The 72,089-nt window shown below is 41.5% G+C and overlaps 1 protein-coding gene across 2 annotated transcripts; it reads left to right on the top strand.

Annotated features, from left to right (window-relative positions):
* Positions 1-38,572: 38,572 nt before the first annotated feature.
* EMB1873 (porphyromonas-type peptidyl-arginine deiminase family protein) lies at positions 38,573-70,768 on the top strand. Of its 2 annotated transcripts, XR_015690867.1 has the most exons (11): positions 38,573-38,848; positions 44,523-44,636; positions 44,874-44,963; positions 45,086-45,170; positions 45,285-45,340; positions 45,407-45,485; positions 66,543-66,677; positions 68,920-69,149; positions 69,703-69,861; positions 69,943-70,090; positions 70,544-70,768. XR_015690867.1 is itself a non-coding variant. In XM_087677794.1 (10 exons), the coding sequence occupies exons 1-10, from the start codon at positions 38,762-38,764 to the stop codon at positions 70,033-70,035; spliced, it is 1,128 nt and encodes a 375-aa protein (XP_087533920.1). In that variant the 5' UTR covers positions 38,574-38,761; the 3' UTR covers positions 70,036-70,473. The 2 variants fall into 2 exon arrangements, 1 of the variants encoding a protein (XP_087533920.1); XM_087677794.1 differs by lacking the exon at positions 70,544-70,768 and having other exon boundaries at positions 38,574-38,848; positions 69,943-70,473.
* Positions 70,769-72,089: the final 1,321 nt, after the last annotated feature.

Raw genomic sequence — 72,089 nt, 5'->3', positions numbered from 1 at the left:
ATGAGCATGACCAACAGCCTCCTCAAAACATGTGGGCCCAACATCCTCAACTAGTTTCACCATATAAGCATAATGGTGAGCTGCATAACCTTCAAAACCAAATCTTTTAACATGGTATCTCACCCTGCTAGACCTGCGTACCACTGGATCACTCAATGGAGTCTTTGCATTAACGCGTGCTCTCTGCACACCTGGAGTCCTCACTAAAGGAATGCCAAGCTTATCATCCAAGCTCTCTGAGCCACTGGAGTCTCCATCAAGAACTGCATCAATGCCTTCTGACACCTTATTCTTTCCTTTGTCTTTACCTATAGTGCTACTAGATGCACCCGAAGATGTAGAGGTACTCCTTAGTCTCCTAGACCAAGGACTACCAGATGATGTCTCTGGTCCACTAAGAGTCCGTGATTCTTGCTTTTCAGCCTGCACATGAGTGTCATGATCATCATCATCATCCAATGCATCACCACTAGATGCATACCAACTGCTCATTTCATCAAAGATGACATCCCTGCTCACTCTGAACTTACATGTGACAGGGTTGTAACAGCGATACCCTTTCTGCTCTAAAGAGTATTCAATAAAGACACACTTTTCAGCCTTTGGATCCAGTTTCTTCCACAACTCATCTGGCACATGAACATACACAATGCAACCAAATACTTTCAAGTGTGAAACATCAGGCTTCTTACCTGTAAAACATTCTTCGGGGGTCATACCATGAACTGCAGCTGTGGGAGTTCTGTTCATAATATAAACAGCAGTATGAACAGCCTTAGACCAAAAATGCTTAGGCATATTCTTTTCAGCCATCAAGGCGCGTGCAACTTCTGCAATATGCCTGTTTTTCCTTTCTGCAACCCCATTTTGCTGTGGGGTATACCTGCATGTGAACTGTCTCTTTATCCCATGAGACCTCAGAAAATCACTGAACTCAAGCATGTTTCTCTTTCAACTACAGCCTTGAAAGTTCTAAAGTGCTCAAAAGCTTCACTCTTTTCCTTCATAAAATATACCCACAGCTTCCTAGAACAATCATCAATGAATGTGACAAAGTATGAATTGCCTCCAAGAGATACATTTTGTGTAGGCCCCCAAATGTCTTTATGCACAACATCAAGGATATTTCTGCTTACATCTCTATCATGTGAAAAGGGTTGTCTTGCCTGCTTACCAAACTGGCATGCTTCACATACCTTCTGAAATTCTGCAACTCTAAATGTAGGCAAACCTGTAACCAACCCTTTGGACTGCATTAATTTCAGCCTTTGTACATTTGCATGTCCAATGCGTTTGTGCCAAATTTCAATGTTTGCAACAACACCTTTTCCTTTGGCATACATAGCAGCATTCATAGTAGGAATTCCAGCATCTAGAGTGAACATACGTCCAACTCTACTTCCCTTTGCTACCAACCTGCACTTGTCATTGAAGTCTTCTACAAAGCAGCCCTTTGCATTAAATCTGACTTACAGCCCTTGCTCTACCATTTGACCGACTGACACCAAGTTCTTTGTAATAGATGGCACATGCAATACATCTGAAAGACTCTTTGTCTTACCATCATGCAAGGACAAGGGAACTTTTCCAATGTGTGAAATTGGGTGGCATGAGTCATCACCCGTCTGCACATAACGTGCATTCTGCAAATCCTGCATCTCTCCAAACCATTCTGCATGGCTGGTCATATGATTGGATGCACCTGAATCAACATACCAAACATCTTCATGTGTTCCCTTTCCTGTAACAGCATTCAACATATGCTGCATAATGAACAAACGTTCATTTTTGTCTTCATTCTGTCGTGAAGACGATGCATAGTTTCCTTGCTGTAACTTACCACTACGGATATCGTCTTTCTTAGCATAACATTGGGCTGCAATATGACCTGTTTTGCCACAGTAGTGGCACACAATACCAGAGTTGTTAGAACCTCTGTTCTGCCATCCACCTCTTCCTCTAAAGCTCCCCCTGCCTCTAAAGTTACCAGACCTCCTGAAACCTGCATATCGCCAAATTGCTGATTCAATCTGTTTTGCTGGTTGTCACTACCACGTCCTGTACCACAGCCTCTTGAAGAGAACCTGCCACGTCCCCTTCCAGAACTGGAGTAGAAAGCTTGGACCTGTTCACCATTTCTTTCAAATGTCTCACTCTGCATGTTGATCTCTTCAGTGATCATAAGGGAGACCAATTCATCGAAATCTGGAAATGGCTTTCTGACATATACGGAAGTTACAAAAGACTTCCAAGCCTTTTCATTGTTAAGTCCACCCAAGGTAGACGATACCAAATCATCATCATCGGGCATTGCATCAATCGCTGCCAATGCATCTACAATGCTTCTTACTTTCAGTGCATACTTATTGATAGACATCTTCCCTTTCTTCAATGTATTCAACTCTTGCTTGAGTTGAATACATTGAAGGGAAGTTATCAATAAGTATGCACTGAAAGTAAGAAGCATAGAGCATTGGCTTAATGTGATGCCAATCATGATGAATTGGTATCGTCTACCTTGGGTGGACTTAACAATGAAAAGGCTTTTTTGAAGTGTTTTAGTTTCCATATTTCGTGCCTTTGTCTCTTCTGCAGTTGGAGGATCACTCACCTCTGGCTCCTTTTCTTCACCTGAAACGAACTCGTAGAGGCCTTTTCCAATAAGGAAGTTCGTGACACGAAACTTCCATGATGGGTAGTTGTTCTTGTTGAGCTTCTCAATGATGGGGCTTCCACTGTTCTCTGCCATTATCACAAAACTAATACCAAACAGCAAGCAAATCTTCTTCAACCCTTGACCTGTAGTGCACAGCAGTACACCAGACAGCCTTTTTCACTGTCTGCTCAACAATACATGCAATCTGCAACTAGTTTGCAGATAAACCTTGTGTTTACTCACTGGTAAACACCTTTGAACTTACAGATCTGAAGTCTGTAACCTGCGCACCCACGTTCTGTCAATACAGTCGAAGTCACAGTGTACCCCGAAACTGTTGTCCGCAACCTTGCGGCTCTAAAACGGGCCCTGAAACGGCCTCAAATGCCCAAAATAACTACAGGCAAGCCCTTGGCTGCAGAATATACAGCGCTCTTCGCGCGCACCAAATCTCATTGCAATCTGAGATTTTTGCTCTGCCCTGCTTCCGGTGCCTCCACAGGCACTATCCAAGAGAAGGCGTGGAAGAATGGGAGAGATTCTTACCCATAGCTTGATTGCTCGAACCTTGCTTCTTCTCCTTCACTTCAGCCTTCGAAATCAGCCTCTCTCAGTGACGCGGCTCTGATACCATGTCAAGAATCGCGTGGTGGAGGGGGTTGCTCAAGATGCTGCGCCGAACACACACAGAATGCACAAGGAGAAGCTCACTCAAGAGACAAGAAGAGAGATGGAGGCCAAAACGTTTTCTTGCTGGTTTCTTCTTCTTCTTCCACACACTTTACAATGTACTCAAAGTATAGATAAGATACAACATAAAAGGAAAGTGGCCTACTAAGTCAAACAATGCATAACCGACTACACTAGTCGACTGGCGCTATAACTATGCCAGCTGTAATTAGGTGTAACAACCTGAATATAATAAGTAATGAGTCAGTGGCCATGTGAGAGTCATAATGACCATCGACGTGCTAAGTGTAGACGTGTGGACCCATCTAACCAGGCGGACCATCATCCATGTCCACATGTGTTGAGCTTGCCATCTCAACATCATTCACTTTTTTGAACTTTATGTATACAAACCCTAAAATCCTATGGGCACCCATCCCTTTTTTACATGACCGGCCATTGTGGCAAGGTCCTTTTTCCATTTCCCTCTTCTAGCTTTCGAGTTTTTTGAGGCACCTTTTCATTTAAAGTTGCACTTTTTTCCCCGGTTCATCTTTAGAGGCATCCTGCGTGTCTTTGCTCTTTTTCCATCTTCCTTTTGCTTTTTCCTTCATTTTTTGGCTATCTCGACTTGGGGTTAACATTCCTCTGGCCTCTCTAATATACCTTTCTATCCTCTTCTTGTTGTTTAGGAACATGAGAACTTTAAGCAACTCATTCAACTCATGTTCACCAAACCCTCCACTCTTTGAGTGATAAGCATATTAAGCACCATCTCCTAGGCAATAGACACTTCCATCTATTTGGGTGTGTATTGTGGGGCTGGCTCTAGAGCAAACTTTATCCTCAACAATGTTCTTTCTTTCACATCTTGCCTCTTCTATAAAAGGATGGTTGTGAAACCCCATGTGTGTTGCACATCTTGTGTACTTCTATTAATCCTTGGGAGCATAGTAATAAATTGAAGGACATTGCTAAACATACTCCAGAGGGAATTTGCAATGGCTACAAACTAGAGTTCCACGATTTGCATCATTCCCCATTGGCAAACATTTTCTCAATTTCCTGATCCAATGAGTCTCATGAACAACTAACCTAGACAATAGGTGTGAACAATCCAAATTATAATAGCATAGATGTGCATAACGACTTAGATGGATAGCTCCTACAAAATAATCACAACTACACATTACATGGTTGGCCAAAACATGCCCATCATATATCTATGTTCCATTCCACTCATAGGGGACAAGATTCTCACCCATGGCAAATCAAAGGTGATGTAACCATCATAGGTTGGCAGAATCTCATCAACAGCCACAATTTTTATGTACTATGGAATGCAACATGAAGGCTATTGCCTTTTGGTTGGAGGCAAATAAGGTCAATGACACTTAGTGTAGATTTTGAGCTAGCTTCTATTGTTGCTGAAATGTTTTTTTCCCCAAGCTCAACATGCTCATCCTCCTTACCTAGGACATTCTTTGATTCCAAATGTATATTGTAGAAAGATGTACTTTTAGCATCTAGGACAAACCCCTCACAACCATTCTCTAGAGTCGTAGATTCTAGCTTGGTACATCCACCAGTTGGCATGGCAAGGATTAAAGAAAATGGGATTCTCAAGACCTCAAAGTGCTCAACGATTTCTTACATTCCAATTTTAATAAGTCTGCTTATTGCAAGGAGGATGGCAACAAGCTTAGTGCCAACGGATAGGACAAATATATTTACACTCCATTGCATATTTTCAAAGAAATGCAAGATCCAACAATGAGATATATTGCAACCTCTAAGTTATAAAGTGTTGAAGAAGGTCATGCAAGATCAAGGAAGACATGTTAGGCCATAACACAATGAGATGGTCAAGGAGGTTGATTTGCACCAAGCCACAAGTGAACCTTTGATTCACTACCTCTTTTTTACTTTGAGGTTCACAACAGACTCTTCCAATGTCAAAAAATAACAAACCTGTCTTTTGATACATCTTATTGCCATGCACCACAAAAAAAGAATCTTAATGTTGGCAATGTTAGGGAGAGCTATGGTCCTTGACGTGCTTCACTTGAAGCCAAAATGCTACGAGTGAACAATGAGTTTGAGAATGAGATTGTGGTGATTATGGAGATATTAATGTTGTCATTTATGGATAGGTTGTCTTATTTATTTGTGGGTTCAAGGCCTTAAATTGACAAGCCCCTTAAATTTTCTTGTGATGATGGCATGCAAATTTTTAAAATGAGTAAGTGAATATTTGTACAATTTTAATACTATTCAATGTTGGATAAAATATATCAATCTCAAGGGGTCCCCGAGATTTAGAAGAAGAATAGGCAAGAAACAAGTGCTATATGAAATAAGTTTTCAATTAAGACAAGCCAAATGACATCTTGAAAGCTTATAAAAAATTGACCATCAACAATAACAATAATAGGAGAAATGATCCTTAAACATGAGGTCTACTCCTCATAGCTTGATGCTCATCACCCAAGGATCATCTACTTTATAGATGTATAATAAGTAAATTAATACATATAATATACTATACTATTATGTATGATGCATTGATGCGGGGTGCTCTGGTGGGGGAGGGGGTAAAATGTGCTCCTTAATAAAAAACTAATTCTTTTAATGAACTAGGCTGACATACACATGATCATTTTGCATTGCATGAGCTTTAGACCACTTCATAAACTAATCCATTGCCATGATAATATAATGTTTACGTGACGAAGAAGAAGGGTGAATGGGTCCTACGAAGTCAATTCTCCATTTCTCAAAGGGTAAAAGGGCTAGGATAGGATTCAATGCTTGCTTACAAGTTATGATTTTCTTTTGTGTTATGTCTTTGACATGCATTGCAACACTTCACATTTTCAAATACCTCGTGAAAAATCATGGGCTACAAATACCTAGCATGCAAGGCCTTCTGAGTGGCAAGATGCCAAAGAAATTCCACATATTGAATTGTGACATTCCTCCAAGATGAATTTAACCTCATTTGGCACCATAGATTGAGATAAACATCATCCATTCCCTTTCTATGTATGAATCCTACTATTAGAATAAAAAATACTACCTATTACTTAATCTTCTGCTTCTTTGACTTAGATAGATTCCCTACAAGGTTACTTGTATTGTGTAATAGAGGTGTACCATGATAGTATCAATGCTAAATCAAACTAAGTCTTGCATAATTGTTCACAATTGCTAAGGCTAGCCCATTCCTCTTTAGGCTCTCTAAAGTTTATGAGACACTTATCTATGCATTGTAACTTTGGTAGCTCATTATGAATCTCATAATCAAAATTTTGAAGATAAATTAGCCATTTGGCCAAGCGGTCAAGGGGTTGAAGCTTGTTAAGTAATTAACACCCATTGGCCTTAGTGAAGAATACAAACTTTTTGTAAAGGATGTAATACCTAAAATCCTTGATGGCAAAGAACATAACCAAGCACACCTTTTCCAAGTAGCTATATTGAAGCTAGGAAGTCTCCAACTTTGAACTTATAGAATGTAGTATACTCTACTAGTGACTAAAAATTTTCCATGTGAATACTTCCTTAAGCCTACATGAGCATGCATTCACTTACACGCACATGAACACGTGTATATCTACGCATTATAAAAAAATAAAAAATATCCATGGGAACTCATCCTTAGTCAAATATGGACTTGCATTTATTTGCACACATGAGAACACATATGAAAAGGCTAATTCTTGTATGCCTCCCCCCCCCCCCCCCCAAAAAAAAAAAAAAAAACTCATACTGTATGCATGTAAATGAGTTGATGCGTGAATACCTCCTTGATCTCATCAAGAAAAAATGCGGGAATTTGAGGCATGGATGCAAATAAAAAAGGGCAAAAAAGAAAAGTCCATGAATTAGTAAAGAAAAAAAGAGTTCAATTCTAACTATAACTCTTTATTAAGAGGGAAGAGTTCAAGTCCAACAACTAAAACTTTACATAAGAATGACACATAAGCTTCTTCCAAAAAGAACTTTCCCTCTTTCTGCCACCACTTGACAACTATATATTCTTCTATAATTACAAGAAATTCTTCATCTCCTTGTGCTACCTTGTGACACCTCAATTATGTTGATGGCATTAGCAACATCTTCCCCCTCCTTGTCTCCTATAAATAAACTCCAAGGAGAGAAGGAGAGCATGGAAAGCAAAGAGTGAAGGCATGTTGCGATGAGCCTATGCTAGTGAGAGTGGCATGTAAAGATAGAGAGAAAGAAATAAGAAAAAATGAAAGAGGCATAGAGAGAGAAAGAGAGAATAAGAAGAATATAGAGAGAAAGAAAGAAGTAGGAGACAAGTGAGAGTAGAGAAATGCAAGAAAGAAATGAGCAATACAATACTCATGCATTTGAAAGAGAGTGATAAAGTGAAGTCTACATTTCTTGACCATACACCAACCAACCTTCAGCCATGCTACCTTTTGGCCAAGCTCGTTATCCCACAAAGCCTTTCAGGGTTTTCATGGCATTATGCTAGAGTGGTTGGTCAAGTTCTATGTGGGGGAGTGGGTAAGCACACAAGAGGGCATGGTTGTTGAAGGATGATGATAGAGTGACCGGAGATGTGGTGGTTGGAAATGGGGTAGAAAAAAGAATGGATGTTGCAATGGAGAAGAATGTGAATCAAGCTGCGATCTGACATCGAGACATCCACAGACTTGAAAAAGGTACTTGAGGATCAAATTCTTAATTTCAAAATTGAATTTACACTTGGAGAAGTTTTGGGGATTGCCAAAAGAAAGTTTCATGATGTTATTATTGACATCATAAAAAGAAAGCGCCAAATTATTGAAGAGCCAACATAGGATATGATCCATCGAGAGGCTTCAGCTTTGCCGAGGCTATTCTCTAAGGATTACAGATTGAGGAGGTTGATTCTGATGAAGAGACCATTGAGGAACGTATAAATGGAGCTCTATGTATGCAATCCAAGAAGTCTCTTCATCCTTTACTTCAGCCCGCGTACAGTATGATGACAGCGAAGATGTGCCTAGATTGGTGCCTTGTAGCCATTTTTCTCAAAGTCACTAGGCTCGTGCGACTACAAAAACTGTCATCAAGTTTGGTGAGACTGAGACTCCTTGTGTTGCTCTTTTGGATCGTGGTTATGAGATTAATGTAATTCTGTGAGGTTTATATGATACTGGTAGATGGCCAGTTGATGTGGATCATGGTTGGCACATGCGTGCGGCCAATAACACTACAAGAGATTTATATGCTACTTGTCCAAATCTGAAGATTTCTATTGGAGATGTGGGTGAGTCTTATCATTTCTTTGTTCAAAATTCATGTTATTATCCTATTATTTTGGGGCAGCCATTTATTGCTGAGTCTCATATGGAGACTAAGGTTTTGGATGACGGGTCTACCTATGCATGGATCCAAAGCAAGGATGGGAAGAGAGCTATCTAGTTTATGACTATTTGCATCAATCACTATAGTGAAATAAAGGTTCTTTGAGGGATTCTCCTCTTCCAGCAGGAGAGCCAAACTTTTGCTAGGTACCACTGTCTTGCGAGACGATGGTGGTACGAGTTAGGGAAAGCTCTCACATCCTGGCAATAGTAGTTTTTCCTCAAGTGTTTATGATGTATCCAACTGAAAGTACTTTGTGTTTTCAGCATATTTCTGATATGCCTAGACCTGCCAGGCAGTATGTAAAAAGAAAAGAAAAAGAATTGATGATTGCAGGTGTTTTGCAGGAAGAAGACTAGATAGATAGTCTCTATGATGGCCTTTTATGCTCAGATACAGTGGAAGAACTTTTGGTATTGCTAAATGCTAACAATCAAGAGTTGTCATATGTCTTATAGATTCATTCTCTGGCAATGTATTGTGAGATTTCTGATTTCATGCTTCAAGAGAATTTGGGTGCTAAGGATTCTCAACAAAAAGTATTCCTTGCTGGCATATTTCAACAAAAATATTTGGGTGTTGCTGTTTATACACAACAAAATTTGTGTTTACTAGGGTATTTTCAACAAGGGTTGAAATCTGTAGGTTGTAGCAATGAAGCCAAAGTTCAAAAAAATATATAAGATAGTCAACAAGAAGGTTAGACCAGTTGCAGGACCGCTTCCTTTGGACAGTGACGAGATGATAAGGAGAGCTACTATGCAACCTCCTTTGCGAGATCGTATAGATATCGGGCATAAGTTTTTAGACGAGACATTGAAAGAGATGAAGATTGGGACCAAATATTTTTTGCTTCCTGAAGAGGTAAGATGTTTTGAAGAGATGTTATGCAGACATGAAAAAGCTTTTGCTTTCTTTCCACGTGAGATTAGATGTGTTGATCCTAGGGTTGTGATGCCTATGGTTATTTTTACCATTCCACATGTCCCTTGGAATCTATGGCCTATTCCTTTGCCGAGGGCTCACTTGCCCAAATTGGTAGAGCTCTTGAATGAGCAGATCAAGATGGGAATTCTAGAGCCATCTTTAGCTCCATATTCCAATAGGTGGTTCACAATTCCTAAGAAGAATGGGACACTCAAATTCATGCAGGATCTACAGCCAGTAAACAAGGTCACTATTCGAAATGTTGGTGCTCGACCTATTGTGGATGAGTTTGCTGAAGCTTTTGCTAGACATTCTATCTATTCTCTTGGTGATCTTTATTCTGGATATGATCAATTCCATCTTGCCCTTGAGAGCAGAGATTTGACTACAATGAAGACACCTCTAGGCCTTGTTTGAATGTGTATGCTTCTGCAAGGAGCTACTAATTCGGTTGCTCATATGATGAATGGGATGAACAAGGTTCTACGAGATCTTATTCTTGAGCTTATTATGCCTTTCATTGATGATTTACCTATCAAAGGTTGCTTAGAAGAAGGAAAAGATGATTCTTTAGACAACCATGGATACATGTTCTTTGTGACTTCACATATTAGAGATGTTGAGAGGATTCTTTGCAGACTGGAAGAAGTAAATTTGACCTTTTCAGGGTTGAAGTCAATTTTTGGAGCTAGAGATGTTTTGATTGTTGGTCATATGTGTGGATATTATGGCAAGAAGCCTTCCCCTACAAAGGTTGATGCCATAGAGAAGATTGCAGAGACTTGCTCTTCTACTTCGAAGGTTCGTAGGTTTCTTGGAGCTTGTGTATTCTATCTTATTTGGATTCCTCACTTTGCTCATATTGCAAATGATCTTTATCAACTCTTGAGGAAGGGGCAACATTTTTCTTGGGAGATAAAACATACTAAAGCCATGCCGAAATTGAAGAAATTATTGAGAGCTGCTCTGACTCTTCGAAAGGCAGATTATGAGTGTGGAAGACCTATTGTGATTTCTGTTGATACTAGTCCTATCGTCATTGGATGGGCTATTGGCTAAGATGATGCAAATGGGGATAGATATGCTATTCGATTTGGGGCAAAAGTCCTAAATGAGTTACAACAAAGGTATCCACAAGTTAAAAGAGAGCTATTGGGAACCATCATGCTCTCAAGAATGAGAGAGAATACTTCATTGGAGCTGCTGTGGTGGTCGATATTGATTGTTTGCCTCTTCTAGGTGTGATCATAAATCCTGAGTTTAGGAACATAGCAAGTAAAGACAAACCAGTAGCTGATATGCTTTCACAAGCAAGGTATGATGATATGGATTTTTCTTATATTGATGATGCTGATGATGGGGTTGATCTTTTAGCCATGCACACTAATCATATTTTTCATGTGTCTGCTTTGGAAAGCTTTGATGAGACTTTGTATACATGAGAGTATTTGCAGATTGGACGTTATTTGAGTACTATTTCTAGACAAGATGGATGGACTGATGCAAACTTCAAGAAGATTAGAAGAAAAGCTTATGGTTTCTTCTTGCGAAGTGGGCTACTTTGGAAGCATCCACCAAAACGAGGAGGACAGCCATTGTTTGTGATAGAGCTTCACAGGTGTGTATCATGAAAGAATTCCATGAAAGTCTTTGGGTTGGATATCGAGCTATATGGGCGACCTATGAGAAGATCAAAGAATGCTATTAGTGGAGAGGCATGTATAGAGATATTTCACAGTTTGTTGAGACATGCCCTCATTGTCAGTTGTTCTCTTCAGTGAGGCATAGAGATGAGCTTCATCCTACCTACCCATTATGTATTCATTACAAGTAGGTTCTTGATTTGATTACTATGCATGTTGGTTTATGGTGGCAGATGCGTTACATTGTTTTGGCACAAGAAGATCTCACAAATCAAGTGGAAGAAAGAGCATTACAAACAAAGTCTACTTCAATGGTTTGTAAGTTTCTATTAGAGGATGTTATTTGCATGTATGGATGTATCATAAAAGTTACTGTAGATAGAGGTGAGTTGGATGCTGATGAGGCTAGGGAGTTTTTCTCTCGCCTTGGCATTAAACTTGCTTTGACTTCAACAGATAATCCAAAAGGCAACGAGAAGAGTGAAAGAGGCCATCCGCCGATTGCGAAAGCCTTGGGCAAAGCATGTGATGGACAGGTTTGAGAGTGGCCTAGGTTGTTGCCTTATGCCTTAAGGGCTGATCGCACTACTCACAATGTGACTACAGGTTATATGCCAGCTGAGTTAATATATGGACAGAAGCCAGTCATGCCTACAGAGACTGGCACACTTACTTGGAGTGCTTTGCCATGGCAGCGGGAAGAGATGTCTAGAGAAGATCTTTTGGCTCTTCGTATTCGTTAGTTGGAGAGAAGACCTAAAGATATTGAGAGAGCAATTCAAAAGCTCAAAGAGGCTAGAATTTGCAACAAAGACCACTTTGATAGTTAGCAGACACAAATAGAGGCCTAAAGAGATTAAAGAGGGAGATTGGGTGTTGGTCTATGACAGCAATCTAGACAACCAATATAGTGCTATCCGCAAGGTTTCCAGACAATGGTTTGGGCCCTATCTGGTGCAGCATGTCCATGATAATGCTACATATTCCTTAGTAGAACTTGATGGTATGGCCTTGCAGATTCCGATTGCAGGGAAGAGAATCAAACTCTTCTAGAGAAGAGATGTTGCAGCCTATGCAATCAAGGAGTTGGATGATGCAAATTACGATGAACTTGAGCCAGGAGAGGATGAAGACGAGGATGTGGACATTGAAGATGCTTTTGCAGAAGATGAATACATTTCATTGACCGTCGAGCTTGGTAGTGATGAGGATGGGTAGCTGTGGCCCATCCGGAGGATGTGTAGGTTTGGAGGGGGCAGATGTCGTGACACTGCGTGTCTACCACTGCAAACCTGAGGGTGAAATTTTTTGCCAAAATTTTGGACTCTTCAATTAGTGTCATTATAAGTTTATTTCCCATTGTGTCTTTCTTTTATGTTAGCATTTGCATGACACACAAGCACATGTAGTTAGGCTAGGCACAAAATTCCTCAATGCATTCATTATTTTTTGCGTGGAGCATCGCTTGATTGATTGCAAAGCATGGACTCAAGATTGCAAATTGCATGGATGATTGGGCACGAAGTTTTTTTTTAAAGCATATTCTTTATAGGGCACAATGCATGGGAAAATTGATTCACATAAGGGTTTCTGTTTTGAAGTCTCAAGGACTTGAGGAAAAGAATGCAATGTTGATCCTTCACATGGACTTTTCTCATGTAACTTAAAATCCGGATCTTGCCAGCACAGATAATATGTCAACATTAGCAGCCTACAAGAGCTAAAAGTTATCCACTCATCATGGACATTTAAGCGGAGTGCTACTACATCCATGATATTTTGAAGGAGACTGGATATTTTGTTAATGGCTTGAAGTTCATAGCATTGTACTAATGATGGGATTGATGTCGTGGAGCTAAGTGCTAGCACTCTAGATCTTCTTAAGGAGGACTCAACTCCAAGAATTGCAGCATAGAGAGGCATCTGCAAACAATAGGGATTTAGATATGTTGATGTTGGAAGGGGCACGGGTCTCTAATGTAGATCTTAGATTGGAAGATGATGATTCAAGTGTTTTGGACAACGGATGGCATTGTAGGTACGTTAAGGCTTGCTGTTGTGATGATGGGAATACTAACAATGCAATGTGGGAACGAGAAGGATTTGAAACACATTATATGAAGGGAACTAGCTTCAATGGAGGTTCTTGCCTCAATTTTGTTCAAAATGGACGGTTGGGTCATCAAATCATTCTTGATGACAGCCCATCTACATGCACAATAGATTCTATTCTGCCAATTAATGGGACATTTTACGAGTCCAGTTCCGTGAGTAGTCTAAGTGAACTGAATGGTGACTAGGCCGACACGTATCATCATTCGGACGTTATTGATTATGTCCATCTCATCCTATGAAAACAATGGAAGCAGAGGTCTGCTTTAACGTGGAGACAAAAGCGTGTATGCGAGAAAAGCAAGGAACGGGAAGAATAATATCTTAAAAGCTACGATGCTTTCTTCAAAATTTTTAGGTGGCAGGCAAATATAAAAAAGCAGCATGGAGGCTACGAAGGGAGTCAATTGTGGACGAAGGAGAGGATGAAGCTGCGAAAGTCAAATTCTGTGTGACGCTGCTTCGACAAAGGAGTGCCGAGAGCAGAAGGCAAGAAGATGGCACTAACTTGGAAGAGGTGATCAAAGAGACTTCGGTGAGCTCAAGAGGGTGACGGGGACTAAGCTTCCTTGCAGAGAGCTCGTTGCAGCAATCAGAATTGTTGTTGAGTATGTATGAAGGATGAAAGTCACTACTTTGTGCAGCTTTCAATCAAAAGAATGTGACTGAGGAACGAGGAGGATGGCGCAATATGTGACCGAAAGACTTTGACAGGAGAGATCCAGCTCGTCGACAAGGCTTAAGCCTTGCTTGCTACCATTTTTCTGGACGCAGAAGATGAAGAGTCAGACGAGGAAGGTGATGAGAAGACGAAGAAAAGGAAGTTACAGTCGATGACCTACAAAACAAAGTTGAAGGAGGAGACGAAATTGAAGATGAAGAAGGAGCTGAAGACGAATGTGATTAAAATGAAGCTGAGACAAATGAAGTAGAAGAAAAAGCGAAGAAGCTGGATTTAGAGATGGAGCGGCCATGGCCAAAGCTGTTGTTTCCCTGCGCTTCCATGGCCAGGACGATGGACCTCCCTATCAATATATGCTGCCCTCTCTTCCCAGCACACTAGAATAGATTCGTCTTTATCTGAAAATTCTTAACTCTCGATATAACAAAAATGTTCCCTGTGGAAGATCCAAGTCAAGAATATGGAAGATGTGTTATGTGTGTCTTGCTTCAAGCCGTCAACCTATGAGAATATTTGTGTGAGAAATAACAAGCATGCCATGACAAAGCACTACTTGAAGAAAGGATTACATTGATATGGGTGCAGCTGACGGTAGCTGCAACCTCTGACAAGGTCTTCCATGACAAATGATTTGTCGTCCAAGACAATATGAGTTTCTACTTGCCTCTTAGAAATGAGACTTGATCTATCTTCATTGAATTCATCATTGTTTTGAGCCACAAGCAAACTAGGAAGGAGTCAACAATCTCTTCCCAAGGGAAATTCCAATTATGTTTGTACACTTTTTTATCTTATGAGGGTCGTCTCTACAATCCCTTCCTAGACCATGAGTCTTAACACATGTACTTCAACCATACCATTAAACAATTAGCTTGCTTTTTGATTTGCCTTGATCTTGATTCTTGATTTACTTGGAATTGAACTTACAACTTTTTGCTTCCATCTCAAAAAGCGTCCTTGTGATGAGTGACATTCACGAACCCCCGCACAAATCCCGTGCGACACCGTCCAACACCATCGTCAATTTCAAGGACAGGTCTGCCCACCAGCCAATCTCCATAGGGATCTGTCCAACACCATCTTAAATTTCAAAGACATGTCCGCCCACCCACCAATCTCCCAGAGACATCCGTCCACCAACACCCTCTACAATTTCAAAGGACCAATCCCTCCAATGTCAGTGTCAAGGAGGGATCATCCCCAACACCATATTCAATTTCAAGGGCCAATCCATCCAGCACCAGCCCCCACAAGGGCTTGTATACAATCTCAAAAATTCCATTTGGCTACATCCATCCCACCTTCCAACTACTACCCATTGGTGCCATGGGACTAGCAGCACTAGGCTAGGAGAGGGGTAATGTTAACCTCAGCACAAGAACAAGCAGAAAAAAGTGGAAAAAGTGAAAAGGCGCAAGCCGTGGGAGTCAAAAGAGATGGCCCAGAAGGAAATCAGACACAACGGAAGAAGCAAGAAGGGAAACAACCGAAAGTGCAAGGGCAGCCTCAAAAGCTAAGGCAAAGGCAAAAGCACATTTTTAAATGCGAGACGCCCTCGAAACTTTTTGTAAAAGAGCGCCAAGCTCCCTCTTGTGCAAATTGTAAAAGTAGATGGGCAGTAGGAAGGAAGCGAGGAAGATAGGTGGCCAATGGGAAAGAGGGCCTCGGCCATGTAAAAAAGGGGATAAGGGGATGATCGCCCAAAAGTAGATGGGCGGTAGGAGGGAAGCTAGAAAGATAAGAGGCCAATGGGAAAGAGAGCCTAGGCCACGTCTGGCCATGTAAAAAAGGGGATAAGGGGATGTTCTCCCAAAAGGGATTCAGGGTTTTGTATATAAAGTCAAAAAGTGAATGAGGAGCTCATTCTTTGGTGTGTGGCAAAGTGGACTCATCTTCTTCTCTTTCCTTCTTCCTTGCTTGTGTGCTTGAGACAGGGAGTGTGAGAGTGTGAGGGAGTGAGTGTGTGAGGGTGAGGGATTTTGGAGGTGAAGCTCTCCGTCATCTCCTCTCTTCTTCTCTTCTCTTGTCTCACATGTGGCTATGGAAGATGGAGCTTGGAGGTGGAGGCTTGAGGATGCTTGAGCTTGCATCTCGACTCGTGGAGCTACTAGTGTGCTTGACGGAGGAGGAAACTCATTTGAGCATCAAGGTAAGCTCACTACACCTCGATAGGATCAAAGGTGTGTCGGCTAGGTGGTGAGAGATAGCTATAGGTGTTCGCTTGAAATGATTGAACAATAAGCAATCTGTGGGTCTTGGTGGTTGAGCTCGCCTCTACACCTCACAAGCTTTGCAAGTCTACAAACCACACAATCATAGCTAACAATATCGACCAAGATAGCTAGTGAAGTATTATTAGGTCGTCAGAGTTGCACCTACACAAGCAATGAAGTATTGTTAGGTAGGATTCACACTCCATGAGAGAAAGGATATCTAGGGTGGATTTACAATCATTTAATGAACAACCTCTCCCATAAATCAAAGTGGTCATAAGGCTTTATCACACAATTTATCATATTTATTTGCATATGAATGACTTTTCCACATGTCATGTTGTGGTTGGCAAGTTGGAGAGTGCATCATATGCATAGTGATATCTCACTAATAGAAAACTCTCTCTCCACACATTTTACCATGTCTAAACCTTGGGTCGGGGGGCAAAGGTAGTCAAATTTTTGTTTACCTTGTCACTTTGAAACTTTATGAATGCCAAGTAAACTATATGCACATGTATTCCTTCCTTCTTCTGACCTATATGAACTCTCTCTCTCTCCACCCATGTACTTTTACATGAGATACACTATTTTCTCTCATTCCCTCATGCTTGATAAGCAATCTTATCCCACCTCTCCCTCTTGCCCTCCATCAACCAATTTTTCCTCCTCATGAACAGCGACCATATTTTCCCTTTCATTAGGGTGCACACACACACACACACACACACACACACTCTCTCTCTCTCTCTCTCTCTCTCTCTCTCTCTCTCTCTCTCTCTCTCTCTCTCTCTCTCTCTCTCTCTCTCTCTCTCTCTCTCTCTCTCTCTCTCTCTCTCTCTCTCTCTCTCTCTCTCTCTCTCTCTCCAATGTCTCTTGCAGCTATATAAACAAGAGAGAACTATATGTGCCTGTAGAGAGGGGGCATATTAGTATAATAGTAGTGGGATTGCTTGCTATGACTATAAAGGGCATATTCACCTATTCCTATGCTGACAAAGAGTAGTCGTTGTGGCTCACCGAATGCTCATGGATGGCTACATGGAGGGGTCCTATTACATTGTGTGGTAGAGGCGGAAGGCATGGCAAGACCTAGATGGTCATGCAAGAGGGATCTTGCTACATCAAGTGGTATAGCTTAGGCATAGCAAGGGCTCTCACAATCGACATGTCTGGGGATGAGCATTGTACAAGAGACCTCACCTAGAGTGGAAACTAGTTGAAGAAAAGTGTGTGTGCCTATGGAGAGTTGCCACATGCGACGAGCATGGAGATGAGGTAGTTTCCAACCAAGAAATGGGAATCAAGGCTATGGTGGCACACGTAGGTGTGCAAACGTGTAGCTTTGACTAAATTCCTAGTATGCCTAAAGAAAATTCCAAAAATGATGGCAATTGTCCCACATTCTTCTAAGGAGAAGCATGGGCAGGGGACAAGTGAAGAGGGAGGGGTGATAGAAGGTCGATTCCTATGTTGACCAAATTTGGCTACCCCATGGCAGCTAACGGCTACTACTTGGAAAGTGAAAGGACACGCTTTGTGGCTTTATAGAGGGCCGATAGAGGAAGGTGACAAGAGAGGGGAGGGCTTGGCAGGGGAGCCCTTGTCATAGAAAGTGATGAGAGAGAACCTATTGATGGAAGAGAAGGAAGCTGATGTGGCAAAGAACCTACATGTGCGCCAATTTTGTTTGCTAGGATTTCTCGGCCTCTTCTCAACTTAATGCATGTGGTCATACTTAAAGAAGAACATCAATCTTGGCAGAGGGTGGGGCACTCAAGATAGGTGGTTTGAATATGGAGGAGAATCAATCAAATATGAGGCTACTATCACAAGATGCAATTTGTCCCTCTCTCCATGTCCACCTCCCCCTCTTCTACTTTCTATTTCCCTTCCTTGCCCTCTTCCTCTGCTTCTTCTTCTTCCACTAGCTTCCCCTCTTCTTCCTCTTCCTCTTTGTCAATGTTGACTAAGCCAATGGGCATGCCATCGTCACTGCCATCCAAGAGGACCTACAATGGCCATAACCATGGCCTATTGTTCATGGTAATCTCTCCACTGTCCTCATTGACTTGCTCAACATGTGAGCTATGTAGGTCAATTTAGCCTTTCTGAAACAACATGTGTGGAAAATATAGTAGCTAATCTCTAGGACGGATACAAGACATAGCACCTCCAAATTTGGCTTCTTGTTAGAAGGGATCTTCCTAGAGGTAGGGAGCAAGTGGCCACTTCAATAGCAAGGGCTACAACTTCCTATCATGGAAATATAGCATGAGGGTAGAAAACATCCTCGGCTACTACGCATGTTGGAGGGGATATCGCATTTCAACCTCTTGAGGGTGGAGAGGGGGAGGGTGTTTCAGCTAGTCCACAAGTGGCAATTCTTGGCCCCATGAGCACTTGGGAGCTTGATTGCACCATGTTAGTCATTGGATGCCCTCCTTATTGACCAATGACATCACCCAAACTCATGATGTGTGGCTAGTATCAAGGCCCCAACTCTTATACCGGCCTCTATACTTACCTTGTGATACCAATCGAGAGATCCTCTTGCTCTTTTGCCATGTTTCTCCTCCATTATGATCTTAGTAGTCAATAAGCTTTTCAAATGCATCAATTGCACCCTGTTAGCTTCCCCTTATGCTAGCCCCTCCAAGTGTTGTATCTCCTTTGTGAAAAATGATTTGTTTCCTTCACCCTTTTGTTGAATCATATCATGGTGAATATGCAATCTCTTTAGCCTAAATCATATTGTAGTACCAATGTTTTCCAAATGTGCTCTTAGATGAGCATGCATGGATATTATGAAGCAAAGTACCCTCCATTCAAGAGAGGTTGTACAAATGTATTCATAACTCACAATTCTCTAAAGTTTCTCTATGTTAGCATATATTGGCTACTCAATTTTTTGACACACTACCCCCTCTTTAAAATGAGAAAAGGCAATCTGCAACAAACATGGATTGTCTCTTAACTTGGGAAATCAAGCGTGTGTTTGCTCTTGAATTAGTGGCTCATGCCTTAAGCCTACACCCGTCTATTCGTTTACAAATGGCATAGGAGGGAGCCTGGCGCTCTATTACAAGAGTTTTTAGAGTTTTAACATTGCGCTTTTGCCTAAGCTTAGCTTTTAGGGGGCCGCCTCTACGCCTTTGCTATTTTTCTATTCTTTTTCCGCTTTTTGCTTCATATTTCTGCCATCTCGAACTGAGGTTAACAAAAGCCAAGATGCACGAGATGCTAAGAGGACCAACGCAACCACATGTCCAATGTGTGTACTGTGGCAGGAAACCCTTGCCAGCCGAGTGTCAAGACCCCGAGTCACAACCTTGTGTTAATTGTGGTAGGTTTGGTCACAACATTGCACATTGTAGATTGCCTAGAAGGCTTCCGTACTCACAACCATACGGCCAACCTTACCTAGCGAATAGGCCGCAACAATTCTTCGGAAGGGGAGCCCCATTGGCCCTTCCTATGCCAAACGATGTTAAGCCAGCTATTCCTAGAATGGATATAAATCCTACTGGAATACCCAGACCACCTGGTCCCTATGTGACTCATCCATTGAATGACGTTCCAATCCACTACGTGAAAGAGCAAAATGAGGAAGAGACTTATGTATACCCTTACGTCTAGCACAATGATGAGGGCAACGCAGTCCTTATGGACTATCGACCAGTACCGGTGATGGTGTTAGGTAGGGGACGAGGTAGAGGCCTAGGAGGGTAGACCCAAGATCCAATCATGTGTTGGACTTGCGGTCACCCGGGACACGTCTCATCACACTGTCTTGAAAGGGAGCAACAAAATAGAGACAAGGCTAGCCTAAGGTGTCATGAGTATGGAATCACTCATCTCTTCATTGACTGTCCAAAGTGAAAACCATCCTCGAGTTCAACTAACGTGCCATCCATCCCATTGGGGTTGTTCGGTGTCAAGAATCTTGACAAGGAGGCTACACCTATCCCATTGCATGTCATGAACCGTGCACAAACAAAGTAGGCCGGCATATCACTGCCAAGTCCTAGCAATCTTGACGTAGCCTTGATAGAAAATAAGAGCCATAGGCGAAGGAAGAAGAGACACGAAGCTAAAGTAATGCTCAAAACTGAGAGTGCCACAACGCTACCTACTGGAAAGAAAGTCACTAACACTGAGGTAGAGACATCAGCCCCAAAGATGGCTGAAAAGGGAAGTGCTAAGGTAGGGGAGTACCCCAACCCGAAGTGCCAACTAGAGGCCATCGAGAAGGTGAAGGAGTGGGTAAAGGAGGCCCAAGAACACCTAAAAGATGCTGAGCCCATCTTAGAAGACGAGATCAAGGATCTCTCCAGCATCAGCACACCAGTCTCACCCCCTCCACCGAAACCGAGAGATGCAACTGTGCCACAAGCTGTACCTCTTAAGCAAATCCTTAACGCTACGGGCCAGCAACCCAATCATCGCCATTGGCTAGAACAATTCAGAATAGGAGCAGCCAATGACCTCATTATCACTTTAGTGACCACCCCTATGATACTAAGTCTGGGAGATCTGCTTAGGCAGCATCCAAACCTATGGCAAGACTTGAAGCAATGGGTTTAAGGGTCACAAGAGCAAGCTATCGCAGGCCTATAAGAACATGATGCAGAGACACATATACCGTGTTTGACATTGCACTCCATTCCTAAATCCTTGCACGTTAATACTTTTTGGGAAGGCACCGAGATGTATGCGGTCTTATTGGTCTTAGCTCTAGGCGATACAACAAGGAAAGGGATTGTAGACACAAGGGTGGGAGTTAGTATACTGAACCACGCAATGCTCCAGACTTGGGGCAATCCACCTGTCAAGACTACTAGGTTGAATGTCACATCAGCTAACAGAATGAAAGTGAAGCCATTTGGGGTGCTAAAAAACTAGCCGGTGAAAATTGTCAGAGTCCAATTCTTAGTTGACTTTATAGTCATGAAAGGAGTGGACTACGATATCCTATTGGGCTGACCCTGGATGCGCAATGCTAGAGTGATCGAAGATTGGGGGAATTGTCTCATCTTCCTAGGCAATAGAACGGAAGCCATAAGGGTAGAAATGGACTCTTGGAAAACTGCACCAGTCGACCTCAACGCCATCTCCGCTATGCTCAAGGGTGATACCCAAATCAAGGAATCCTATGGGCCCTTAACTAAGTATATCCCATGTCCTGAAGACGAGTGAAACTGGATGCATGTCCTTACTACCATCGACCTACCATTCTCGGACAACGAGGAGTACAAACAGGCCATTAAAATGATTGGCGAGCCGAAGGGTACACCCTTAGTACCAATCTGCATGATGGCAGAAAACCTTTGCAAAGGGCCCAACCCTGTCACTCTCCAAGTGCCAACCAAGATTTGACTGACAAGCTAGCGAGCAATCGAGAAGCAAACTTCAAGCCACTCCAAGATCTCTTAAATGAACCAACATGGCAATGGACCAGGCTGCATGACCTAAACCTCAGGTACAATTGGGCCCTAGTCCCCGATCACCTAGGAGACGAGGAGCAGTCAGACGAAGATGCTTCTGATGACGAATACAAGGATTACCACTTCTTCAGTGATGAGAGTGAGGATGAGATAGATATCGTAGAATACGACACCAAAGGATGAGAGATAGAACAGATACGAGCATATGGCCGGCGGCCATAAAAAAAGAACACCTTTAGGATAGAGCAAAGGGTCATCTGCGTGGTTGTGACCGCACTTGGTTGGAACATATAAGAGCCATAGATCTTGAACAAGCAGGCCTAACCCAACCACGTACCACACTGGTGCTTAGAACAAAGTCACCCTTTGAGCTGTGACCACCAGTGGAGTTCAATTTTGAGTCGGAAGTGAGTTCAAAGAGTGACCCAGAAACACTAAGGCCTCTCAAGACTAGATGTACCAAGAGGGACCTACCCGTCCACCTAAGGCACTAACAGTTGAAAGAAGAAACGAGAGAATAGTCTAAGGACGCACAAGTGAACAAAGAATGAAAACCACATGACCTCCCTAAGAGATTTACAAAGTTCAAAAAGGGTGATAGGGTAGTGATCCTGCTAGGTGCCAAACATCAAGGGCAAGTAAGTGAACCCATCGAGGGATCTGCCAAAGTCAAGGAGGTGAACCTAACCTAGGAAGGGGAGACATCTCGACTTGTCTTTATTGCCGATGACCTAACAAAGAAAGAAGAGACAAGTCTCGTTGCCCTCTTGCAAGAGTATATAGATGTGTTCGCTTGGTCCTTAGAAGAACTCAAGGGGGTAGATCCAAGTGTAGTGACTCATAACATACCCATGACGCTAGATGCAACGCCGGTCAAGCAACGACCGTACCCTATGAATCCAAAACACACTCATGCGGTCAAGGAAGAGATTGACAAGCTGATGAGAATGAGATTCATCTATGAAATTAAGCACACATACTGGGTATCACCCATAGTCATTGTAATAAAGAAAATCGAAAAGATTAGGGTGTGCGTCAATTATAAGAAAGTGAACGATGCTATTAAGAGGGACAACTATCCATTGCCATACACCGAGCACATGCTCAAGAGAGTGGCAGGCAAAGAGGCCTATAGTTTTCTAGATGGCTTCTCTGGATAGAATCACGTGCAAGTGCATCCTGATGATAGACATAAGACTGCATTTGCCACTGAGTGGGGTGTCTTTGCCTACATTGTCATGCCCTTCAGGTTGACTAATGCTCCACAGCCACCTTTCAACGCCTTATGTACACTATATTTAAAGACATACTTAGGAAAGATTTAGAAGTCTTTGTAGATGAGTTGTGTTCACTTGACCTAGAGAGAACACTTAGGCAGACTCCGAGCAGTCTTTGAATGGTGTTGCCTATATCGTCTCTCTCTGAATCCCTTAAGGTGCCAATTCTGGGTAAAGCACGGATGCATCCTAGGGAACATGGTGTTGAAGAATGGCATTTCCATGGACTATTTGAAAGTCAGGGTCATTGTTGATCTTCCACCCCCAACCAACTATAAGGGAGTTCAATGCTTCTTAGGCCATACAGGGTATTATCGACGGTTTGTGCTGAATTATGCATTGATTGCTAGACCTCTATAGAAATTGTTGATTATATTCGAATGGACTGAAGAATGCCAACACGCATATGAGGAATTGAAAAAGGCTCTAACCATAGCACCGATTCTACGAGCCTCAGATTGGAGCATTACCTTCCACTTGCATATTGATGCTTCGAAATTCGCTATGGGGGTAGTGTTGTACCAACCTGGTGAACACAATCTCGACTATCCAATGAGCTTGTCCAAGATGTACTTGACGACAGAAAGAGAAGGTTTGGCCATGGTATTTGTCGTGAAAAAATTTTGGTATTATTTATTAGCCACTCCTCTCACCTTCTTTGTGGATCATCAAGCCTTGCTATATTTAGTAAACAAACCTTGTGCTATAGGCCGCACAGCTTGATGGCTCCTTCTGCTTTTAGAATTCAACTTCTTCGTGGTTGTATAAAAAGGAAAGTAGCACTGCATGGCTGACCACCTGTCATGCATCCCCACGAGAGAGGCCGTTGGACAAGGCATCGTAGATGATTTGCCAGACATGCACTTGTTTAGCCTGTCCAATGAGAGAGACTTATTTCGAACCGATTTGACGCCATATTGGGCAGACAACATAGGCCAAGTGCTTGAGCATGGACTACCTGAACGAGTAATAGAGAAAGCCTGACTTAGACGACTCATCCTCAAGATCCAACCCTATCAATTGATAGCAAGTCAGGTGTATAGGCTAGGGCAAGACGAATTGTTGCGTAGATGCATATGCGAGTATGAGATGCACAAAGTGCTCTCAGAAGCACACAACGGAGTCGCTGAAGGACACTTTACCAGAGAAACAACAGCTTGCAAGGTACTGCGATCTCAACTGTGGTGGCCCACGCTTTTTCGTGATGCGGCACTGTGACAAGTATCAATGGACAAAAGTCCCAATTCGCAAGGATCAGATGGATCTAGCCCCAATAATTGCATGGCAACCCTTCGAAAAGTGGGGAATTGACTTCATAGGACCTATTAGTCTTTCGACACAATACTCTCAAGCCAAGTATATCATTGTAGCCACTGACTATCTAACGAAATGGGCAGAAGCAAGGGCTACGAGAAAAAATGACCCAAGAACGACTGTCAAGTTCCCATGGGAGCAAGTGATCTCGAGATTCGACTGCCCCATCGAACTGGTTAGCAACCAGGGCACACACTTCATTAATGAAGTAATTGTGCATCTTCTACCCACCTTTCTAATTATCCATCGAAAATCTTTGCCATACTACCCTCAGGCAAACAGCCAGGTGGAATCCACAAAGAAAAGTCTAGTAAACGTCCTAACCAAGGTAGTCTCTGCTTCGCGCAGTGACTGGGATAACAAGTTGATGGCAGCCTTGTGGGCTTACCGCACAGACTACAAAATGGCTGTAGACCATATGCCTTTTAGGTTGACCTATGGAACTGAAGCGATTCTACCTATAGAGTTCTTCGTTCCTAGCCTGAGGATCGCACTTCACAAACGATGGGAAGGGAAGGAAGCATGGATGAAATGTCTAATTGAACTCAAACGCCTCTCAGAAACTCGCCTTCTAGCTACCATGTGCTCATATGTGAGAAAGCACGACGCAAAAGATAGTTTGACAAGCATGTCAAGCAGAGCGACTTTGAACAAGGAGACTTAGTGCTCCTGTACTCCGTTAAGGGGCTTAAAGAGAAAATGAAGTTTAAAGTTCTAGGGCCTTTCAAGGTTCGTGACATCAGCTGAACTGGTAATGTCGAACTCGAGACCCTAGAGGCAAGGGCGTAGGCTTCTTCAATGGCAGTCACATCAAGAAGTACTATCCTCCCACACACCCTTTGCACGAACCACCAATGTTAGAACTCTGATCAAAGTATGAGTAGCCACAATCACGGAGATTGACGATGAAGATGAGGAAGTCGTAGAACCTGCTCACCTCCACATCATGATCACTACCAAGCAGACATGCAATGTCAACCCCTTGATCAATGAGGGGGCAGACTTCAATGTCTTAACCCACGATGATTGGACCCGTATTGGCAAACCACAATTACAGCCCATTACCACCAAACTAAGCCCATATGGGGGCCAATCGTACCGCACTCCTAGGGAAGTGCATGGCCACAGTTTCTATCGAGTTTGAGAGCATACCAATGATATTGTATGTGTTGCCAAACGCTAAATATATATGCACAAAATCGCTACTAGGTCGAACCTTTAAAAAGCAAGCTCGTTGCAATGTCGATTATGAGTCACAGCGTATCCACCTAGCCATTGGCAATGTCCGCATAGTAGCAGCTTTCAGCCAAGGGCTGCGCGACTCCTATGAGATCCACAACGCTAGCAGTAGAAACACATTCAGCCAAGTCTAAGGAGGGGCGCTGTGATTTGTTACAACCCTCCAAGCCTCTATGCTAGCAACCTGCTAAGGCCAAAGCCAATGTCCATGAACCCTAGTTAAGGTGGGTACCTAAACATCAAAGCCTGCCACCGAAAAGCAATCGGTCATGCCTTCACAAGGCTAAGAACGCAATCTCAAAACCTAGGAGGCCAAAACAAAGTTATAGACAACGACGTATGGTCAAGCCGCGATGGGTTTCTAAGACCCTATTGCATGTGCAAGGCTATTATGAGAGTAATGCCTGAATATGGATCCCTAAGGCTAAAATAGCCAAGAGCACTGATCAGATGCCACCCTCATGTGTAACCATACCCAACCATATAACATATCAAGGCCTAAAGCTATAGAAGCCTTGAGACACCAAGCCCATAGACTCACAACTGATTATGCCCATGAAGACCCGACTAGGTCTACCGGCCCAAATCTCAGCCTGCTACTCTCGAACCAGTACCACGTAACTCTACCAAGACTCAGGAAGCTGCATCCACAAGTAGCGGTGCCCCATTAGTAGTCCAGTCCCAGCCCGTTGTGCAAGGGACCCAACTGCAATCTCAGCAACAACCGAGCCCACAACCATCTGCTGCCAAACTCTCTAGTTCTGTCAAACCTTGACCACCCGCATGCCTTAAACCCTCCTACGAGTGGAAATCATTCTTGACACTAGTCACAGATCTTGCCGAAAACACAGTGGATGATGTGATTGCTTGCCTTAAATGCTTATATGTCACATTCATGTCACTGGCTTTGAGCTATGATCACTTGGACTTGGACCTGTTGCAAGAGCCCTTAGTGACCAAAGTTTGTACAATGCCTTGTTCATGGGACACACTTGATTTTGCATTCATCAAAGCACCCCACTCAGCTACTGCAAAGTTGCCCTGCACTGAGATATCTACAGAGCAAGCCAACAAACAGCATCTCATTACGTCATACAATAAGTAAGCTACTTCTGTTATCACTAACCAAGAAATCAAGGAGTTGAAACAGCTTGTTGAAACTGAATCCCCATTCTTACAAAACTGGTACGCTCTTTGATTGCAATGGGAACTCAAAGGATGCCAAATAATGAACAACACTGAGCAGCAATGCACAATCAAGTCATCGGAGTATGACCCAACTTATGTTGCTCCAACTTTGTATAGGGTAAGAGCACATTAAAGGACACCCTTACCTCAATCACCCTCCTGATCGAGGAAGAGTTACATATTGCTAGCCATATCGATTCCGGCAACTTCCTGACAGATGTCCTTACTTGCATCACATACGTAGGTAGCCGACCCTTCGATATGGACCGCGAAGCTTAGTTGGAGTACAATCTAGACTTCTATGCTTGGCCCATGTGAAAGTAAACACTCGACCCGTACGTTGAATGCCCTAGGCCCACTAGCCTTCAATCCTAGGAAGGATTCTTCTTAAATCCAGAAGGGGAGGGGATAAGGTGAGTCAAATTGAAACCAATCAAAATCAAGCAAACACATAAACACATAAGAAAAAACACACCGTTGTGAAAACCTCAGTCGACACTTAAACGCAGAAAGGAAAGAAACATGTTAACTTGCGATTGAGAAAAAATGTCACAAAATTTTTGAAATAAAGGGTGAAAACTTTGAAAGGAAAGTTTATGTTGGAGCTTAAATGCTTTCATTCAACAAACACAAAGCCTTTCTTTTCAGCAAATAACTGTTTCAGAAGCATTAATGGGAATGATGGTTCATGACAGGAACGAAAGATGTTGCAGCAAGATCGCGCTCACCGACTCCCTTTCACGGAGGAGGAGAGGACGCAATACAACATCAGCTTAGAAAATCATACTTATAATCAGTTGAAATTTCGCAACATCCACAACCTTGAGAAGGTGGTAGCCAAGGAGGAGCCGCAAGGAGAGTAGTGGAATAGTGTAACCTCTTGAAGTACCTAGAGAAGTTTGCGCAAGAGCTTTACCACACAAAATGTGTGGAATTTCTGAGAATGTACAATCCCAATCAAGAATGTGGAATGGTGATTATGGGAAGAGGGGAGAATGCTAAACAAGTGCAGGTGCCATTGAACCAGGCCTTGGTGGAGAAGGCACTGGGGCTGTAACCTAAGGTGGGGAAGAAACATAAGAGAGATGTGTATGCTATGCTAAATATGAAGAGGGAGGATGTTTTGACAAACAACAGCATCAGCATATAGGATATCCCTGATGCTAAGGCCTGCATGCATGCAAAATTGGAGCACTCACTCTTCTCCAGCCAATGTTATAACTCCCTCATGCACCAAATCAATGTACTTGTGCTGGAAAATGTGGCAGCCCACACCTTGGATGAGGTAGACTGGAACGGCTACGTGCGCAAGAATATAGACCAAGCAACCAAAGCACTAGCCCTGGGCAACAGACAGGTAGGCGGAGAATCCCCAGCCTCTAAAAATATCGAGAGGAAGAAACCTTCCTCGAAAGCCTCCTTCATCAGGTATGGAAGTGTGTTGATGGCCATCATCCAGGAGGCTGCAAAATAAGCCCAGCAAAGAAGATGAAGGAGTGGATGAGACTCCAAATAGGTCGCCGACCCACCAGGGAAAAGAGTCATCGAGCAACAGGACTGAAACTGAGACAGAGAAGGAGGATCAGGAGGCTCAATTCGGAAGGAAAAAAACAAAGAAAACCATTAAAAAGACAGCTCAGAAGAAGAAACAGAATGAGGGCAGGAAGAAGGAAAAAGAAGATCTAAAGAGAGCTAAAAGGGAATCCCTAAGAGAGGCTGCAGAGAGGAAGAAAAATGAGAAGGAAGAAGCTGAAAAGCTGGCAGAAGAATCAAGGAAAACACAGGAAGAGAGAGAAAAGAGTTGCGGAAAAGGAGGCAGAGTCGAGGAGAAAGGAGGAGGAAGACATGGCCAAAGCAACTCGTCGGTCCATAGAACAGTAAAGCCAACTCGATGACCTAGGGGCTTTAAGTCCGCCTAGGGATAACAAACCTGGCTCAAGCACTCATGTACCTGAAGTCATACCACCTGTGGTCATTAAAGGCAAGGGTAAGGCTCCCATCCATCCCATCCTGCCCCTCTTGGTGCCTGCCAATGAAGCAAACACTTTCACTCTAAGCATCCCGGCAAGCGCTAATGTAAACAATTTTGTGGCTTGGATGTAGTACTTCATCAATAAGGAACTAGCCCAAGGAAAGAGTGTGGAGACTATGGCCACTGGGCAGAAAAGGCCAGCCACCACAGATGTCGAGTCTAGGCAGGATCTAAAACATGAAAAGGTGGACGCTTCGACCACCCCAATCCTTACTACTATGATGCCACCAGCAAACTATGATGAATATATTGCTGAACTGCTCTCTCAGTTAGAGAAGGCAGAGGAAAGAAAGATAGTGGTGGCAAAGTTAGAAGCGGAAAAGGAGTCGGTGGTAGCCTTCCAGCTTGAAAAGATGAGGCAAATGGCTATGTAACAAAAGGAAATCTTTGATTTAAAATAGGAACTAAAGGCCAAAGATGACAAGGAGGAAAGTTGGTAGCAACAGCTTATAGATGAAAATCAAGAGCTAGTGAAAATGCAAAGAGAATATAAGCTTTTAATCATGCAACATGAGGATTTGGTAGCAAAAATAGGTCGGATTGAACGGGGCATGAAAGAGTTTGCTGAGGGAAGAAGGAAGAAAGAAAAAAGAGAAGCAACACCACATAGAGATGGAAACCATGACTGAAAAGTTGAGTCTTGAAAGAGAAGAGCAAGAGAGAATGAGCAGGGAATCGAAAGACCATGAGCAGAGACTCGTGGCCCTGGTACAAAGACAAGGAGAAAGTATTGAGGAAATAAAAAAGAGAGCCGAAGAGTGGGTAGGCCAAAATGAACGAAGAGTGAAGACCTTGGAGCGTTTCCTGGCTCTCGTGGAAAAAGAGAAAGTCCTAGCAGAATGCAGAGCAGAGGCAGCCCAAGTGGGCTTCAATACTTAGCAACGAGCTTTATTGAATACTCTCATGGATGCCACTCACGCGAAGGAAGGGGAATCCCTTGAGGTGGTAAAGAAGAAGCTGAGCATAGCACGTAGAGTTATGCAAGCAGGGCTACACATGTCCCCACAACCCGTTATAGTTGGACTGAGCCTTGATGAACAACGCAAGTACCTATTGTTGGCTAGCCTAACCCCCCAGGAGATTGATACACTAGGGCTTGTAGAGGAGGTACAACAAGAAGATCGCCCAGGGAGTGAAGGTGAACTGCAATTTGACATGGGCAGATTCGAAGAAGAAGTGATCCCACAACCCCCTTCACCCCACTCTTTAGAACGGTGACAGTCAACAGACACATCCATGGGAAGAAAAACCGCCCTAAGGGAGAAGAGAAAGAAAATGGTGGAAGAGGCCAGACAAAGATTGAGGGATAACCCTATGGCACAGTCATCTGCTCCTCTTCCACCATGCCCAGGTGACCTGCCGGCCAATTTCCATGCAGATCTCATAGTCTAGGAGAGACAAGAAAAAGAGAAACAGCCTTTTAACTTCAGCTTCCTCCTCCCCAATGGCCTACGTAGAGTCCTTCCCCTTAAAATAGTGGACAAGGTGATCAGTGTCAAAAGCCGGCTAAGCCAACAATGGCTTGAAGAAAGAGAGAAGAATCCCACCCTCTAGTCCACCGAGGATGTGGAGTACTAGCAAAATAAGGTTTTTGAAGTGCCTCAATCTGTGCTTGGATATGAGTGCCAGCCATTGTGGTGGAGACGCATTTGTGATGACAATGTGTTCTCATGGATGGCTTTTTGTAATACCCTCCCTTCTGAGACAAACAACCCCACCTTCATGGCGTATCCTTGTAGGTAGGAGTAGACTTTGATGCAAACACCCATGGCCGCTATGACTTTCCCATCATATATAACCCTCGTACTACCACCTTAGCACAAACCCTCACTTTCACCTCGGACAGCCTAGATGCTACCATGACCCACTTTATTGCTGACTTCTTCTCCTGTCTCGATCTCGCCTTCATTACCACATGCAACTACCTTAGGCTATTAAAAATCTTACTTAAGCAAGATCCCACCCCGGCAAAATGTGGTCTCCCCCCACTCTTTTTTTATCCTAACACCATAGATAGATGCATGATGATCCGCCTAATGATGCGAGCCAGCCTTCTATCTTCCTTCTGCCTTGCTATTCTCAAGGATATGAGTGACAACCAATTCACCCGCTATAACCACCCATTCCTCTCCACCACCTCTCTCCATGTCTGCTTGAATCTTAAGGGTTACATGCAGAGTTGGAAATTTTTGAGTCACTCCATTAAATCCCCTTCCCCACCACCTTCTAATGACGATAACTAGCAATTAGCTACTGGCCAAATCCTATACCTCAGCAAGTTTTTTTTTTTAAGAAAGGACCACGCGACATGTCCAAACACAAGTCGCGACACATAGCTCACAGTCACTGCACATAGGGGTCCTCACGTTAGGCACATTTGGTGGCCTCGGTCGGTCGGCTCCATTCCTAAACCCCCTAACCCTTTTTGACTTCCCACTTAACGCTTAGGGCATGTCAAGGGCAAGACATACCTAGGGAGATAACACTCGCCTATCGTTAGACCTGTCACCCTAAGCTACACACACCGCACCTCCCTTAGCATGAACAGGGTCCTCAAGTGTGAAATATGACCCATGCTTACCTACCCAACTCCTTGTTCCACCAACACGAGCACAGAGCACTGCATGGTGAGGTAGACACTCCCCTTAGGTCGAGCACTTTCTCCTTTCAGTCAGGCACAACAAGATGCTGCAAACCACCAACTTTAAAGGCCCCCATCATCTAGTCGACACACCTTGGGTTCTCCATCCAAAGCATTACCAATGCATCCCAATCAAAAGACTCCACATGTGGCCCTATCATCACCCCACCAGCCACTTGCCCAGACCCCACACTTCCACAACAAAGAGCTTAAAATGCCATGGGATTGCCACTCATCTCGAAGGGGGGTAATGTTAACCTCAGTTCGAGATGGCGAAAATATGAAGCAAATAGTAAAAAAAGGACAGAAAAAGAGCAAAGGCACAGACGCTGTCCCTAAAGCTAAGCTGAGGCAAAAAGCACAATTTTAAATGGAAGGCGCCTCAAAAAAATCTAAAAACTCTTGTAAACGAGCGCCAGGCTCCCTCTTGTGCCATTTGTAAAAGAATAGATGGGTATAGGCTTAAGACATGAGGCAAGAAGAGGGAAATAAGAAAAAAGACCTTGCCACAACGGTGGGTCATGTAAAAAGGGATGGGTGCCCATGGGATTTTGAGGTTTGTATATAAAGTTCAAAAAGTGAATGGAAGCTCATTTTTTGGTGTGTGGCTAACAAGAGACCTCTCTCCTTGTATTCTTCTCTTCACCTTGCTTGTGTGTGTGCTCTTGAGAGAGGGAGTGTGTGGGAGTGAGGGATCAAGAGGGTGAAGCTCTTCACCATCTCCCCTTCTCTTCTTCTCTTCTCTTCTCTTTTCTTGCTCACGCACGACTATGGTGGATGGAGCTTGATGGAGGAGGCTTGAGGATGCTTGAGCTAGCATCTAGGATCATGGAGCTACCGGTGTGTGTGAAGGAGGATGCAACTCATTTTGGCATCGAGGTAAGATCACTACATTTGTAGGATCGAAGATGCGTCAGCTAGGTGAGAGATAGCCATTAGAGCTCGCTTGGAACGCTTGAACAATAAGCGGTCCATGGGTCTTGGCGGTTGAGCTTGAGTTCCCCCGACATAATGTGTGACTGGCATTTCCTTATTCAAATATCACTGAAAGAATAAAGATTGAAGTGATAGTGATGGGCACTCATCACCTACAATGTATAAGTATACATGTACTATCAATGTAGTAATACACCGGTGGCATAGACACAAGCACCCTTACATCTAACAATCTCCCACTTAAGGCAAATATACTCCTGGTGAGAAAAGAACAATAAAAAAGTGACAAAGTACAAATGTATATAAAGTACAATAGGAGAAGGAAATACGTTATCTCCTCCAACACCCAACTCTCATCAGCCTCCTGAGGAAGGAAAAACACTCCGTTGAGAGACTTTTAGTGAGTAGATCCGTAGGATTTTAGTTATTTGAGATTTTAACAAGCTTAATGGACTTGTCCAAAATGACCTATCTAATAAAGTGGTAATGCACCTCAATGTGCTTTGTCTTCACATGGAAGATTGGATTCTTGGGCAATTGAATAGCACTCATAGAATTTGAATGCAATGTAGGGACCCATCATGAGATTTGTGACCAGACGGCCTAACCAAAGAGACTCCTTGCAAGTATGAGGAGTGGCTACAACATTCTCTATCTCTGTAGTGGATAGGGTTGTGCATTTCTATACCTTGGACATCCAAGAAGCAGTACCTCCAACAAAGGTGAAGACATAGCTAGAGGTGGACTTCCTACTATTTGCATGTCCTACATAATCATAGTTATTATACCCCACAACTCTTTGTGTCCTAGCCATCGTAACATATGCACATATCTGCAATGCCCTTAAGGTACCTTATAATACCCTTTAGGGTATTTCAATGCCACTTGTTAGGTGTAGCCATATAGCGTGCCACAACTCACACTATAGATGCTTAGGACGAGTGGCTATCATGGCATGCTTCAAACTACTCATTGTGGATGTATAAGGAAACTTGGCCATCTCAACATTCTACTAGTCACAATCAGCCTGACTAACCTTCACATGAGAAGGTAAAGGTTAGTCAAACGACTTAATATCCTGTATATGAAACTGCTCAATGACCTTTTGGATGCACTTCTTCTATGACAAGTAAAGAAGCCCCTTAGAGCGATTGTGCATGATGCACATCCCAAGAATATGCACAACTTGTTCCATGCCTTTCATCTCAAAGCTCTTATTAAGTTGACCTTTCAAGACATCCAGCTCATTATGAGTGCTTCCAACAATCAACATATTGTCGATATAGAGTATCAAGCTCATAAGCTTGCCATCATGGATCTTCTTTGTGTATAAACACACATCCATATCATTGTGGGTATATCATTGTGAATGCATAAAAGCATCAAACTAGTGGTACCATTCCCTATGTGCCTAGGTCCTCAAGGCCATAAAGGGTCTTTCTTAACTTGCATACTAGGTGTTTTTTGCTTTTTTCCACAAAGCTTTTAGTTGTTGCATATAAATCTCATCATAAGAGTCCCCATGTAAGAAAACCGTCTTGACATCCATCTAATTGAGGTCCAAATCTGGTTGTGTACCTAAAGCCAATACTAAGCATAGGGTAGGCATCTTAACTACAGGAGAGAAGTCTTCATTAAAGTCAATACCATGCTCTTGCTTAAAATCCTTAGTAACCAATTTGGATAATAGGAGGCTTCTCTTTAAATATCACATTGCATACCTCAATGACTTGCTCAGGATACTTATGCATTTTCTTCTCACATAAAAAACAACATCATGGCTATGGATGTGACCTTCTAAGCCTGTGGATCCCATAGGTGATAACCCATCTCACCTGCATCCCCGTTGTCATGCCACTACGTGAACACGATGTGAAAAAATCTGGAATGCATCATCATCCGACTTTCTTATTGATTAAGAGAGTCAATGACATCTGAGTCATTAGTGCTAGTGTGAGTGGCATGGATGGTCCAAAAATACTAGCTTTTTGGACAAATTTAGCCTATTTTAGATATGTTGGATATTATTTATTGTAAATATCCGAAAAAGCTAGGAAAACTTCTAGATTAGGGTGGCATGCAAAAAGCAAGTTACTTTTTCAGTCAGTTATGGGATTTTTCATAAAAAAGAAAGAGGGGCAAAATCGTGTGCGTCGCAATCACAGTTGACAACTAGAAAACAACACTTTGAACTGGAAGAAGAAGAAGGAGTGAACTGGGAGATCCTAGAGCAAGTGTCCTACAGTTTTACCCCCCTTTCAAAGCCAATGGAGCCATCAGATTTGGGTTTCGAGCAACAGAGAGGAAGCTATTGTTTTGATACACATTTTGGGTCTACGAGGGAGCTCCATGAGATCTAATGCTTGGAGATTGCTTCTAAGTAGTGCTAGACAAGGAATTTCAGGTTTTGTCAATACATATTGATTCAATTCATTGCACTTTGTCTTTATCATGTTTACCTCTTGGCTATTTTTTTTCTTCTCTTCCATCTCCTATCTCTACTTCCTTCTACCTCTAATCCCCGATGGATACGACCTTTCGACAAAAACCCCTCCAACACCATAACCAAGAAAGATGCATTTCACGAGCTTAGAATCTTGCTTATTGTACTTGTCCTCGTGGAACATAGCAGAAAGCCTCACAACCAGATATATGCAAATGATACGATGGAGGTTTTCCTCACCAAATCTCCTCTGTAATGTGAAAGTCAAGAGTAGTGCGTGGGGATCGATTAATCAAATGTATGGTATTAGTAATTGCCTTAGCCCAAAAATCTTGTGGTAACCCTACTTAGATGAGCATTCTATGGACTTGCTCCTAAATTTTCCTATTCATGCACTCAATCATACCATTCTAAGGTGGAGTATACAGGGCAATCAATTAACTCTTAATATCTCTCTCATCACAAAACTGCTCACAAAGGCTTTAAATACATACTCACCTCCATTGTCAAATTGCAAGCATTTCAGATTCTACCTAGACTGGTCCTTAACAAAAGCAAGCCAATGCTAAAATATAGCTAAGACTTTTAATTTCTACTTTATAGGGTGTGCCCAGACCTTATATGAGTAATCATATATGAAAGTAATAAAATACATCATGCTAGCTAACGATTGGCACGACATAAGTCCACAAACATCAAAATGAACAAGAGTTAGAGGCTCATTCATGCATGTAATGCCAGACTTCTCACGTGAACTATGGGTCTACTTGGCATTGAGACAATGATTTCAAGAACAAAATACTTATTGTCAAGGGATGGAAGAATGCAAACAGGTAAGCATTTTCATTTCCTTTAATGACGTGTGTCCAAGGCGATATGGCTATCATTACTACTCTTACCATTATTGCCTTTGATTGTCAAAGAATGAGAATTATGAGATGTATCGACTTTTTTTTTTTAATCTCTTCATTGAAGAGTGCGCCCTCTACATCCTATAATTTTAGCCCATCAATAGGCATATTTGTACACATAGTAGTACAAAATGTGTTTGAAGACTTGCATAATGTGATTAATAAGAAAAAGGGAGGTAGATTATCCTTAAACTCAATGCCTTATGAAGACAAGTAGTTGAAAATAGAATGAAACTCATTTAAGTGTGTGGGCATGGAATTCCCCTCCTTTATATAAAGATCCATGGGTTACTTTAGCTAATACATCTAAGAGGCAGGGCTTTGCTTATCATAGACATTACGAGTCTTATCCCATAATTGCCATGCAGATTGCCCTTCAAAGATCACTTTATAGTAGATCTACTTAGAGAGTGACAAAATGATTATAGATTTACATACCTCAAGTAGTTGAGCCCGATCCTTTGCATCAAGGCATTTGGGATTTATACCCTCATACCTCAATGGCTTAATCTACAGTTTTTGCATTAAAACTTGCCAAATTTATGCCTTCCAATAGCTATACTTTGTACCATTTAACTTCTCAATGTTAAAGATAGCACCATCATTTGATCCACTAGCCATAATACAATAAATGAAAGCATAGTACATCACAAAGAGGATGCTGTAAATGACAACAAACAATCCCAAAATCATAGCCAAATCAAGGGTTAAGCAAGAGAAACTACCAAAATAGTGAGCCATTCACAAATTATATTCAAGTAATCATCAAATCCAAGTGACTGTCCTCAAATAGAATGGATAAAATAGAAATGATAAGTTATTGCAATTAATTGCAGCAATATGCCAACAACTAATTGTGAGCAATCGAGAAAGAAAGAAACAAGACCAATTGGCACTGAAAGTTGTCACAACTATATTGTGTTAGTAGCTACACATGTAGTAGGCATAGATATCATGGACATAGTAGATCTCGGGGTAAAAGAAGAGAATTGCCAAATGTATAACCCATTGAGCAAAACTCATATACATAACCTAGAAGCATATAAATATCACTGATAATACGCTATGATAGACATGAGTTCTGGGTCCAAAGTAAGTGATTAAATCAGCCCATTATAGGGCAATTGCATCCAACACATTTCAAGAGAGCATATACATGAAGTACAGTGTCCTGTGGTCTCAATGAAAGTAAGCTCAAGCTTAACTGCGAATATCCAAAGCTCTACATAGAATCCAAAATGTTATGAAAGCTTCCACTGGAATAAAAATGAATGCCAGATAAGCAAAAGAGGCTCAATAATAATGTGTTATGGCATCCAAACATCCAAGATCCATGTGACATACATCCAAGGGCATGAGACCCAAGTATCATCTTTGAGCTCTTACTATAACATCCATGGTAAGGTCACAGTCCCACACGAGTGGGAGTTATATTATCTAGGATTAGGAGAGTGTGTGTATATGAAGAGAGAGAGAGAGAGAGAGAGAGAGAGAGAGAGAGAGAGAGAGAGAGAGAGAGAGAGAGAGAGAGAGAGAGAGAGAGAGAGAGAGAGAGAGAGAGAGAGAGAGAGAGAGAGAGAGAGAGTCTATTCTATACAAGGTTTTGATGAATGACTATTATAAGGATCAAGTTACAAGTTTACAAGATAAAGTTAGAAATGAACATGTTTTTTTGAGGGGGGAGGGGGTGTAATGCCATCCCATCTCATTGATAGCAATGCTCGCAAATATAAGCTATTTGAAGTCTAAATTGTATATTTACTCTTTTGTTTTTATTTTGTGTGTGGATAATTTGAAATAAAGTTTCAAAAATTTTCCCATTCTCTCACAAACATCCATTATGTTGTTGTGAGAAAATAATGAGAAAGGATGGTGTATTGTTTATATATTGCAAAAAGTAAGCTTAAGTTTTCAAGTATATATTACTTTATAGCAAAGGAATATTAGTTTATAGTGAAGGTGTTGATTGATTAAGAGAGAGAGAGGAGGGGAGGTAAACACTAATGCTTTACAAGATCCTTGAAGACTCGTGCTTGAGAGAGAGAGTTGAGAATCTATTCTATGTAGATTTTGATGAATGACTATTACAAGGATCAAGTTACAAGTCTACCAAGATAAACTTAGAGAGGAACATGTTTTTTTTGAGGAGGGAGGGGGTGTAAATACACCATTCTATCTCATTGATAACAATGCTCACAAATAAAAGCTATTTGAAGTCTAAATGATACTTCTACTCTTTTGTTTTTTGTTGGTTTTCTATGTGGACAATCTGAAATAAAATTTTGATTTTTTTCTCGTTCTCTTGCAAACATCCATTATGTTGTTGTGAGAAAATAATGAGAGAGGATGGTGTGTTGTTTATATATTGCAAAAAGTAAGTTCAAAGTTTTAAGATATATCAGGTTATAACAAAGGTATATTAATTTAAAGGAAGGGTAAACACCTTTGCAAGTTACTGGAAAACTCAAGCTTGCATGGATTCTAGCGAGGGGTATAGGAGCTGTTCCCACATGGATTTCTTGCCCCAAACAGTTTTCAATATGAAAATGGTTTCCTAAGACGTTCTTAAGTCAGGTAAAAGGGTTTCCAAACCCCCTATCGATATAATATTAATAATAAAGTGGTCTCTTTTTCCTATATGTAGAAATTAACTTGGCTCTATCAGCCAAAAAGGCAATGGGGCCTAGAAAAACCTGGAGTTTCTTGTGGAAATATCGATTGGGGGCATTTTTCCAAAAAACTGCGTGGTTTTATAAAAAAACCAGGAACAGCCCATGTGACCTGGAATGGCTCCCGGTTTTGGGAAAAACTTGTTGAAAACAGCTCCCTAGATGTGCATTACAAATTCAAGAAACATCGAAAACCGGGGCCAAGGGCATGCTCTTTGCTAGTTAGGAAAGTGCAATGGCGGGCCCATCAGAAGAAGAAGAAGAGAGGTGCATCAGCACACACCGATGAATTCACGGCGTGCGTGTGTGGCAGCTTTTCTGCAGAGCTTTCTCCAGACCTTGGACGCCAGGCATGCCGATCGCTTTGTAGGTTTACGATGGATTTGGAGGGCAGCCCGCGCGATCATGGTTACCGGATGCCTGCGGAGTGGGAACCACACGAGCAATGCTGGATGGGGTGGCCGGTACGTACAATCGCTTTCTGTCTCAATTTTCCTTCAAACCTGTGCTTTGCGAATGTTTTTGGATGTGGAGACATGCCAGCACAAACATACACATGTGTGCGCGTACACATGCATGCCTGCACGAGAGAGAGAGAGAGAGAGAGAGAGAGAGAGAGAGAGAGATGAGCTCTTTACCAGAAGGGAAACATGTGGTTGCTGCTATGGGAACTGATCTGGTTTTACAACAAATTGCTGGTTTCCATGAGAGGGCAGCCATCTTTTAGTTTACGGGAAGGACTCCTTTGATCACTAGAATTCATGCTTGATTGCAGTCTATGCTTCTAGTGTTGAGATGTGTGAAGATGATGCTTCAGGGCAAGTGCAAGTCTCTCTCATTGGAGAGAGTTATGATGGATCGAGGGGGTTTTTTGAGGTTCTTTTTCATTTCTTGGAAGTGCGTGCTCACATTATGCAACGTATCCCTTTGTTCATGGATGGTTAGTTAGTACATATGGTCCCATGGAGGGCTATGGCGCAGTTTCAAGAGGTACTTAGATAGGCATGCCCAATTTGGGTTGAGATGGTTGATTTTTTTCCATATCTTTGGAGACTTCTTCCTTTGGTATTAAGAAACCTTGGTGAGGTGTTGGTGGAGCCTTGGTTGGTGTTCCATAATAGGAACATGGCTTGCATGCTTTGGGATACAGGGAAACCTTGCTCGACCAAAGTTCGTTTTGAGGTTCCAGGGATGCAAACATTGGTTTATGAGTTGAAACATGACACATTTGTTGGACATTGTTTTGGATGTGGCAAATTAGGTTATTTCATTTCAGAATGTAATAAAAGCCTTGATATATTGCAACGGTTTATGGACCTTGACATGGATATGCAAGAGCATCATCCCCAACAAATGATTCAGTAGCCAGAAGTTGATCTTGTGCCGCTTGTCCAGCATGGATATTTTGATGGAAAGAAGGATGCTTCCCAAGTTGGTATTGAGTGTGCATTGCTTTCGGTTGGTCGGAATTTTTTTGCTAAAGATAATTCTTGGGTCATTGTGGTTATACGCAATGCCCCATTCGTCTTCTGCCCATCCACCTCTGTAGTCTATAACTTAAATTTTTCAATGCAGAGGTAGGGGGTTCTATATGAAACTTCAATCTACATGTGTTCTTGTTGTTGGTGTGGATAATAAAAGGGCTTTTGATTTTTCTTTGCGCTTTGATGTGAGTGGGAGGCTTGTGCCTCCTCAGGATGTTTTCCGTTCTCAGCAACAACAATTTCCTTCTCGTGCTTTGATTGCTAGCTTGCAAAGGGCGATCTTGTAGATGTGATCTAAAATGAGATGGAAAGATTTTAGCCAACTAAAGCTGTTGATGCGAAAGGGAAAGGGAAAGTGGTGGTTTAGTAGTTTCTTTTCTGTGATTGATCATGAAAATTGCTTTATGGAATGTTAAAGGCATTTCTTTGTGCAGTAAGCAATATCGGTTGTGGAAAGTTATGTGAGCGGAAAGTTGGGATATTTTTTGTATTGTGGAGCATAAATATGTGTTGGCAGGATCTACTTATGTATATAAAGATTATTCAAAAATTTTTAGTGGTCGTGTTTTACATAAATCTGGAGTTATGTTGGCTGTCAGATCTTGTTTGCAACCATCTTTGGTTTCTTAGGACCATTGCAGTAGATTTATGATTCTGGAAATCCTTTATGAGAGAGGTTTTGTGGCTAGTGGAGGTGTATGTTTCTTCTACTGCTCGCGAACGTTGTCAGCTTTGGGATGTCTTGCACTGTCTCGCCATGGCTTGTCAAGGCTTTGTTATGGGTGATTTTAATGCATGTGTATTTGTGGATCAGGCGACTTCACAGCATTCGGTCATGGATGGTCTTGAGCGATAGGCTTGGGATGTTGTGGCAGCGGTGTCTTTGAAATAGGACATGTGGTCTTGGATGCATCCTTTTTAGTTTGGATATACTTATCGCCCTTTTCAGTATCCAAACACTTGGGCCTGACTGGATAGGATCTATATTTATTAGAGTGATTCTTTTCTTTCTAAAGACATTGATATGAGGGTGGAGCGACAACATGTCTTGTCAAACCACTATCCTTTGGTCTTGGAGTTAAACTACAGACCTGTTCATGTCTTCAAGGCTCTCCTTACTCATTTACCTCTTCGTTTCAATCAATCATTTTTGTTGCAAAGTCAATTTTTGAAATGTATTCAACAATTGATTGCTCCTTTTTGCTTCAGGGTTCTATTTGAAGGGATGGAAGCATGGGCTGTTTTTAGGGATAATGCTCGATTGTTATCCTGACAGTATGGTATTCAACATGCTTCCTCTTTACGCGTTGAATTGCAATATGCACAATCTTTGGTGGCCCACTCGTTGTCTCTGTGTCAGTTAGGGGATATTACTAATGACTTGCTCACATGCATTGAATGGTTGAAAGGCAGAGATCAATCTCTACAAGAAGAGGAATATGCTAAATACAAATTGTTGGCCAGAGCGGAAGCTTTATACGACAATAACTGTCAATCTCATCAATTTTTTGCTGGATTACATTAGAAATACGTTCGAAAAAATACTGTGCGTTTGATGGATGAGCAAGGTGTTATGGTGACTGATCTTGCTTCCATCATTCAGATGTGTGTTGACTTTTATAAATCATTGTTGGGCCCATAGGAGATTCTTTCTGATGTTGTTCGCTCTGCTTATTGATACATTTGCAATTTGGTTGGTAACCAGGTTAAGCTAGAATGGGTTGATTTGATGGAGGCTGATATTTCAGAGGATGAAGTGGAAGAGGTGCTATTCCATTTGCCTCAAAGGAAAAGCCGTGGCTGGGATGGGCTTTATGAGCTGTTTTTAGCCCATGTTGAGCAGCTTAAGGACCCATTGACTCGACTGTGTTAGTAAGTGTGAAATTCTGGTATGATGCCTTCAGGAGCTACATCCACACCAATAGGATAACCCAAGTGTTTGGTTATATTTCCCTTAGAAATCACAATTCCATTCTAGCGCAAGGCCTGCAAATTATTCTTCGTATAAGAGAGCAGTGTAGATTCTGAGCATTAATATGAAGTCTCGATGCCATAGCAAAAAGATTTTGTGCCCGATTAACATTCGAGCGATCAACCTTAAGGAGCATAAAGGAATCATCTGCCAAAGATTGACCTACAAGTTGGGCTCCATTGGGAAGAGAGAAACCAACAATCTCACCTCGATCGGCCAACTTATCCAACAATGGTGTATCGGATGAGTGACTAAAGTAAACAGCAAAGGGTTGAGAGGGCAACCTTACTGAAGAGACCAAGATAAGGCAATTTCATCTGCGATCCCTCCATTAAGTGCAATATGCGGGCCACAACACCCTGACTAATGATATCAACAAGGAAAATCATACGAGACCCAAATCCCATGGTAGTCATTAGCTGCCACAAAAAAGACCAGCTAACATGATCAAATGCCTTTTCAATATCAAACTGAAGCATAACAACGTGCTCGACTGAAGCTTTAGCATAGTCAATCCCCAATTGAACATTCAAAATGTTATGCATTATATTCCGGCCCCTTAATGAAACCATATTGGCGTAGATGAACCAAATGCAGAAAATACTTTCTATAATTTGTTGGCAGCGATTTTAGAGAAGATTCTATATAAAGAAGCCATAACACAAATGGGTCTCCATTGTTTCAAGAATGTAGGAGAGAGAACCTTAGGCAATAACCGAATGATAGCAATGATGTCATCCCGTATTCATGATCGGTTCATGTGTTGGAAATCACAAGGCTGGCCTCTTCATGTGAGACTTAAAGTTGCTCAATGAATCATGACCAGCATGATTTCATGTTTCCTGCCATTGCTTCCTTGGACTAAGAAGTCTCTTTTGGAATTGGTTCAGCCTATCCGATTCATGTTGTGGAAAAAGAAAGGAAATCGTTTGGGCCAGGTATGGATTTCGTGGCAACATATGACTACTCTTAAAAGGATGGGGCGAGCATATTTATTGGATGTTAATTTAATTTGCATATGGCAGCTTTGAGGCTAGCTCTTTTGCAGGCACTATGTGTAGAGAATCATCCCTGTTAGATATTGCAAGAAAAGACTAGCATCTCTCATGGTAGCATAGTTATTCATGCTTCTTGGTGGCATGCGCTTAATTCCACAAGATCTATTAAGGTCTCCCAGTCTTTTCTCCTTTATCATTTGATTGCATCCTGGCAGGTGATGTTACGTTTTGCAGTTTGGCACCCTCTTGATTTTCGTAATGAGGAGAATTTGCTGGAAGGTGAAGTATTGGCTACCTCCAGGTTGTTGGATTGACCTGATAAAGATTTATAGACAGAAGTTTAATTGGATGACTCGTTTGGGGTTGCAAATAGTCCTTGATGGTATCATTCCTGGGCAGGTCCATCTTTATTCTTTTCGGCATATTCGTTAGTGCTTTTGGGTGCCTCGAGAATATCATGACATTTGGTCATCCATACAGAACAGACTTTTGGGTTCTCTTCTTTGCCTATGTTATAGCCATTATCTTCCTGGCATGATTGGATGTTTGTGATTCCTGATGATTTTGAGAAAAGGTCAGCTAACCAGATATATCATCAGATGGTGGAGGCCAAGAGGTGGGTCACGGGTAAGGCTAATAAAATATGGCACATTTGGGATAGCAAAAAGAAGTGGTAGGAAAGATTCATCCAGCTTTGGAAGTCTAAGGTTCTGTATCAGGGTAAAGTGTTCATGTGGAGGTTGCTTGTTGGGGGACTTCCAACTAGGGATGTGCTGCGTGCCCGCAAGATCTTTGCTGGTCGTCGTGTATTTTGCACTACATGTGACGAGATAGTGCTTCATCTCTTTGTCTCTTGCCATGCTGCTAGACAAATTTGGAGTTTTGTTACCCGCGTGTGGTCCTCGGCTACTTAGCACTGCATATTAGCTTGTTAGTGGATTATGGGAAAGATGACCTCTCTGTCCTCTTTGCACTCAGATTGTTCCTGCCCCTTCCATTTCCTTAGATGGACAGCCTTGTGGCATATTTGGCGTACTCGGAATGCCTTCATTTTTGATTCAGTATTGGGCATCCATGATCATGTGGTCCGTGTTCGTGGTAAAGTGTTATGGCAGATCTCTTCTATGCTATTAGCTGATTTGGTTCTTCTTGACATTGCTGCTCCTTGGTTGGATATTGTTTGCTCCACACCAGCTGTCCTCTCAGTGTGACATTTCTGTGTTGAGTCGTGATAGACTTTCATTTGTGTCTGTTTTTTCTTTGCTGACATGATGGTCTGATGTAGATATTTACTACTTAATTCAATTATCGTCACGAAAAGAGAGAGAGAGAGAGAGAGAGAGAGAGAGAGAGAGAGAGAGAGGTTTTGTGAAACCAATGCTGTGCTTAATCTCTGAGTATGCTCACAATGGCAATTAATGGCTCTGCACACAAACTATCCTATTAATGGGCAAATCACAGTCATGTTTAATTCGCACCTACAAACATCAACCTGCACACACAAAATCCCTGTACATGAAGCTGTCTGAAATAAGATTAGTAGAAGACTCTCTCTGTTACGTGACATGTCATCAAGGACAACTTGTTCCACATTCACTTTGCCTGAGAAGTCCATCGAGTCAAATGCATAAAGTGCAAGAACTCTCTACTGCTATTAAATTAATGAGGTTTCATGAACTGCCAGGAACGGTCAGATAATTGGCGGGACAATGCCATCCATGGCCAACAGACATTTGTTGAAGTAGCCACAGCCATCTCTTTGTTTGAGCCAGTGACTGTTTGTGCAAGCCCTGCACAGGTCAGTAACAGAATTATGTGAAATGAAATGTAATGTTAAGGGAGCTCAATGAAATTCTACAACTAATGTGGCCAATTTTTAATGCACAGTTTGCAAGTCAATATGATCAATTCAGTGTGGCATGTTTCCAATCTAGATTGACACCGATGCATTAATGCATTGTGCTTTATAAAGCACAGAGACTGTAGTTCTGCATGATGGGTTTGAAACTGTTTTTGGTGTTTTCCCATATTACAGTGGGTAAATGCTCGAAGTCAACTCCCACTCTCCATTAGAGTTGTAGAAATGAGCATGAATGATGCATGGTTCAGGGATACTGGGCCTACTGTAAGTCATTCCCCAACTTGGAAAATGAACCAACTTTCAAGAATAAAGCTCTTCGATCCTTAGTCCCTAATTTATCATGTTATGTAATAGTCTTATCCTTAGTCCCTAATTTCTTTCCAAAGTTTGTCATGCGGGACAGGTCTTCGACGGCGGACAAGAAGACTCGAGATGTGGCAGGAATACAGTGGACTTTTAATGCCTGGGGAGGTGTGCATTTGGATGTCAAACTAATTGACTTTTCTCTCATGGCTATCTAAAGTGAAAGATGGTAAAAATACTTATTGATGTTGTTATGGACATGCAAATTGAAAAATGTTGCAGGTCTCCATGAAGGTTGCTATTTAGATTGGAGTCTTGACAGTCTTGTTGCCAGAAAGGTTGGAAGTTTATCTGAGTTTGGGATATTTGCATAAGCCGCTCTTGAATGTTTTCCTTGCTTGCAGATACTTGAAATGGAGCGAGTGCCAAGATTTCCCCAGAGTCTTGTTCTCGAAGGTGGCAGTATACATACTGATGGAGAAGGTTGTTATTTTTGATAAGTGATGTTACCTTTTTTGTACTAGTAGGTTAAAGGCCAGCAGAGATTCCATCTACCAATTCAATTAATTGTGAAACATTGCAAACCACCCCACACATCATATGCACCACATATAACCTTTCCCAGAGTTACAAAATGTGCACAAACCATACACTGTACATGAACTTTTTGGAGTGCACCTCATGTATGGATCAATGTTGCACATCATGACTTGTGAACCATCTTTTCTGTTCCATGTGGCAGGTTGTCCCTAAATAGGCCAAAGTTGCAGGATTCTGACCTTTTTTGCAAAGTTGTAGATTGCTAACTAACAAGATGTTGCTTTGGTGATAAGATGTCAGCAGTCTATGCCTCCAATTTGTGAATCCATGAGAAGAGTTACTTCCATCAGTTTATCCTTCTATCTGAGGGTTCCAATGCATGTTAGAGATTTAGAGTATCAGTATACCATACACACTTTTGTAAGTGTATGTTCTCATTTAAAAGGCTCCCAACATAGAAGAGATGACACTCAAATGTAATCATTAGAGAAGAGTTAGCATGAGAACTCAAGATGCAGATGAGAGTGAATTTTCAAGCTGAATTCTGAAGCTATGTCATGGAATGGTTGAGACCTGGTATCCAACAGATTGGTCGACTTTGCAGTTTGCTTATGATTTCTGGCCTACTGAGATTAATTTACACAGCCCTCAGCTAATAAAAGGCAGTCCTTTGCAGTGCTTGGATTCATGAAAGATTCTCATTTTATCATTGTCTTGTAGCTTCCTGATTGTCAGAGTGCAGTGAATGCAGAAGCGTATGCACAAGACTGAAAGAAAATGAACATGAGAGAAAGGGAGAGAAAAGAGACAGAAGAATGCAGAAGGCTGCAGTCAATGAATGCTGAAGTGAAGAGGGCAGATATACAAAGGCTGTAGATGTATCTCCTTGAGCTGAATCTCTCCCATCGGCACTTGGAAAATAAGTGTGTGGGGGCAGGTTGCCAAGTGGGCCTAAATAGGGGAAAAAAATGCAATAAAATAATGTGGTTGGCTGGCAAAGACTGACCGACTTGATTAGAAAACTGCCAATTGCAACATAAATGAATAAAATAATCAGCGATTAGTCCTCCAATTGCCACATGGCACCATCGCTTGCTTGACAAATTGCTTGTATAGTGTGTTTGTTGAAAATGCCCATTGATGATTGATAGGAATAATGAATAATGCCCTTTGAGAGTACCTTTGAGAGAACTGATTGCACCAATGGTAACTTGAGAAATGCTAGTCCAGGGGGTGAATAATCTCTAACACCCCCTCTTAGATCTTGGACGTGGCATAAGGCTTAGGGATTTGGAGTGCTGTTTGAGGAGAAGCTAAGGAAGCGCCTTTGTAAACAAATCTGTAAGATTATCTTCCGTCTTGTAGTGAACCACATCAATAGTCTCATCCAAGATTTTCTCCCAAATGAAATGGTATTGAATCTCAATGTGCTTCGATCTAGCATGAAACACGGGTTTCCTTACCAAAGCAATGCAACTTTCATTGTCACAATGAAGTATTGTAGGACGTGTTTGAGGATAGCCAAGGTCGCCTAGTAACTTCCAAAGTCAGACTGTCTCACATGTGGTAGAAGATGTTGCTCTATACTTCCCCTCTGGAGGAAATGGCAATAGTGGGCTGCTTTTTGCTACTCCACGAGATAACACTTGCAGGCAAAGTAAAACAATATCTTGTCGTTGACCTCCGATGGTCAATATCTTCGGTCCAATTTGAAGCTCTCCAGTTTATAAGAACCAAAGGGAAATCTTGAGTACTTGCTGGACAATAAATACCAAGATCGGAGGTTTCCCTCGGGAATCGCAAAATCCTCATAGTAGCCTGTCAATGTATCATCTTGGATTTACTCGTGAACGTGATCAATGGACATACAATAAAGCACAAATCAATCCGAGTGTTAAGAAGTTAAATTAAGGACCTAATTAATTGCTCATAGCAGGTAGTATCTGTTGTCGAAGAATCTGCATGGGTTGTAGCTTTTTAGCTTGGATCCATAGGAATAGTAATGGCCTTACATCCCTTCATCTCAAATGTGGCCAAAAGTTTGTGTATATACCGTTAGGAGATGAAAATTCCTCTCGAAGTTTGATAAATCTCATGGTCTAAAAAGAAATGAAGAAGGTTCATATCCATTATCTTAAACACCTCATCTAGTGTCACCTTAGTCTCCTTGACCTGCTAGGCATGGTCACTTGTCAAAATAAGATCATTACATAAGTATAAACAATGTGTATCCTCTAATTAAGGTGTGGACATATAATTGGGGGTCGGAAAAGGAACGTCGATACTATTAGATATACTCAATGTTCCACCCTTGTAAGATGTCACTAATGATCCATGGTGCTCTAAGTTACAAGGTCCTCATTATGAGGAGAAGCCATGTGAGCACGGACATTGGGTGGATCTTGGCTTGTATATCAAATGAGGTCTATGTGACCGGATGGTAAAAAGGTGATCTTTCTGGATTTAGCCTTTGGTTAGAGTAGTTATGCTGGTAGCAACTCGAGGCACAATGTATCAAGTTGTGGGGTGTGGGAGTTATCATGGATCCTTATTTTGGGATATGGGGGCCACAGAAGCGGCCTCTGGTTGGGGGTCTTAAGGGGGTATCACGAGGACGTGAAAATTTGATGCTTTGCTTATGTTTAATTAACATTTGATTAAAGGATTAATCAAATGTGCAATTAAAAGATGCATATGTGTTGCACATGTGAGGTGCAAGCTACTTTTTCACAGTTAAAGGCAGAAGGACCCTGTGAAAAAGATAGGTGTCAAAAGTAAAAGTTGTAACAAGTTACACTTGTTTGATTCTAGGTGAATTTTGGTATCAGTTTGTCCCTAGGACTATTAATTGGCCATTAAGTGTCAGTGGTGACACTAGGGACTAGGCATTAATTAATGGATTAATGCTTGTCCAAGGGTCAATTAATGCATGGGACTACTTTGGGTTGCAAATGGCCTAGCCAATTAATTTTTGGATGGGCAAGGTCAAAATTTTGGGCATGGATTAAGGGTTGAATTAATTAATTTTGAAAAGTAATTAAATGGCTGGAAATTGCTGAAAATGGATTAAGAAGGCTGCCACTTGGCAAAACTTTCCCATGCAAGTGGGAGAAAGGTTAAATAGGGTTGAAGCGAGAGGGAAATCTCGTTTTTTCATTTTGGATCTGTTGGGAAGAGGTGTTGGACTGTTGCTGCCAGCTTTTGGGGCCATTTCCCAGCCATTGGAGACCATTTTGGTAATGGAGAGTGCATATTCTTGACCTTGGGAAGCTGGCAATTGCTGCTGATGTACTTTCTCCTGAAGATCACAGTCTCTGATGCTCCTATTGCTGTTGGTGCATCCGTTTGGGGTTGGTACAGCAGGGCAGCAGCTGATTTTGATCAGTTCTTCGTGACAAATCTCAGAATTTTCTCTCTCTATAGCGTTCTCTCATCTCCTTCAGCCTATGCTCAGCCATTCTCAGCCATTTGGAGGGGATCTCAGCCATTTTTGGTGGGCTGATCTGTAATTTCTGTAGTAAATCTTAATTTACAGTAGAAATTAGGGTTTAGCAGCCACCTTGGGATTCATGCCAGAGATTGAGGGCTCAAGGGACTGAAATCAGCAGCTGATAATTGAAGATTATCAAGGGATTTTAGGAGCTAGTCCATCCCGAATTGATTTGGGGCAGCATTTGTCCAGCCAAGGGTTGAATTGGAGAAGAAGTCTTGGGTGAATCAAGGGGTGAATGACCCAAAAGGCTTGCTGGTCATTTATGACAGCAAGAGCAATTGGTGCAGGAGGAGATTGAAGAATCTCAAGTTGTACTCCTTCCAATTGAATGAAAGCTAAAGAAATAGCGCAAGGGACGCCAGTTTTGGGGCCAACAAGGAGTCTACTGTCTAAGAATGTTATGGTAAAGTGTGTATTTCATTTTATGTGTATTTATTTATTGTTGTAATTAACTCTTAAATCAGGTTATCACCACCCATTCCAAGAAGGAAGGTTGGTTTTAGGGGGTTAGCGGCTCCTCTGACGAGGAGTTCAAGGGAAGCATCCCTGGTTTAACGGTAAAGGGCATATTGCTTGGCTAACTAAGGAAAATTCATAATATGGTCGGACATTGTGTTCTATTTTGTCCATTGTGTTGTGTAGTTTGTATATATATTCTAATTTTTCTTGGAGGAACGAGTCTATCTTCTTGTTCCTAGCACGTGGAGCTTGTTTGAGGCCGTAAAGAACCTTCTTTATTGAGATGGCAAGCTCAACATGTGGGGACATTGATGATGGATTACTTGGCTAGATGGGTTCGCACGTCTATACTTAATACATCGGTGGTCATTATGATGGCAAAATTGGTCATATTGTAGCCCATTGCTATACTAAGAAGGATAAAATCCGTAGTGGTAAATTGCAGCAAGTAAACTATGCACTGTCTTCACGTCATAATGAAGACAAAAATAAGCATTTGTTTGTTATGCAGCATATGGTGAATGCTGTTGCAAAAAAGGAGACACATGGTGATGAATTGTATGTCGATTCAGGTGCATCTAATCATATGATCAATCATACCGAATGGTTTGAGGAGATGTAGGATTTATAAAATCCAGGTTATATGCAGATGGGTGATGATTCATGTCACCTAATCTCACATATTTGAAAGGTTTTTTTGTCCTTGCATGATGGCTAAACAAAGAGTCTATCAAATGTATTACATGTGCCATCAATTACAAAGAATTTAGTTTCTGTTGGCCAGATGGTAGAGTAAGGGTTACAGGTTCTATTTAATGCAAAAGGTTGTTTTGTAGAAGACTTTAATGATAAGTGTAAGTTGGTCGTAAAAGGAAGTAGAGTTGGTCGTATATTCACTTAAGATGTTGATATTTTTACAATGAATATTGCCATGTATACGAAAGGCAAAGGAGTGGTTGTAGATATTGAAATATTACACAAATGTATTGGATATGTAAATGTACAAATATTGAAATTAATGAAGTCCAAAGGATTAGTTATAGAGTTGCTTGCTTTTAGAGTTGTAGAATTTTACATAGTATGTAAAGCATGTCAATTTGGTGAGCAGGCAAGATAACCTTTTTCGCATGACAGAGATGTGAGTATAAATATACTTGATATTGCGTATACATATATTTAGGGGCCTACATAGAACGTATCTTAGTGGTAGCAAATACTTTGTCATGTTTATTGTTGATTGTTTAAGGAAGCTGTGGGTATATTTCATAAAGAAAAAGAGTGATGTGTTTGAGCACTTCAAAACTTTGAAGGCTACGGTTGAAAGAGAAACATACTTGAAAGTTAAGTGCTTGAGATCAGATGGAGGGGGAGAGTATCTCTCTAATGAGTTTAGCGCATTTTTGAGATCTCATGGGATAAAGAGACAATTTACCTGTAAGTATACCCCACAACAAAATGAAGTTGCAGAAAGAAAAAATGGACATGTTGTAAAAGTTGCACGCGTATTGATGGTTGAAAAGAATATGCTAAAATATTTTTGGTCTGAAGTTATTCATACTGTTGTCTATATTGTGAACAGAACTTCTACAGTTGTAGTTCATGGGATGACTCTTGAAGAATGCCTTACAGGCAAAAAGCTTGATGTATTATACTTGAAAGTGTTTGGTTATATTGTATATATTCATGTGTTAGATAAGCTGCGAAAGAAGCTTGCTTATTGGGTGATTTGGATGCGCAAGAAGATGGTCCAATTGTCATTCACTATGACAGCATGAGCAACATACAACGAGCTAGGAACCCAATGTTCCATGTTAGAACAAAACACATTGAGATGCACTATTACTTTGTGAGAGAGAAGGTATTTGCAGGAGAGATTGACTTTGTATATGTTAGCACACAAGATCAAATAGCTGATATTTTTTAAAGGCATTGGATGCAGAGAAGCTTCGAAAGTTTCAAAGCTTACTTGGAGTTGTAAAGATATGGTTGAGCTCGAGAGAGAGTGTTGAGATGGCAAGTTTAACATGTCATGAGGACATATATTTTTGAAACCTCACTTAACATGTGGATTAATTTTTAATCACATAGTTAAGTAAATGCTGCACATGTGAGGTGTAACCGGGATTAGAGTAAATTTTTGAGCTCGATACTTGAGGAAATCACGGGATGTCAACGACAAAAGTTGCTTTAAGTTATGTCGTACAGGTACTTGGTGGTATTTAGTGACAGTTGTTGGCCTAGGTCGTTCATTTGGCCATAAGTGTTAGCTGGTGATACTAGAGAAGTGGCATTTTATGGTACCTAACACCAATTTGATGGTCAAAGATGGCGCAGAGACACTTGAGAATGGAAGTCGCGTAGCCAATTTAATTATTGGTTAGTCAGATTATTTTTCAGGGCATCAAAATAATTATTGGATTAATTTTTAATATTTAAGGATTAAAAATTAATATTTAATTATGGCTAATGTTGGAAAAATCATTTGGGAAGGTTGTCACTTGTCAAAAATGCCCATGCAAGATTGAAAAACGTCTTTAGAGTTTGGAGAGGCATTTTTAGTGTATTCAGCTTGCAAGAGAGAGAGAGGAGATGCTGTTGGTCTGATTTGCAGCCATTGGAGGACCTTCTGAGGCAGCCAGGGACTGGAGAAGACCAATCAACAGAAGGTGACAGCATCTACAGGCTGTTGAGATAGGGCAGCAGTAATAAATGACCGGTTTACTTCAGTTCTTTGCATCTTCAAGTTGTTGAGACAAGGCAATAGCAGTAAATGACAGATTTTCTTTAGTTCTTCGTGAAGAAAATCTGAATTTTCTCTCTCATCTCCCAGCCATTTCACAACCTTGCTCCGAAGATCTCAGCATTTGGACCCTTGGAAGTTGAGAAATTGTAGATTTTTCTGTTGTTGTAAACCCTAATTTGCAGCAGAAATTAGGGTTTAGCAATAGCCTTGGGAAGCGTGCCAGAAATTAGAAGCTCCAAGACTTGGATTTTTTAGGGCTGAAGGTGAATTTTAGCTAAATTCAGGTGGAGGACCAGGCAACCATTGAATTTGGGGCATTTCCATCGTCTATGAAGTGGGTGAAGGCCAATTAAATACCCGAAACGAGGGGCAAAGCAGATTGAAGACTTGCTTGTCACTTTGGACAGCAAGGGGAGTTTGGATTGCAAAGGGGATCGGGAGAATCCTATTGTAAATCAACTTTTTCTTCAATAAAGCTAAAGAAATACCAAAATGAGCGCCAATTTTGGGGCCAATCGGGTGTGCATTGTCTAAGATCAGTAGGTAAATTTGTATTTTCGGATTTGCATTAATTGTTTGTTGTTGTAATTAAGTTGTAATCAGGGATTTACCACCCATCCACAGAAGGAAGGCTAGTTTCACAACACATGTAGACATTGATGATGGATCACTTGGCTAGATGGGTTTGCACGTTTATATTTAGCATGTCGGCGGTCATTATGATCCCTACATGGCCATTGACTTATTACTTATTATATTTAGTTTGTTGTACCTACTTACAGTTGGTATAGTTATAGTGCCAATCGATTAGTATAGTCAATCATACACTGTTTGACTTAGTAGGTCAGTTTTCTTTATGTTGTATCTTGTCTATACTTTGTGTATACTGTATTGTTTGCAAAAGAAGAAGAAGAAACCAACAAGAAAATGTTTTGGTCTCTCTCTTTTTGTTTTCTCGAGTGAGCTTCCTCTTGTGTGTATGGTGTGTGTTTGGCGCAACAGCTTAAGCAACTTCTCCTACCACGCGCTTCTTGATATTCTTTAACTTGTACACTTGTCCATCAGGTGAGGAAAAGCTAGGAGGTTGCTCAACATAGATCTTCTTCTTTAAGTCACCATTGAGGAAGGCAAACTTTGCATTAAGTTGATGAACTGACCATCTTCTATGGTTGACTAAGGCAAGAACAACTCTAATGATAGCCATCTAAGTTGTAGGTGGAAAGGTGTCATGGAAATCCATCCTTGGTTGCTGTGCGAAACCCTTTGCAACGGGCCGCGCCTTGTGCTTATCTAGAGTACCGTCATTGTGATATCTGGTCTTGAAGATCCATTTGACACCAATCACCTTTCTATGAACGGGCCAAGGCATAAGATTCCAAGTATCATTTTGCTCAACAACATCCAACTTTTGCTCCATAGGCTTCTTTTAATGCTGTGAATGCAAAGCCTCCTTCATAGAGGTGGGTTTTTGATCTTGCATCTTGTAGTTACCACTTCTCAAGGACTCCCTTAATTCTTGAATCATGGAGTATGTCTCATGCCCAATGAGAAGGTGGGTAGATCTCTTTTCCAAGTGCACCATCTGCTAAAGTCTCTGATACATTCATTGACAGTGGTGCATGCGGAGAAGTCGGAGGGAAAGTAGTGTCGTCATTCGAAGATGCAGTATCTCCACATGGCATGGGCTCCAAAGATACTGTCATTGATGCCCAACTATCTTTTGGATCTCCAAGTACGGGTGCTCCTCATTCCCTTCTGAGGTTGGAACTTCTACAAACCAAATGTTTCGACTTGTTCCCGCCGGCTGCGGGGGATACGTAGTCGGAGACCTCAAAGAGCAACCAATCCTTGAAGTGGAAGAATACCTCTGACTTCAATTGTAAAAAATGACTCTCTCCTCGAAGTGCACCATCTACTAAAGTCTCTGATACATTCATTGATGGTGATGCAGGCAGGGAAGTTGGAGGAAAAGTAGCATCCTCATTCACATGGCACGGGCTCCAAAGGTACTATTGTTGATACCCAACTATCTTTTGAATCTCCAAGCACGGATGCTCTTCATCCCCTTCTGAGATTGGAACTTCTACAAATCGGACATCTCGACTCGTGTAGACTAGTTTGATCGGTTCTTCTCAAAGAGTAACCAATCCTTGAAGTGAGAGAACACCTTTGACTTCAACCATAAAAAATAAACCCATGTCATCTTACTAAAATTGTCCACAATTAGGATGAAATACAAACTCCCCTTAAGGGACTTTGTCCGCATAGGCTCACACAGATTTGTAGATATAAGCTCCAAGGGTACTGAAGACCGCCTTGAAGCCTTGTTGGAAATGGCATCACGATACATGAATGTAGGATATACACGAGTATTGGCTCACCATAATGTTTGACATACCTCGAACAAGCTGTCTCTCCTAGAAGCCTTTTGAAGGCAATCATAATTTAGGTGGCCAAATCGACCATGCCAAAGCTCGGACTGTGTTTGAGAGGTGAGAAGAAGAGAGATCAAAGCAAAAGAAGAAATGAGCTTGTAGACTCCATTCTTCTCATAACCAAAAGTAAGCACTTGTTTTAATCAATGATTAAGAACGTGAAAGAAATCCTTGTTAAACTCAATCAAGAGGTCAAAGGTACAAATCTTGTGTACCGAAAGTAAATGGTAACCCAAGTTGGGCACATAAAGCACCTTTGAAGTATGAGCACCACCTTGCCCATCTGGAATAAGCTGTATATTACCCCTCCCTTGAATAGGGACATAAGAGCTACCATTGATGAGAATCTGTCCATGTGAAGGCTGAAAATGTGCATACTTACTGTAGAAGGAGTCATGTGTTGAGAGGTACCATTGTCAATAATCCACTCATGAGAATATGGGGCTGTTAATGTAGCATCAGAACCCCTAGGGATTGATCTCTCAATTACCTCCAAGTGGAGGAAGGTAGATGATGAGGGAGCAATCACCACTCCTCAATCACCTCCAAGTGGAGGAAGGCAGCTAATGAGGGAGCAGTCACCATTCCTTAATCCTGTGAAGACTTTTCCTTCTTCTCCTTGTCGGGGAAATATTTTCTTCTAGTGACCTGTCTTGCCACAAATGTGACAAGTTGAATCCTTTTCTTTGTCCTCCTCCTTTTTCTTTTAGTCCTTCCCCTTCTTTTGAGAGGATTGACTTGTCATTGGCTTTGATTTGGAAGCATTCTATCCTTTCAATTACTCTTCTTGGTCCGAAACCATAGGAACCAACTCTTTCCAACAAAGAGTCTCTGTTCGCCCTGAAGTAATCAAGGCGGAGTAAAATGCATTGAATCAAGGCGGTAATTGAGAAAGAAGAGTGATTGCCATGTCCTTCGAGGTAATTGCCTTCCTTGCATTTTGAACTCGCATTTGTAATTGCGAAGCTTATTAACATGCTCCCGCATAAAAGAAGACTTGTTAGGGCTTAAAGTCCTCATTTGAACCTCCAGGGATACCACTTCATCACGATCATCTGATTGTACATCTGATCAAGCTCGAGCCATATGGCTTGAGCCACACTCAAGTGCTTGATGTGAGCAATGACGACCTAGTGTAGGGGAGAGAGAGAGAGAGAGAGAGAGAGAGAGAGAGAGAGAGAGAGAGAGAGAAGAATGGATGCGGGCATTCAATTTGTCCCAATGCGCTTGTATCTTTATCAACTTGTCTTTCTCATTTGAAGAAAGCTTGTAGGCATCACGAGCTGTAGGACAGTCTATAGCCTCGGTTGCAAGCTCCGCCAAATCAAGACACTCCAAGATGGCAAGCATCATTACTTGCCAAATGCGATAATTCTTCCCACCATCAAGCTTTTGATCTGTAGGAAGAACCGGCAAGATGGGGACCTTAATAGAGTGAAACTCTACGTTGATTTCGGTTGACATTGTAAATAGAATGACTTCCACAAAGACAAGGGCAGCCCAATTTGCAGCAAAAGGTTGAAAAGACAACCTTTCCTCCTTTATGAATAGCAAAGATCTGCAAAAAATAGTAGCTTTGCTCCTTGTCCGCGCACAACTTGTTCACCATAGCTTCCAAAGACTGAAAACTCAAACTTTTTTCGCGAAGAATCCTCTTGATCAAGTCTGTCCACGATCAATCAGCCCTCCTATGTTGCTTTGATACCATGTCAAAGTGCAGTGAATGCGGAAGTGTATGGACAAGATTGAAAGAAAATGAACATGGGAGAAAGGGAGAGAGAAAAGAGATAGAAGAATGCAGAAATCTACAGTCAATGAATGTTGAATATACAGAGGCTGTAGATAGAAGAATGCAGAAATGAAGTTGGCCAACAAAAATTGGCCGACCTGATCGGAAAACTGCCGCGACTACAACATAAATGAATAAAATAATCAACGATCAGTCCTCTAGCTGTCACATGGCACCATCACTTGCTTGACAAACTGCTTGTACAGTGTGTTTGCTGAAAATGTCTACTAATTGGCATTGATAATAAATAATGTCCTCCAAGAGTACCTTCGAGAGAATTGATTGTACCATTGGTAACTTGAGAAATGCTAGTCCACGGGGTGAATAATCTCTAACACCGATGTCCATTAATATGGCCGATCTTTTTGAGCTATTTATTCTTGAATTGTTTTGGTTTCTATTAAATAAACTATTAGAAGGCTGGGTTATCACGTTTGGTAGCATAGCCTTTCAACCATTTCCCCACATTCTAGATTTCAGTAGCTGAAATTGAGGAATTACAAGGAGATTCAAGAGGCCAACCATCCAATATCAAATTTGGGGTTGAATTTGTCTTTCAAGGAGCAGGGTGAAGGCCAATTCCAAAGCAAATCAATGGGCAAATCGGTTTGGAGGCTTGCTGGTTAGTTTTGACAGCAAGAGGCACTTGGATTAGCGGAGGAGATCAGAGGATCTCAGTTGTACTCCTTCCATTTGCAATATAAGGTAAAGAAATATGGCAAGGGGTGCTAGTTTTGAGGCCAACAAGATATCCAATGTCTAAGCTTTCAGTGGTAAAGTGTGCATTTCTAGTTTACATGAATTTTATGCTTGTTGTAGTTAGTGCCAAATCAACTTATTTACCATCCTATTTGAGGAGGAAGACTGGTTTCATGGTTTCATTGCCGAGGTGTACTATCATTTACCTTGACTTGGTGGGTCCGAGACACTTGTATTCAGCTGAGCATTACAACAAGAATATCTTTAGATAGTGAGATGAGATCAAGTAGGGATGATGTCTGTCAATCTGAAAATTTACAGTGTTGCAGAAAATGCAATGCTTGATCTTGGACAAGGTGCCCAGAATGGACAACAAGCCAATAATGTTGGTTTAGACTAAAATGTGAGTGGTTTTTGGTCATAGGAAGAAAATGGAAGGAAGAGACTATAATGAAAGAAGAGAATGGAAGTGATAAATTTGCATTGAACTCCAAAGTAATGTTGAATACAATGTGGATTGATCAGTCCCTAGGTACAACCCAAAGCGTTAATGAGGGCATTGGATCAAGTTGATGACAAAAGGTAGCATCAAAAGAAAGAGGAGAGTTTCGAAGCTCAGAATGTGCTGAACTTGCAATGAAGAATACATGACTAGCGAATGGGAGATGGCTATAAATAGCTAGAGTATGCCAAAACTGACTAGTTGTTGTGTGGGCATGTTCAAAATCAGGTTGACCTACCAAATATAAAATAATGAAATTGCCAATTAAAAATGTTGGTCGCCGCATTTGGCTAGTGTGAATATTGAAAAAGAATTGCAATAAGGTGGATAAATGGATTAGCCAATGTGAACACCCTAAAATTGATTGAAAACGAAACACACTATAATGCAAGCTCTAGAAAAAGCTGCCTGCTCCGTTGAAACTTATAAAATAACAGACATGTAATATTAGAGCTTATAATGTCCTCTTTTGACTCAAATTGAGGCTCACAGGTAGGAGATAATTGTGCATGGCACAAATGATTACCAACACATCATCTAAGATCTTGGATATGACTAAAGGCCAAAGAAGATGAAATGGATTTGAGGATGGTAGATGAATTGCCAATGTTGATGAAGTTCATTGATGTAGAGACTCCTCATGTTCGTGGGAATCCCATGGTGGAACACAAGGGGTGAGGGAATCCACAATGCATCACTGATATCATCCCACCTTGAAAGGAATGGGGGATATAAGGGAATTGTTAGAGGAGATGGTGAGGAATGGAAATGGAACCTATGGGATAGATGATGCACAAATGGAAATGGGTGCAATAATGGAAAACTACCTTAGAAGACCCTGCGTAATGGAAGGGGAATGGAGCTTGTAGGGTCCTGTCTCCAACAAGGTTGTTGCTAGAATGACTCTTGAAGAAGAATCCTTAATAAAGATAGCTTACTCGGTGAAGAGAACCTAGGTATCAAGTCTATTAAGGCCATGAAGTGAGAGCAATGGAAAGCCCAAATTTGGACCATGGAGAACTTTTGAAATGCAGCTTGATGGACGGTTAGGCAATAACGACAAAGTTCCAATACCACAAATAGGCACCAAAGAATTGTCACTAATAGTGATTATACCCTCTAACGGACAAAGATCTTGTAGCACATCTCCTTGAGGAGTCATAGGACTTGAAGCACCATTGTCTATGAGCCAAGGCCTCTTTGAAGATGACACAACCGAAGGAAAAGGCTCCTCCATCTCATCGATGTGAAGAATATAGGCTCATAACTAACTATTGGAGCAGAGGTAGAGAAAGGCTCAGATCATTTAGCTTCATTCTTCACTCTTGGGTGAAAGTGAGGGTATTTCTTCCAACACTTTTCCTGGGGATGGATATCCATTCCATAGTGTGGCCATTCAGGCTTCTTCTCTAAATCTATGTCAAAGCTTGATGAAGTCTTTGAGTGCTTAATCTACTTTTTCTTGTTCTTGGCCTTCTTGTTGTCCTTCTTGTTACCTCCTCTTGAACCTACAATAAAAGCTTTATTAATAAAGTTAGATCCATTGGCTCCAATTTCCTTGAGTTGATCTTTGTGCTTGCCTAGCGGAGGCAACTCCTTCCACGGAATGGTATCGTGAACTTTGGAAGTAAGAAAGCTAGTATAGAAGCTATTATAATTAGGAAATGGGAGATGAGTGACAAGAATCATCGCCATGTCCTTCGATGAAATTGCATTGCCAAGGGATGTGAGCTCATCTCACAATTCCTCCATCTTGTTGATGTGACTCTTCATGGAAGGAGAATCATGAATAGAAAGCATATGGGGCTTCTTCTATGTGGTAATATGATGGGCAAAGGTCTTGATTTGGTAGAAAGAAGAAAACTTTGTCCATACCTTCGTTGCTATTTGAAGTTCGCACACATGCACAAGGATAGAATCTTGCAAACTCATAAATAGAAAGGATCGGGCTCTAGAGTTAAGCCGGTCCCATAGAGAAGCTTGGTCCATCATAGAATCAATGCAAGGATCCTCCATTAGATGGGGGATTGGGATAGTAACAAATGCCCATAAATCGAAGGTATCAAGGATGCACTCCAATTTGTAGGACCAAAGGGAGTAACTTGAGCCATCAAGTCAAGGTGGTCTTCTTTGAGCAAAGAAGGAAGAATGGGCATTTGCAATGATGGTGCCAGAACAACCAAATGGGGACCTACAGTAGGGGCCTATTAGAGATATATAGAGAAGCAAGGGGCGGGGGAGGGGGGGGGGGGGGAGGGGGGATGAGGCCACTCCAATCTTCTAGACTTGTCAAAGTGTTGATCTCTTGAGGATCGTGGCTTTGATCGCTGATGTTAATGTTGCTCTTCACAATGTTTTGATTGTCAAGACCACTTGTTCGAAGAAGAATGGATCGGCTCCTCGTTTGAGTCATCAAACGCATCGAATCGGTAGCCCATAGCATAGCTCTTCAAAGAAACTTGCAAACACACAAAAATCTACTGCATATTTTGTACATTAAACCCATGGGTGAAGCTGTTTGTTGGATAATGACTAATGGCCAATGGTCACAGTTTTGTCTCATCGTTATTTGATTTTGACCAAGCTAGAAAATTGTCTTCGGTGGACAACTTATAACTCTTTCTATGTGTCAAGATACACTAGGGTTTAAACACAGTGTAGGAACACAATTAAAACATTGGGAACTCAGACAAGAATTCAAACCACAAGAAAGGAGAATGCATGTTGAAAAGAATGAAATAAGATATAGATGTGGGTGCTTGAGGAGCATAATTGTTCAATAACCATTGATTCTCAAGAAAATAGCCGAGGAAGAGTGTTGGAGAGTATCATCCTTTGTGTATGCAACTTGAGTGCAGCAAAACCACCAAGAATGATGTCACTGCAGTAGATTGATGAATGCAGCAGCCATGAGCCAGTTGATGAAGAAGGATGTTGTGGAGCAGCTGGCAGCAAAAATGTAGTCAGCAGGAGAGTGTTTGAAAGTAGGCAAGTGCAGGAGCAAATGTAGACAATGTTGGACAGCAGCTTGTGCGAGAGTGCACAATGGAAGAAGGAACTCGAACACAAGAGGAAGACAGAGAGAGACACTTTGCAAGAGAAGAAAAGAAACCTGCACTGAACAAGGAACAAATGCTGAATACACAAGGAGGATTGATCAATCCCTGCACGTAGTCCACAGCGTCAGTGAGGGCACCAGATTAGTCTGATGATGATGGCAGCACCGGAGATAGAGGAAGATGATGGAGTCAGAGAGTGCACTTGCCAAGGAAGGAGGGAGGATGATAATCTATATGATTGCCAAGTGGGAAATGGTTATAAATAGCCCAAATATCCCAAACATTGGCCGGCTTGAAATCTTGGGTAAAAAAATATGGCCGACTAGCATTTAATGTTGGTAAAAATGCTAGAAATGCTTAGAAAAATCTCGAAAAGAATTTATACAAGGTTCCATAGGTGAGCTAGGAGGTTAAAGAATGCAAAAACTGTTCAGGAAATGCACATGAAATCTTGATTGGAGGAGAAAATGCATTGAAATGCAATAAATTGAGTGCTCTAGAATGAGCTACCTCCTCTATCAAAATGCATGATAGGTAGGTTAGAGCTTCTAAAGTCCTCGTTTGACTCAGAATAAGGCTTACAAGGAGGAGACGACAAAGCATGACAAACATGAATGCTAACACCCTGTCTTAGATCTTAGATGTGACGGAAGGTCGAGGAAGAAACAACCGATCCTAGGGTGGTAAGAAGAGTGCCAATATTGATGAAGATTGCCGATGATGAAGTTCTTTACGATCTTGGGAAGCCCCCTCTGAAACACTAGGGGCTAGGAAATCCATAGCAACATCACCAAGATCGTCCTCCTCTAAAAGGCATGGGGGTACGAGGAAACCATCGGAGGAGAGGGTGGGGGATGGGAAGGAACTTGTAAAAAAGATGGTGCACATGCGGGAACAGGTGTAGCAATAGGCAACTGCTTCAAAGGACCTTGCATAAGAGAGGGGGATTGGAGCCTATAAAGCCCACACTCTTGCCAACCTGTCACGATAACTGCCTATGTAGTAGAATCCTCAATACAAACAACCTGCTTGGTGAAGACAACTTAGGTACCAAGCTTAGTAAGGCCATAAACTGAGAGGAGTGAAATGCCCAAGTTCGGAACATAAAGGGCTTGTGAAAGGGAGCTCGATGCGTGGTCAGGAAATAAAGGCAAAGTGCCAACACCACAAATAGGCTCCGAAAGAAGGTCACCAATAGTGATTGGACCCTTAGAAGGGGATAAATGCATTTGTTCTTTGAACAACAGCTGGTTACAACAAACTAGAAATTTCAGCAATCGATAGTTGGGCAAAATGATTTGCTCAACATGTTTGGGGACTCAGACAAATTGGATGGCACTAGTTATCCCATGTGGTTATACATGATGGAGTATGTACTTGTTGCAAAGCAACTTTGGGGTTATGTTTGTGGTTCAAAAGTTAGGCTTGCGGGCTTGGTTACATAGAATGCTATAGGTTTTTCTAGCTTATTCACTATCACTAGTGGATCTTCCACTGTAGCTTCTCTTGCACCTCCCGCGGTCAAGATGGATGAGGGTAATACTCAAGCTTATGCTTTCATTACACTCTTGTGCAAGAGATAGGTTATCTTGCATATTCAGTTTTCCACAACGGCCAAGGATGTTGGATAAGCTTGCTACGTTGTATCAAGTGCACAATGAAGCTTGTGTAGTCTATTTGTGTAAGTAGCTTGAGATGGAGCACATGATAGAGGGTGATTCTGTTCGATGCATACATTACAGGTGTCAAGTACGTTATTGAGTAGCTTGCTAACATTGATGAAATAATTCTCAATGCATCTCTTGTATGTATAGTCTTGGCTAGTCTACTTGATACTTATCGGAGTTATGCTACTACACTTTGTTTACTTGCAAAAGGAGATGCTAATGCTTACACATTTGATGCGTTGGTATCACTATTGTTGCAAGAAGAGCAATCAAGGCTGAATTGCTCTAACATAAGTATGGATAATCAAGCATTTGCAGCCAACCATTGAAACAAAGGGAAGTCATGGTAGCCCTCAAACTCCAAAGGAAAAGGCAAAACAACTTTTTCTATGGAATTCTCAAGCACCAAGGATGAAAAAGAGGTGTAATTATTGTAGGTAGAAGGGGCATACCATTGAAGAATGCAGAAAGAGAATGGCAAGTGAAGAGAAGAAACAATTGGGCACAAGTGTTGCTGAAAATTCAACAAATTTCACATGGATCGATGTGGTGTCTATGAGTGTAGTGATGGGGATGTTCTCATTGTCATTGGTACTTTGTACAATGAACTCTATCAGCTTGATTTATATGAGAGGAGAGCATGAGAGGATGCATTACATGTTGGTGCCACCATTGTGGATGACATTGAGTTATGGCATGCTTGGTTTGGTCATCTTAATCATGGCAGTTTGTTACACCTAGGAAGCAAAAAATGATGCTCAATCTCCCTCTATTGGAAATATCTACTCACAATGAATGTGAAAGTTGTGTACTTGGTACAATGCATCTGTTAGCAGAGTATTTGTCAGCTCATGTGTGAGTCTAAGCTTGATCTGGGCTGGGCATTTTTATTAGGTATTTTAGGTATTTTTCTGGTGTGGCATTTTATGCCAATGGAGCATTTTATGCACCAGTCGGCCAACGTTAAATGCTGTCCGACCAGCATTATTGCTCCCCACTTTTTCAGCCTATTTATACTCAGTGGCTCCTCCTCAGTCAGTCACTTCATCTTCACCATCTGCAGACTCTGTGGAGAGAGGAGCCAGTGCCAGTGCCCACGCAGCCAGTGACTCACTGTTGTATGCGACTGTCTCGTGTTCAGATATATGGATTCCATTTCCCGTGCATACATCTGAGTTCTCATCTGTATCGTGTTCTTTTCTTTTCTCTTTTTGTCTTGTGTTTCAGCAGTTTATTTCAGCACATGTTTATGCTTCCACCGCTGCTCCACTTTTGACATGGTATCAGTTTTCAGGATTTGTGTTTCTGTTGTGTTTTCTTGCTGATTTCAGGACTGTTTTGTACCCCTGCTGATCAGACGACTGCTGTCGCAGCCAGGCGACCTGTTTTGGGGTTGTTTTCAGCCTGCGTTTTTTGCAGTTTTGCCATCGCCTGCTGCCTCCGCACCCTCTGCTGCCTACGCACCCTCTGCTGCCTGCGTTTTTCATCTGCAGCTGCTAGCGACAGTTTACTACCTGTTTTCTCCAGTTTACAGCCTGCGTTTTGCTGATTCAGCATCTCTCGTGGCTGGGTGGCGGTTCCTTCAGGCCGTTTTCTCTGTTTTTGGCAGTTTTTGACTGATTTTTTGACTTTCTGCAGCAGATTTTGTCTTCTATTGATCAGATTTTGGGTTATATTGCATGTGAACTCTCTTTTTCTGTAGTCTGTGCTTGTGTTTTGGCTGTGTTTCCTCTCTAAATTCCATCTCTTCTCTACTTCTCTTCTTATCCTCTCCATATGGCTCCTCCGTGCACTTCCCCTGATGCTAAGTTGCATGAGACATCCTTGAGATTACAGGGGCGGCTTCCAGCACATTATGGAGGTGAGGCTTATGTAGCTTCAGAGAGGGGTGACAGGAAGAAGAAGTTGAAGGCCCAGTGTTACCACTGTGGCAAGAAGGGACATTTGCGGAAGGACTGCAAGAAGTTAGCGGCTTCCAGGAAGAAGGAGCAGAAGACGAAGCGGGATGCTGACTCTACCGATGAGTCCTCTCCTTCATCAGACTCCGACTCCGCTCCTCTGACCAAGGTGAAGTCCAAGGTGCGGAAGGGCTCCTCTTCTTCGGATTGCGGGAAGGGCTTGGTGGCCCCTTCCTCGGCTGCTTTCTAGTGATGGTGATGAGGTCATCCCTCACGACTCTCTTGTGCCAGAGAGGGAGTGTGAGCGGGTGTTCAGATGGGGCAGCCGCGCCTCATCTATATTTTTATACAGGTGCACAGGTTCCAGAGAGGGACGTCCTTGACGCATCGACTTCAATCTGGCGGAATCAAATCCTGGAGCTGGGATTGACATCCAGGTTCATGATGAGCTGGTTATCTGACAGAGAGCGGGAGGCTTTCGTCTGGAGCTCACATGAGGGGACACTTTGGCGGTCTGGCCAAAGGCGGGAATTCATGGTCACCTATGTTCAGAGGCATTTTTGACAGGATGGTCTTGTATGCTCCTGCGAGACATTGGTGATGGACACAGAGACATGCTATGATCTTCTCTATTTTCAGGTGTTTGGTACGATCGACATCGACATTAGGTTCTCTCCGAGGCACCTTGGTGGTGGCTTGATCACCCACTGCTTGGGTATCCATGGTTCTACTTGGTGGTTCTATGTTGTATAGTTTCTGATCCCTATTCATTGTACTATTGTATTGTATCAGATCACTCATGATCTGAGAGAGGGTGTTAGCAGAGTATTTGTCAGCTCATGTGTGAGTCTGAGCTTGATCTGGGCTGGGCATTTTTATTAGGTATTTTAGGTATTTTTCTGGTGTGGCATTTTATGCACCAGTCGGCCAATGTTAAATGCTGTCCGACCAGCATTATTGCTCCCCACTTTTTCAGCCTATTTATACTCAGTGGTTCCTCCTCAGTCAGTCACTTCATCTTCACCATCTGCAGACTCTGTGGAGAGAGGAGCCAGTGCCAGTGTCCACGCAGCCAGTGACTCACTGTTGTATGCGACTGTCTCGTGTTCAGATATATGGATTCCATTTCCCGTGCATACATCTGAGTTCTCATCTGTATCGTGTTCTTTTCTTTTCTCTTTTTGTCTTGTGTTTCAGCAGTTTATTTCAGCACATGTTTATGCTTCCACCGCTGCTCCACTTCTGACAGCATCATGCTTCATTTTCCAAGGGTGGCACTATGCGTGTTGGATTAGAAATTATAGCTTGTGCATAGTGATATATGTGGGCCCATGTGTGTCGAATCCATCGAAGGATACTTGTACTTATTTACCTTCATTGATGACACGACTCATCATTGTTGGGCATTTGCTTTGAAGCATAAATCCGAAGTGTTTGCATGCTTTAAAACATTCTTGGCCTTGGTTGAAAATGGCAGTGGATGCAAGTTGATTATAGTACGTATTGATCAAGGGGGAGAATATATGTCATGGGAGTTCAACTCCTTGGCCGAAAGGGACATTATCCATTAGTGTACTATGCCTTACATACCCCAACAAAATGGTGTAGCTGAAAGAAAAAAACGCACTTTGATGGAAATGACATGTTGTATTTTGTCATACAAAAAGTTGTCCCCAAAGTTTTGGCTTGATGCTATAATGTGTGTAGTGTATGTGTTGAATCGCAGCCCAACTAAAGCATTGGCTGAATGTACGCTTCATGAGGCTTGGAATGATTGGAAACTAGTGGTGTCACATGTTCGTATCTTTGGTTGTTTGGCAGATGCTTTGGTGCCACAACCATGAAGACATAAATTGGAAGACAAAGCTGTGTAATGCATCTTTATTGATTATAGTACAAAAAGTAAAGGGTACCGCTTGTACCAACCCTCCACCAACAAGCTTTTTGTTAGTGGAGATGTGGTATTCACCGAACATGTTGGTCAGCCCTTCATGGACTGCAAAAATCAGCCCAATGTGGGGCCTATGGTCATGTTTGATAGTTTGTTGCCTTTACTTCAGCAAAGTGCACCTGATTTTGGTTAGTTTCAACAACCTATTGAGGGTTTACAGCAGCAAAACACACAGCTAATAGTAAATTCTCATGCTTGTAACAATATCTCATTATTTGCTTTCCTATGTTTGACAAAAGACCATATGCAAACTCATGTTTGATTGTTGGCCTAAACTCTGCTTTGTAATCTTTTGTTTGCTGCAGGAACTTGCATCACAACGGAAGAATGCTTGTTAAACCCCAATCGTAATCCTTCTTTGTCACGAGGGCAAATTGAAGATAACCTGAAGAAGTATTTGGCCGTGGATAAAATAATTTGGCTACCATTGGGTTTGTATGGTATGTTGAGACTCAGGCCTTATTCACATTGCTTCTATGTTGTGTGGTACCTTTTTCCCCCCTTTTGATTGACCTTGGAATGATCTAACCCTACTGAAAACTTCAAAACTATGATGCTTAGTCTTTAACTTTAGAGCCTAGTTCAACATAAAATTCATTTTTTCACAGCCACCATTGGTAGTTTAATTCGAAACTTTGCATCTGGGATTGTTGATAAACGAAGTCAATCTGTTTCAGAGACCATTTGGGTTAGTTGTCTCTTCTTACTGACAAGTCAGGTTGAACACGATAGTCTTTTTGCAGATTCTCCTCTATGCATTGGTGAACTTTGCGCCAGGTTAGACTATAGCAAAAATTCTAACTAGACCTTTTGCGGGCATTATGGCAATTCTAACTAAACCTTCTGGTGACCCTTGAGCCAGATTAGACTATAGCGATTCTAACTAAACCTTCTGTGGGTACTTCCATGTCTAGAGCAGTTGGAACAGTTGCAATCACTTTATGTTAGAGACACTCTACTTTTGTAGATATTTTTAGTGCTAGTGGGTGTTTGACTTGTAGGCATTTTGCCTTAAGTTTCTCTCTTTTCTTCTGTACTTGGTGCATTTTCATCTGAGAAGCATGAATCAACTTTTCTAATGCTAATATGCTCTTAAGTGAGGAACTACAGTACAACTTGTTTGGAATTCTGTAGCCTCAGGTTAGTTTTGAAATATTAAGAAACCAAGGCTCCTATTGTAAAGTACAACACGTCACCATATGATCTCTGCTAATTTGTCCAAGAGTTTCATACCCACAACAAGCCAAAGAGCTGGGTTTCTGAAAACTTGCATTACATGCTTACTAGTGCAAAGCCCAAGGATTACAAATAGCAGACTGCAAAGTTATGGAGTCACATGTGTCTTGTAAGGCATCCCTTTGACATGTGATAAAGAACACCTTTACAAGTAATAGATGACAAGAAGGATCACTTGTTTTAGTTGTGCTTTGGCACCTCTGTTATTTCCATCTTACAAATGCTAGTGGTCCATAAATAAAAGAATTCTTAGAGAGCATTCTCAAGTGCCAATGGATGTGTAGCCTAGGAGATAACCAAAGATTTCTGATCACAAAATAAAACTTATTTGCTTTGGGTTCCCAGCTACATCTAGGCTAAATTGTGCTCGATCATGGAGATAGAGAACCAACTTTGATTCAATCCTGTAAAATGACATTAATTATTGCAATGCTGGAAAAATGAGAGGGACTACAAGTATACAACAGATTATATCAGGATGTTTTGTTCTCTCTTCAAATGTAAAGATCCTGTCCAGATAAGTTGACCAACCAGTCACAAATGTGCCATTAGCCGAATGTCATTGATCCTTTGTATAGAGGATGCAGCATATAAAAAACTACTTGGATTGGTTTATAACACTAGTTCACAACAATAGCAAATGTGATTTGCATAAAACTTTGATATTTCTTACCATGCTAAAAGTGATGCACAACAGAAAAAATGTGTTTTCATGAGATAGATAATTTCTAATGTGTTTTTTCCAATGCCTTCAAATCTGAATTATGATACGTGACTATAGTTCTGCCAAAGTGCTCAGATAGTGCAAATTTCCCATTTCATATAATATGTTCTGTTTCAATCTTCATTGTAGTATGACTGCTTGAGATGTTACTTTAGAGCCACATCATACATGGGATGGGGAATGGGGGATGGCCAAAAGTAGGGAAACAGCATCCTATGTTCCTACTAATTGTATCAGGTCTGGATGATGGGTCCCTAGAAGGCTGCATGCTCAAAAGCAGGAAACATTGTCTAACCCATATAGCATAAGGAGGATGATGCTTCCCAATTCTTTAACAATGCCAAGACGATGATTTCTAACTAGTGGAAATGAAGCCAGTTAGGAATAGACTGGTGAGACCCACAAATTGCACTACAATGCGAGTAAAATTTTACTTTGACAAGGCTATACTGAAATGTGAACCAGAAACAACACAGCTAATATCCAGTGAGGGTTGGGGGATTAGCAGAAGGGAAAGACAAGCACGGAGGGGAGACTCCCTGTCAATGTATGCAGTAGCCGGTTTAATGACATTCTGCTGAGGGGCTTGGTTAACAGATAATAATAACACTACTGATCATGAGTATAAATTCTGCTGCTTCAGATTTTACACTTGGGAGCTTAATGATTGATGTGATGAATGATGGATGTTATGACCTTTGACTGACGAGTATTGTCAACAGGTGATGATGACACTAATGGCCATGTTGACAATTTCTGCTGCTTTGTGAGACCGGGAGTTGTAGCATTGGCTTGGACGGATGACAAGAGTGACCCTCAGTATCAGATATCTTTGGATGCATATAATATATTGGCAAAAAGCAGAGATGCAAAAGGTCGCCCTTTCCAAATCATCAAATTGCAAGTGCCTGGACCATTATACATGACAGAAGAGGAGGCTAATGGAATTGCTGTAAGTATGAAACTCTCCAATGCTTGTTCAGGAAAGTGGTTTGGCAAGTTCCGGAAGGTTTTGGAAAGGCCTAAAACTAAACCACTAATTTTGATTGTTTAAGAGCAAACCTCTTGGAGCCCTTGTATATCCAGGATGTGACATCAAATTATGCAGGTGTATCTTGCCTTTGTTACACATTCGCATCATGATGGGATTCAAAACAATGGGTGTTTCTAACTTGTTGATTGGGGATTTATTTTGGTAGTCAAACCTAGTGCTATCTGAAGAGTACAAGCATATTCCAACAAACTGATTGCATTGTGTCAATTTGAAATAAGAAAAACAGAAACAACTTAAGCACCTTTCTGTTTCTTGAGAGAATGACCCCTTAAGTGAATGATGAACTCTGCATTGTGCCAACTTGAAATAAGAATAACAGAAACAACTTAAGCACCTTTCTGTTTCTTGAGAGAATGACCCCTTAAGTGAAAGATGAAGTTTGCATCTGAAGGTATTATGTTAAAGTGAAATTTTCTATCTCAATGCCACTTAAGGTGTCATTCTTTTCCAGATTGGTGATGGGAAGCCACGAGTAGCAGGTGCACGGCTTGCTGCATCATATGTCAACTTTTACTTGGCCAATGGAGGGGTGGTGGCCCCTGCTTTTGGAGATCCAAAACATGACAAAGAAGCTTTTGATATTCTCAGTGCCGCATTTCCTGAACGCAAGGTAATGGTTCATCTTTCTTGCTTTAGCAGATCCATGGATCCAACCATCAATCTTATTAAGAGGTACACATCACTTTTTCAGGTAGTGATGATACCCACTGGGAGAGAACTTGTGCTGGCTGGTGGGAATATTCATTGCATTACCCAGCAACAACCTGCAAGAAGCAATGGCTAGCCAGATTATGTAGCTCAGTATTTTCATTATTATCGCTCATTGATAATATTTATCGGTAAGTTATGGATACAAGGATTCTCATCACCACTTGAAATTCAATCCATAAGAAAGAACATTCATGGCCTAAAATAGTAAAACCCTTCTCGGACCCCATGATAAGTTCAAGGGCGTTCAATAAACACAGCTAAGCAAAGACAAACATACAATACCTGTGAACATACACACTCATAATTTTGAATACCTTGTGAAATGACCACCTTTAGTCTCTCTTTGTGGGTGCATGTGTGTTCCACTTAGCTCTATGCTTTATACAATTACTGCTCATCCATTGCTGTCCTATCTTGATCATCTTACGGCTTTTGATAAAACCTCACGGATTAAGATTTCCTTATGGCTCTACTTTTGTGGCTCAAGCATTTGTGGATGAATATTTTTTTTCTATATAGAAATGAAAAAGAGGTTATTTCTTGCATCATGAGAGCCTTGGAAACTTTTGGTTTGGCTGCAGGTTTGAGGGTCAATTTCCAACAGCTTAAATCGTTCGGTCTAACTGTGAAGGATTGTCATCATGTAGTATTGCATGGTGACATTCTTGATTCACATATGATTTTTAGACACTTGGATCACCCTATTGGTTGGAATATTATACTTAGGCTGATGTTAGGGATGGCATTAGATAAACTGAGAGTCAAATGTGATTGTTGGAAGTTATCTACATTGTCTTTTCATATTTTGCAAATTTTGCAATCAATACTATGGCTTTCATCTAGTTGTTTTTGTCTTTGATTACGGGGCTTAAATCCAAAATTGATTGTTTCATGTCAATTGCGATGGTGTTCTTATGAAAAATCTCTACATCAATCTCTTTTTGATAGTTTCATTAATAAAGTATTGGAAGTCTTTTGCAGGCTATATCCTTTTAGTATAGTGTCCACCACCACTCTGCATATTGGTTATTATTCTTATTGATGCCCTAGATATTGGGTAGATGTGATATAGGGATGCCATTGAGTGCTTTGTTGTATGGACATATTCGATATATACGAAGGCTACATGGCCTACAATAGTTGGGTACATAGCCTTTCTTGGCTCAAGTATGTTGATGACCCTTTTTTCATGCCAAAAATGACCCTTAGGTTGTTTTGATTCTAATGGATGTGTTATTTGCCTTTGGCTTGTGTCAATAGGATTGCACATTATTTTTGTGAAATCCAAGCCCTTGCCTTTATGCCATGTTGTGGCCAAAGTAGACTTTATAGCCATATGAACTTGTTAGGCATCTAGGCTATCCAAATGGATGGAATGTCATTGTTAGCAAAACAAATGGGTTGGCCATGATGCAATAGTAGCTCTCAATATGGCCCTTGCATGCTAGGCTTTAAATATGTTGTTTAATTGTCACACTTAATTTGAATAAAAAAGAATACTAATGAATTTATGGCTTAGCGAATGGAGCTTCTTTACAAAGCTCATTGAGATTGCTCGGGGGTTCGTTATGTACACTCCAAAGATGTATGGGGGTCTAAATATACTTAATATTCGCTATAATATGCTAGTTTTTTAAGGGTCTAATAAAATTCCAACCGGTACAAGTACACTAAGATGCCATATTTTGTGCCACACTTGGCAAGCATCACTAGCCCATTTGAAGAAATATTAGCCTTATATTGTAATGGTTTTTACCATTTCCATCCATGGTTGAAAGTGATAGACATGCTGATTGGAAATTTAAACGCACTACTTTGGGTTTTTGTCTTATTACTATTTCAAGTCGGCTTGTTTGTGAAGGTGTGTGCATGCATATTTTGCCTTTGCACTTGCTTGCAAAAGCATGTCAATGAACTTTGACACTAGGAAAATCTTAAATTGGTGGAAATTTAATATTGGCAACTTTCGGAAAATGAATAGTGCTTAATGCAAAGGGCTTTTCTTTTGAAGTTTGGGGCTTGGTTGGAGTGTTTCTTAAGGGATAGAGATTGGCCAAATGTTTAGGATGTTGGCATGCATGTGAGACATCTTTAACCTTTACATTTAATATCTAATTAATTAATCTT

This window comes from Lygodium microphyllum, chromosome 5 (genome assembly GCF_053477565.2).
Source record: "Lygodium microphyllum isolate KBCC chromosome 5, Lygodium_microphyllum_v1.1.10, whole genome shotgun sequence".
Classification (NCBI taxonomy): Eukaryota; Viridiplantae; Streptophyta; class Polypodiopsida; order Schizaeales; family Lygodiaceae; genus Lygodium; species Lygodium microphyllum.
The sequence above is the reverse complement of the archived record's forward strand: the minus strand, read 5'-3'. Positions and strand labels throughout refer to the sequence as shown.

What these genes read in the sequence shown, in the direction of transcription:
- EMB1873 (XM_087677794.1), top strand. Translation starts at nt 38,762, where the DNA reads ATGGATTTGGAGGGCAGCCCGCGCGATCATGGTTACCGGATGCCTGCG. An exon ending in ACAGTCTTGTTGCCAGAAAG is followed by an intron (nt 45,341 to 45,406) that starts GTTGGAAGTTTA and finishes CCTTGCTTGCAG; the next exon opens with ATACTTGAAATGGAGCGAGT. An exon ending in TATACATACTGATGGAGAAG is followed by an intron (nt 45,486 to 66,542) that starts GTTGTTATTTTT and finishes TGTTTGCTGCAG; the next exon opens with GAACTTGCATCACAACGGAA.